Source organism: Pseudochaenichthys georgianus, unplaced genomic scaffold, assembly GCF_902827115.2.
Source record: "Pseudochaenichthys georgianus unplaced genomic scaffold, fPseGeo1.2 scaffold_447_arrow_ctg1, whole genome shotgun sequence".
Classification (NCBI taxonomy): Eukaryota; Metazoa; Chordata; class Actinopteri; order Perciformes; family Channichthyidae; genus Pseudochaenichthys; species Pseudochaenichthys georgianus.
Window position 1 is genome coordinate 76938 of NW_027263012.1, and position 71681 is coordinate 148618.

Consider the following 71681-nt stretch of genomic DNA (forward strand, 5'->3'; position numbering starts at 1 on the left):
TAGTTTGTAAAGCCATAGGCTGTGAATATCTTCTGAATTACTTCCACCATCCCTAATGTTGAATCCGGCTCAATATCGAAATAAGCTATTTGGTAATACAAATTTTCCTCCTGTACTTTCCCACAACCCCTCTTTATTCTGTGTACACAACTTCTTCTTCTTCCAGTATATCTTTTCTTTGTCAGGTGCATCCGCTTGCATGTCTTTTAGGATGTCAATGTGTTCCATATTTTCAGAAATATATTGGTCCTGTCACTGTCTTTGCGCTGCTTTCTTAGCCTCTTCATCTGCCTTCCGGTTCCCTGTGGAAATTGGGTCCGTCCCTGTAGTGTGTGCTGCACACTTACAGACCGCCACCCTCTTAGGGAGTTGTACTGCATCCAAAATTGATAGGATCAAATCTTTATGTGTAATAGGTTTGTTTGTGGATGTTACCATCCCCCTATGTTTCCATTGTTGTGCAAACACATGTACACATGAATAAGCATAGTTGCTGTCTGTATAAATGTTAACTGTCTTCCCTTTTCCCAGCTTGCATGCCTCTGTTAGTGCGATTAGTTCTGCTGCCTGTGCTGATAAGTGAGACGGCAATGCTGCGCCCTTGAGCAGTTTTGTCTGTGTCACTACAGCATAACCTGTTGTATTAGTTCCATCAAGATTCCTCTTACATGAACCGTCAACATACATCGTTATGTCTGCATCTGGGAAGGGAATGTCCGTCAGGTCTGTCCTTGGTAACACTCTGTTCTCAGTTTCTGCGATACAGTCACGTGGCTCCCCACCTATCTCTACTGGCAGTAGTGTAGCTGGATTTAAAGTAGTACATCTCTCAATAGTAAGATTTGGTTGTGATAACAACGTAGCCATGCATGCTAAATGTCTAGCTGGTGACATATAGGTTTGTTTATTTTGTAACAATAGTACGTACACTGCGTGAGTTACTTTTAGAGTCAAGGATCTAAAAAGCACTATTGTTGCAGATGCCTGTGCTGCCATGGAGGCTGCTATTACTGCTTGTAAACAAATGGGCATTGCTCGAGCTATGGTGTCCAACTGTGAGGAGTAAAATGCCACTGGTCTATTTTCCCCCCCATGTAGTTAAGTGAGTACTGACGTCATAAATCCATTCTTACAATCTGCTGTCTGAACAAACGGTTTTACATAATCTGGTTACATCTATTCTATACTTTTAAGGTAACAAATGGTTTCTCTACGTGAGCCAGCATTAATTCTACTGTACCTAATTCTAAAATCTCCACTTCCTCATCGGATGAGCTGATAGACACGTTATCTGAACTTGCTTCTGTGTCACCGTCAAAGTCTGAGTCATTTTGTCTTAGGTCATCTTGATTTGGATTATCTTGTTTTGTAGTTGATTCTGTTGTTTGACTTTCTACGTTAACCTTTTTCATCTGTTCAGGGTCTATGTTTGTGTGTGATAATACATGACCAGATTTTGCAGATGCACTTGGCTCGAGTCATGCCTTCTCCACCCAGTCCTCCGTTCCTTCCTGTGGTCTCTTTGCTCTGCAGTCGTTTTCCCAATGTCCACATTTGCCACACAAAAAGCAACTTCCCTCCGGGAATTTTCCTCCACCTCGTCCTCCACCTCGTGCCCCACCTCGCCCTCCACCTCGTCCGTTCCTTCCGCCACGGCCCCGTCGACACCCTCTTTGATCACCTGGGAAAAGCAATTCAACAGAACATACATCAGAAGTGTAATCATCAGATTCATCCTGTGTTAAAAACACGGCAGTTTTCTTTTGTTTCTTTTGTTTGCCAATTTCACCCCATTCAGTTGAAATACCCCCCCTAGAAAATCAGTCACATTCCCTGATATATTCATAACTGGCATAACGGGCATTCTGAATGCCTTACCTGACCGTGTGTTGCTGGGTTCCTCCCTCATGCCGGCCGTTCTCTGCGCGGGAGCATGAGGGTCGGTGTGTGGAGGTGGTTGGTAGGGCGGAGCGGGTGGCCAAGGCAGCGGAGTCGGTGGGGGAGCAGAGGGGTGAGACGAGCAGGAGGCCAGGGGTCCGAGGAGATCCCCGGGGTGTTGAGCTTGTGCATGGTTTTCATCTATTCATTGCTCCTGCATCACAGCAGGTCCCACAGGAGGGAGATACGGAGGAGGGGGCTGGCGGCGTCTGCATATCACTTGATCGTCAAGTTTCTCCAGTTTCTCGGAATAGGAGAGATTAGGATACAAGTTATACAAAACCTCATTTTCTGATTTCTTCTTTTCTGATTCTAATTTCTCTTTTTCTGATTTAGCTGTTTCCTCAGCATTTTCCCTTTCTCTTCCTTGCTTCGGCTAACCACATCATAGCCCCTAATACATCCTCTTCTTCCTCCCTTTTTTCATTCCCATTACATTTGTTCTCGATGCTATCAATCAATTGTTGGCATTCCTCTACCACTAACCTCCCTTGGAAGTCGTATTTATTTTGCCTCTTTTTAATCTCTTCACACTCGTTCTATGCGATCACCTTCATCCATTTATCATCTCCTGATAAGATGACTATGTCTGTTTATATCTTCTTCCCACGGGTCTTGCTGCAGCATGAACCCATGATTAGACTTCTATAGTTTTCCCCAAAACTAAGTAAAAATGCCCTATAGCTTACGCATAAACTATAAAACTCACAACGGTTTTAGCAAAACCCAGAAAACTAAACTGTCCTAGTTTTCCCCAAAACTAGGTAAAATACTCATAGCCGTACCTCGTACTATAAGCTCGCAATAGTTTTAGCAAAACTAAAAAAACGAAACTGTCTTAGTTTTCCCCAAAAATGGGGCGAAGCCTGCGAGCTAGTTCAGGCAGTCAACTCGAGCACTTATGCTGCATTCATACATAACGCCCCCTTGCCGCTCTACAACCAACCAAACAGAGTCTCCTTAATATGCCGCTCTATTTAACCTGCCAGATCTCTCACCACTCCCTGGTGGATCTGCTGTTTCGGTCAAAGTGGTCTGGTCACTCCCTGGTGGATCTGCTGTTTCGGTCACAGTGGTCTGGTCACTCCCTGGTGGATATGCTGTTTCGGTCACAGTGGTCTGGTCACTCCCAGGTGGATCTGCTGTTTCGGTCACGGTGGTCTGGTCACTCCCTGGTGGATCTGCTGTTTCGGTCACGGTGATCTGGTCTCTCCCTGGTGGATCTGCTGTTTCGGTCACGGTGGTCTGGTCTCTCCCTGGTGGATCTGCTGTTTCGGTCACAGTGGTCTGGTCTCTCCCTGGTGGATCTGCTGTTTCGGTCAAAGTGGTCTGGTCACTCCCTGGTGGATCTGCTGTTTCGGTCACAGTGGTCTGGTCACTCCCTGGTGGATCTGCTGTTTCGGTCACGGTGGTCTGGTCACTCCCTGGTGGATCTGCTGTTTCGGTCACAGTGGTCTGGTCACTCCCTGGTGGATCTGCTGTTTCGGTCACGGTGGTCTGGTCACTCCCTGGTGGATCTGCTGTTTCGGTCACGGTGGTCTGGTCTCTCCCTGGTGGATCTGCTGTTTCGGTCACGGTGGTCTGGTCACTACCTGGTGGATCTGCTGTTTCGGTCACGGTGGTCTGGTCACTCCCTGGTGGATCTGCTGTTTCGGTCACAGTGGTCTGGTGGATCTGCTGTTTCGGTCACTCCCTGGTGGATCTGCTGTTTCGGTCAAAGTGGTCTGGTCACTCCCTGGTGGATCTGCTGTTTCGGTCAAAGTGGTCTGGTCACTCCCTGGTGGATCTGCTGTTTCGGTCACAGTGGTCTGGTCACTCCCTGGTGGATCTGCTGTTTCAGTCACAGTGGTCTGGTCACTCCCTGGTGGATCTGCTGTTTCGGTCACAGTGGTCTGGCCACTCCCTGGTGGATCTGCTGTTTCGGTCACAGTGGTCTGGTCACTCCCTGGTGGATCTGCTGTTTCGGTCACAGTGGTCTGGTCTCTCCCTGGTGGATCTGCTGTTTCGGTCACAGTGGTCTGGTCACTCCCTGGTGGATCTGCTGTTTCGGTCATGTGGTCTGGTCACTCCCTGGTGGATCTGCTGTGTCGGTCACGGTGGTCTGGTCTCTCCCTGGTGGATCTGCTGTTTCGGTCACGGTGGTCTGGTCACTCCCTGGTGGGTATGCTGTTTCGGTCACAGTGGTCTGGTCACTCCCTGGTGGATCTGCTGTTTCGGTCACGGTGGTCTGGTCACTCCCTGGTGGATCTGCTGTTTCGGTCACGGTGGTCTGGTCTCTCCCTGGTGGATCTGCTGTTTCGGTCACGGTGGTCTGGGCTCTCCCTGGTGGATCTGCTGTTTCGGTCACGGTGGTCTGGTCTGGTCACTCCCAGGTGGATCTGCTGTTTCGGTCACAGTGGTCTGGTCACTCCCTGGTGGATCTGCTGTTTCGGTCACAGTGGTCTGGTCTCTCCCTGGTGGATCTGCTGTTTCGGTCACAGTGGTCTGGTCACTCCCTGGTGGATCTGCTGTTTCGGTCACAGTGGTCTGGTCTCTCCCTGGTGGATCTGCTGTTTCGGTCACAGTGGTCTGGTCACTCCCTGGTGGATCTGCTGTTTCGGTCACAGTGGTCTGGTCTCTCCCTGGTGGATCTGCTGTTTCGGTCACAGTGGTCTGGTCACTCCCTGGTGGATCTGCTGTTTCGGTCACAGTGGTCTGGTCACTCCCTGGTGGATCTGCTGTTTCGGTCACAGTGGTCTGGTCACTCCCTGGTGGATCTGCTGTTTCGGTCACAGTGGTCTGGTCTCTCCCTGGTGGATCTTCTGTTTCGGTCAAAGTGGTCTGGTCACTCCCTGGTGGATCTGCTGTTTCGGTCAAAGTGGTCTGGTCACTCCCTGGTGGATCTGCTGTTTCGGTCAAAGTGGTCTGGTCTCTCCCTGGTGGATCTGCTGTTTCGGTCACAGTGGTCTGGTCTCTCCCTGGTGGATCTGCTGTTTCGGTCAAAGTGGTCTGGTCACTCCCTGGTGGATCTGCTGTTTCGGTCAAAGTGGTCTGGTCACTCCCTGGTGGATCTGCTGTTTCGGTCACGGTGGTCTGGTCACTCCCTGGTGGAGCTGCTGTTTCGGTCACAGTGGTCTGGTCACTCCCTGGTGGATCTGCTGTTTCGGTCACAGTGGTCTGGTGGATCTGCTGTTTCGGTCACAGTGGTCTGGTCACTCCCTGGTGGATCTGCTGTTTCGGTCACGGTGGTCTGGTCACTCCCTGGTGGATCTGCTGTTTCGGTCACGGTGGTCTGGTCTCTCCCTGTTGGATCTGCTGTTTCGGTCACAGTGGTCTGGTCTCTCCCTGGTGGATCTGCTGTTTCGGTCACAGTGGTCTGGTCTCTCCCTGGTGGATCTGCTGTTTCGGTCACGGTGGTCTGGTCTCTCCCTGGTGGATCTGCTGTTTCGGTCAAAGTGGTCTGGTCACTCCCTGGTGGATCTGCTGTTTCGGTCAAAGTGGTCTGGTCTCTCCCTGGTGGATCTGCTGTTTCGGTCACAGTGGTCTGGTCTCTCCCTGGTGGATCTGCTGTTTCGGTCAAAGTGGTCTGGTCACTCCCTGGTGGATCTGCTGTTTCGGTCAAAGTGGTCTGGTCACTCCCTGGTGGATCTGCTGTTTCGGTCACGGTGGTCTGGTCACTCCCTGATGGATCTGCTGTTTCGGTCACAGTGGTCTGGTCACTCCCTGGTGGATCTGCTGTTTCGGTCACAGTGGTCTGGTGGATCTGCTGTTTCGGTCACAGTGGTCTGGTCACTCCCTGGTGGATCTGCTGTTTCGGTCACGGTGGTCTGGTCACTCCCTGGTGGATCTGCTGTTTCGGTCACGGTGGTCTGGTCACTCCCTGGTGGATCTGCTGTTTCGGTCACGGTGGTCTGGTCACTCCCTGGTGGATCTGCTGTTTCGGTCACGGTGGTCTGGTCACTCCCTGGTGGATCTGCTGTTTCGGTCACGGTGGTCTGGTCTCTCCCTGTTGGATCTGCTGTTTCGGTCACAGTGGTCTGGTCTCTCCCTGGTGGATCTGCTGTTTCGGTCACAGTGGTCTGGTCTCTCCCTGGTGGATCTGCTGTTTCGGTCACAGTTGTCTGGTCACTCCCTGGTGGATCTGCTGTTTCGGTCACAGTGGTCTGGTCACTCCCTGGTGGATCTGCTGTTTCGGTCACAGTGGTCTGGTCACTCCCTGGTGGATCTGCTGTTTCGGTCACAGTGGTCTGGTCTCTCCCTGGTGGATCTGCTGTTTCGGTCACAGTGGTCTGGTCTCTCCCTGGTGGATCTGCTGTTTCGGTCAAAGTGGTCTGGTCTCTCCCTGGTGGATCTGCTGTTTCGGTCAAAGTGGTCTGGTCACTCCCTGGTGGATCTGCTGTTTCGGTCACAGTGGTCTGGTCTCTCCCTGGTGGATCTGCTGTTTCGGTCACAGTGGTCTGGTGGATCTGCTGTTTCGGTCACAGTGGTCTGGTCTCTCCCTGGTGGATCTGCTGTTTCGCTCAAAGTGGTCTGGTCACTCCCTGGTGGATCTGCTGTTTCGGTCACAGTGGTCTGGTCACTCCCTGGTGGATCTGCTGTTTCGGTCACAGTGGTCTGGTCTCTCCCTGGTGGATCTGCTGTTTCGGTCAAAGTGGTCTGGTCACTCCCTGGTGGATCTGCTGTTTCGGTCACGGTGGTCTGGTCACTCCCTGGTGGATCTGCTGTTTCGGTCACAGTGGTCTGGTCTCTCCCTGGTGGATCTGCTGTTTCGGTCACAGTGGTCTGGTGGATCTGCTGTTTCGGTCACAGTGGTCTGGTCACTCCCTGGTGGATCTGCTGTTTCGGTCACAGTGGTCTGGTCACTCCCTGGTGGATCTGCTGTTTCGGTCACAGTGGTCTGGTCTCTCCCTGCTGGATCTGCTGTTTCGGTCACAGTGGTCTGGGCTCTCCCTGGTGGATCTGCTGTTTCGGTCACAGTGGTCTGGTCTCTCTCTGGTGGATCTGCTGTTTCGGTCACAGTGGTCTGGTCTCTCCCTGGTGGATCTGCTGTTTCTTGCTTCCTGTAAAAACAAAAACAAGATATGCTCTGACTGTTATTTGTATGCAGCTCACCTCTGCACACCAATATGCTCATCTCCATTAGCAATACGCTGTACTTCTATAGCCCAAAAAACAGGTCACAACAATAATATATATACCTTCAAATATTTTTGTTGCCATTCAAGATCAGCTGCTTCTCAAAGTTGTCATCTCCCAGCCGGTTTCTCCTGGGCCTTAATGAGTTGAAAGAAGAAGAAGAAGAAGAGAAGACATTTTAACATCATGATTATTGTGGCAAACATTGTAACAGTAATCTGTAGTAAAGGAATTGTGAGGCAAATGGTAATTACTGAAATAATTAGATTAGGAATATAATCACAGCTCAACCCTACCTGAATATTTGACCACCGATGCTGAAGAGCCTCTCTACCGGAGCGCTTGAGGGCAGTGCTGTGTTGTGTTTTATGAACAGCCTTTTGAGTTTTGGAAACTGCATGTACTCATCAAACCCATCTGTGGTTGGGGCATCCAAATAAGTGTCCACTTCAGATTTTTGAGGAACCTGAGGGTTTCTGTTCAATCTGAAGAATGAAGCTGCAGGATCTTTCTTGTTACTTTCGCCACTGGACTGGGTTTGACCGGAGTCTCTTGCATCCGAGTCATCCGAGTTGGTTTGCAATTCTCTTTTCAGCATCAATCTGTACTGCACATATTTCTCCTCATCTTGGACCCAGTCAAGCTTGAATCTTGGCACCAGTATAGCAGACAGTATGTGCTCCCTCTTCTCCAGAAGACCTGCCAGCCTTGTGCTCAGTGACTGCAAGATGCTCTTTATGAGGGGACGGCATGTAATGAGACCCTCTGCAGCAGTGGGTTTTGTGCTCTCATCCAACGGGTCATTCATATGACATTGCAGTTGCACAATGGTTGGAGCCAGGTACCCAAGAAAGATGTTCTTCTCTGCTTGGAGGATGTTTAGTGCAAGTGCCAAAGGCCTCATCACATCCACAAACTTGTGTATGAAGTTGACTTCATCTGGTGAGAATCGACGAAAGCCAAACTCATCACTCACATCGTGCAGGAGCAGCTTGTCATGTGGGGGAGTGGCATCATTTGCAGAGGTGACCTCATCCACATTCATTTCTACCTTGGTAGTTAGTGTTGCAATGCGAGACAGTCGCTCCATGGAAAGCAATACAGAGTTCCATCTTGTGTCATGTGGTGCAACAAAGCTAATCCCAAGCTTTTCCTCCACAGTATCAGAAGCCTTTGAACTCCGCTTAACCTTGTTCCACAGAGCAGATGCTTTTGCAAAAACAGCCCTCGACATTGCTTTGTAGCATTTTTCAGTTACCTTTTCTGTATCTTTGGCCACTAGATTCAAGGTGTGAGCCATGCCCCTTCTGTGAGGGGGGGAGAGAGGGATGATCCAAATCTGACAGAGGCTGAGGCTCAGGCTCCATTTGGTCATCTTCATCTGAGCTCTCACTGGCGGCAGCAAAGGCTGAATCTGGTTCATTGGCATCTTTACTGTCTCTGGCTCTTCGGCATCAATAGCCATGTCCATCCCAAAACAGTTGAATGCCTTGACAACATTTGAAGCGTTGTCTGTTACTATGAAGCCTGATGTACTTATATGATTCTGTTTTCTTCAAGTTTGTATTTTGTTGGTCGAACGCACTTATTGTAAGTCGCTTTGGATAAAAGCGTCAGCTAAATGCAATGTAATGTAATGTATCTCCCATCACCCAAATTCCCTGACTATTCTCTAAACTCAGTATTTACATTCTTATATTCAAAGAAAATCAGTAATATCTTTAAAAACTACAAGTCCTTGTCTATCAGCTGTGCACCGTTATCGTGTAAATGTAACCTATCTACCAATTGGATCAAATATAATAGTCAGCCGAATTAGTATTGATACTGCAAGGAGACGTATTTTGTAAAAAGAAATGCAAGGTATTGTTTAATTGTTGATATATTTATGATCCACGTCACATATTCAGTTTCGGCGGCAGTTCTCCTGTTTGTCCAGAAGTCTTCTCATCAGGGCTCTATAAATAAAGAACTACGGCAGATGTGTAATATTTAATGCAGCCGAACCGTGTATTACAATGCCGTTATGTGATGACTTCCAAAGAGAAAAGCAAGAACACTCGGAATAAAGTATTATTAATGTTTTTGTTTTTTTTCGGATATCATATCGCATTAACATCATATCCCAACATGCATTGCGGCTAAACATCCAATCAACGAGCTTCAAGTTGAGGATCTTGGGTAATCTGTTCAGTGGGTTTGTGTGTATCCTCAAAATGTCCCTTATAGGCCTACGTCTGTTTCCGGTGACTTTATTTACGGCTAAAAAGCCCAAGATTATAGAATTTAACGAATAAATAAAAACAAGGATAATTGTGTGTTATTGTTGAGTAAATAAGGAAAAACAGATTTTCAAAAATACAAATATCAGTATTTTGAGGCTCTGAGCCCCATTTCTTTTCCTCACAAACGGGAAAAAAAGTCTGACATTATACGATTTAAATTAAAAAAGATAAAACACTGGCATGTAATTTACGTTAGAATAAATAGAATGGTTTTGAATAATAGATGAGAATAAAATCTACGTCACTTTACAGCCCCGCCCAGTTTTGGGGAAACCAACGCTGTCATTTGAACGGCGATCAAGCCTGAAGCCACAGAGCTCTTCTGTTACTGTCCTTTCTTCTTAGAGGAAGTACAGAAACACGTAACTCTGGATTTGTTTTAATGTTTGAGGTTCAATAAACGACACAGCAGCTTTTTGTCATGTAAAAACTATTATGTTCTGCCTCGCTCATGAGAGTAACGGCTGGCGAAATTACAGCCTCACCTACTGATTTCAGAGGTGTGCTCTAAAATGATATTTATAAATGACTATTATCATTATTATAAGCAAGACAATACATGGCAAAGATATGTAGAAAATAAACATATTTGAGATACGTTCATAACGAACGTAACGTAGGAGAAAATACGTTTCTAGCTAAACGTAATTGAGAATGCAGTTTAGTTCTGTGGGAACGTAATTTTTAGGAGACAGGGTTGGGAGATAACAACAAAGTTGTAAATCGAGGTGGAGCTAATATCAGCCGCGGGTGTCGGAAAGTCGGGTCATCTGTGACGTCTTCTGGAAAGAGTCACGTACTTCCTTTACGCTTCATAGAAATGAGATATTTAGGAGACAGCAAGTCTGTCTTCTCATAAATATCAACAACCTGAAATGCCCTGCCTCCTCCTATCACAAGAAGAGGCAGCTGCAATGTCGTACACAGTTCAGAGCCACACATGCTATCAGTGCATTAAAACAACCCAAAGAGTGGAGAAAACAGTATGTCTCCAACAGTTTACTACTTTTTTGTATTCCTAAATTCCATTTAAGGCAAAGTTTGAACAGAGCCCGAAAAGCTCCAAGAGAAACAATTTGAAGTCTTTTTTGCAAGCTATAAATATTTGCCTCTCTTATATTGATGATCGCACAGGAGGGATATGTTTCCTCAACATTTTTTAGGTCCATATTTTTTACAAGTTAAAAAACTTAAAAAGGCTTGGAGTCAAGTTGGCCAGGACTAAGAGGGCATTGAGCACATTTTATCATGTTCATTTTATGTGAACCCGGTTATTAAAAGAATAATATGACCATAAGGAGATTATCATCGTTAATGTTCAAACATAACCACACACACAAACTTAGAAACAACACACAAACATTATTTAACAACTAATTCTTCTGCAGATCTTGTCCCTCCCTTGTCCATTCTCCACGCCTCCAAAGACTTACCTCTTCAACCAAACACCCACATAGCAAACAAGTTAGACTTCAGAAGACTTGATTAACGTCATGGGAATATTTGATATGTTTCTCCAGGCCTGGAGCACTAGCTCCCTGTTGATGGCTCTAGTTGTCCTGATGTGCTTCTACATCTTATTTTCTTCCAGCTTCAGCTCCCAGGATGAAGGAAAGGAACCACCAGGTCCAAAACCACTTCCCTTCCTTGGGAACCTGCTGCAGCTTGACCTGAGGAGAATCTACCACTCATTAATGGAGGTGAAGCAGTGCCGAAAGACAAGTTATTGTAGGGTAGTCTGTTTTACAGCTATCTTATCTTGTGTGCTTTTTATTGTGCACGTTTTATATAAAATACATATCATGACCTTATTCTGTTCTTAGCTTTCCAGAACATATGGATCAGTGTTTACCATCTATATGGGAACAAAAAAAGTGGTGGTCCTGGCAGGTTACAAGACGGTGAAGGAGGCACTTGTTAACCATGCTCAAGAGTTTGGAGACAGAGACCCAATTCCAATTTTTCACGAATATAATCAAGGGCATGGTGAGGAAAACATTTATAATTTAATTAAACCTACATCCTTCAGTTTTTTATTCAACATATTTTGCTGAAACACTTTAACTCAGGCATTATATGGGCCAATGGTGAATCATGGAAAGAGATGAGACGCTTTGCCATGACTAACCTCAGAGACTTTGGAATGGGAAAGAAGGCCTGCGAGGACAAAATCAGTGAGGAATGTAACCAGCTTATTGGAGTGCTAAAGCAATTCAAAGGTAAAGGTCTTATTATTAACATGTAATATCTGATAAACCTTTTCTGGGAAAATAGATATGACTTTAATATTTGTTCCTGTTTCCCTGTCACAGGAGAAGCTTTTGATACGACCACACCAATATTTTGTGCAGTCTGTAACATTATTTGCTCGATGGTCTATGGCATCAGATTTGGATATGATGATCCAGAGTTTAGGTCTCTGCTGGAGGATATGAGCAGACGTGGTCGACTTTTGGGCACCATTTCAATCCAGGTATGATTATATTTTCCGAAGACCTTGAATGTGAGTATAGTGTGAGTATATGAATAGCAAACAAATTATAATTACATAATTAAACTTGACAAGTTTAGTAAAAATAACATTTACCGTTTATTGTCTGCCATCGGGGGTGGGGCAGGAACAGTTTAATAGACCTGTATATCTTTAACATATAACCAATGTGTTTGTGTTTTTATTGTTCACAGAGGCACAAAAGTGTAAATCAGAAATGGCCTGCAAGAGCAAAAGGTTCTTCATTGATGTAACGACTTAACTTTAGATGCATTTCATCTTCACTGGGGGAGCAAGCCCCCTCTGTAGTCGCTGAAATCAAGAAGGAAAAACCTTGCTTTTTGATAATTACATTTTTCAATGTAAATGAAATACCATTGAACTTAAGCTGGTCTTCAATCTCTATCCGCTGAGTATTTGTCAATCTTAAATCTTTCTTATGTGCTGTCTGAGGTTAGGGCCCCTCACGTAAGGTAATTAATCTAATACAGCCCACTGTTTTTGGCAAAGGTACAATCAGAGACAACTTCCAGCTGTAAGAGATTGCTTTTGGAAAGGAGATTGTTACAATTTATATTTTTATTCTTTGGCAGGTGTACAACATATTCCCAAGGTTCTTCAAATGGATTGGGAACAGGAAGCTTTTCTTCAGATTGGGTGTTGCCAATAGAAAACAGAACCTAAAGATGATCAATCATTTGAAAGAGACCCACATACCACAGATGTGCAGAGGATTTGTGGACGCCTTTCTGGTCAGGAAGCACAATCTTGAGGTTGGGATATATCAAAATAGATATGTTGGTCAAAGTAGATTGGGATATTAGGAACTTGTGAAAATATTGTTGCTGAATGGAAAGAAAAGTAGAAAAGTATTACAGCAGAATGCCAGTATTGGTCATGTACTTGCTTTTGTTTGTTGGAGTGGTTAAGAACAAGATGAGTGACATTGTGTCAGGGACGAGCGAAGCAGGCAGGACCCAAATGCAGATTTCTCAGAAAAAACACCTTTATTCCAAGGCTAAAAGAAACCAAACAGAACTCTTCCCCTTGAACAACGTCAAACTACAACAAGGAACTCACAAAGACTAACAGAAAACACAGAACCTAAATGCACACAGGACTAATCAAACAAACAAGAGACAGGTGAGGAGGGAGGAGAAAACACAGGGGCACCAGGTGAACACAATCGGGTAATCAGGGAGGGAAAACAGACAGAAAGCAACAGGCAAGACAGAAGGTGAACACTTTTCAAAATAAAACAGGAAACCAAAGACAGAAAAAGAAAACAACAACACAGACAGATCGTGACACATTGGTCAACTAAAGAGTACAAACATCAGGATTAGGGTTAGGCAGTGGTTTTTCTGTGGCCACCGACGGAGCCCAACATTGAAAAAGCCAGATTTGTTGACATTGCATTGACCATTATACCTTCCTGTTCAACAGCTTATATTCATCTAGTAAAAAAGAAATAGAAGAATCACTTTACTTTTCATAATGGGCAATGGATATCCAAAGTGCAAATTGGTTCAAAACTGACGGTTAACATACTGTACTGTACATTTATGACAGCAATTGCAAAATTGATTAACTGCAAAGAAATACATATTTGTGATCAGAATTGTTTGAATAAAAGCAGTGATATGTGTTTACTTGAAGACATCTGGGATTACCAACAGTCACTTTCATGATGACAACCTTATGGCAACAGTCTTGAATCTCTTTGCTGCTGGCACTGAAACAACATCAAATACACTGAGATGGGCACTTCTGCTTGTGACCAAGTATCCAGAAATACAAGGTAAGAAGCTTAATATATCCACATCCTTCAGACCAAGCAAAAACACATGAAGTTCAAGCCGAATTGTCATCATAAAAATAGAAGCTCTTCATTATTTAGACCAGGTCCAAGAGGAGCTGAGCAGAGTGATAGGACCTCGTCAAGTACAAATTCTGGACAGAAAGAACCTGCACTTCGTCAATGCTGTCCTCCATGAGATACAGAGAGTGGCTAACATTGCCCCATTATCGGTGCCTCGCAAAACTAGCCAAGATGTGACCTTTCAAGGTCACTTCATTAAGAAGGTACAACTGAATTAAACACCTAATTTTCCTTTATACTAATCTTCATGTCTTAAAATGAATGTTATATGCAGGAAATGTTGTTTTTGCTTTAAGACATTTGAAATATATCACGTCATATAAAAACATATTTTCAACTCTGCATACAGGGGACCACAGTGACTCCTTTGTTGACGTCTGTCCTGTATGATGAGAGTGAATGGGAGAACCCACACAGCTTTTATCCTGCTCATTTCCTTGACAAAGATGGACGGTTTGTGAAGCGAGATGCCTTCATGCCTTTCTCTGCAGGTTTGTGAGCTGAGGCAACACTTCTTGATCACTTTGTATTAACTGGCAGATTAACCTCCACACTCTCCAACAGGTCTCAGAGCTTGTCCCGGAGAAAGTTTGGCCAAGATGGAGCTCTTCCTCTTTTTCACCAGCCTCCTGCAGTACTTTAGATTCACCCCTGCTCCAGGAGTTTCAGAGGACTTACTCGATCTGACTCCATGCCTGCGCCTAACCCTCGACCCAGTACCGCATAAACTGTGTGCTGCACCTCGAATATGAGGAGTTTACCAGGAGGGACGAAAGTTCAACACCACTGAAGTAATTGGGATGATGAATATTGATTGGATGTCAGAAGTGCTTATGTGCAAGCAATCAAAAATTATTATATAGCTATTACTGGTTATTTATGCAGAGCACAATCATTCTAAATATATTACATAATGTCTTTCTTGTAACTTGAAATGTAAAATACGAATGAATGTAACTCCTTTATCTTGAAGTTTTACATTTTCCAAGTTGAGTAACACAGCAATAAAGTTATAAACTTTAAGGAACTCTCCTCATCAAAAACGCTTCAAAATCAATACGACAAATCTTCCTGCTGCAACCCTATCCACCAAAGATAATGTGATTTTTAAAGGGATATACAATTAAAACCAGTCTGACCAAAGTAGAGGGTTCCCCAATGTCTTCATACTGTATGTCACTGTACATCAGGGATCACCAACTACATTTGTCCAAGGGCCGAAATGTAACCAATAGACTATCGCGGGCCAGCGATTTTTATATAGCCCAGAATTTTATAAATAGTATTTAGATTACTTTTGGAATACTTTCTTTTTCCATAACAGATGGGTATGTTTTGGTGCACAGGAGACACCTATTTTACTGTTTTCATGGCTTATCAAGAACTCAAACACAACATCTTGGTGTCATTATGGACAGCTCTCTCATCTGCACCCCACATAAAAAACATCACCCGGACTGCATTCTTTGTACTGTCTTAAAACCTTTCCTTGGAATATGTTATGAATTGTAAGGTGTCCTTGGGTGCTTTGAAAGGCGCCCCCTAAATAGAATGAATTATTATTATTATTTATTATCTGAAACGATGTAATAACTTTTAAAACTTTTTCCAGTCACTTGCCCCATGCATTCAGCAGCAGCAGTCCGTTCAGTTTGATTTCATCCCGTTATAAATGTCATCATTTTGACAATAAAGAAATGCTACATAAACGTTATCTTGCACATTTTATCTAACCATCTCCGTTTCTAACTTTCAATATATTTTAAAAGAGATCTCTCTCTCTCTCATCTGTGTGCGGGGGCAGGGGGCTCACAGACACGCTGCATCTCTCTCTCGCTCACAGACATGCTGCAGCGCTGTGCAGTGTGCACACAGTTCTGCCGGTAATGAATATTACATTTTGTGAGGAAACCTTTCCACCAATAATTCCAATAAGTATTCCAAAATGTATTCACTTCCGGTTTACGAAAGTAACTGTAATCAGATTACTCGTTTTCAAATGTAACGCCAGCTGAATACAGTTAGCCTACTTGATTTTTGTATTCTGATTACGTAACTCCGTTATGTATTCCGTTACAACCCAACCCTGCTTCTAGGCTACTGTCCCGCAGCTCCAGCCTCTCTGTTGGACTGTGTCGCAGCGGGGCTACTGCTGTGGTGTGGTGTGGCAGAGCGCATTAACCAGACTCTTCACAACATCACTTCTTCTTCAGGGGAGGGAAGGTTTCGCAGTACGCAGTCTACTGTCCCGCAGCTGCTGCCTCTCTGTTGGACTCCGGTACTGCACCTTACTCACGAGACGTTGTAAACAAAGAAATGGGTGGGGGGCGAACGCAGTAACCACTCCGCCAACGCCACAGTCACTCGTATTATACATCCATGAGTCACCCCCGTCGTGCGGGCTGGATGAGAATGTCTGGCGGGCCAGATGTGGCCCACGGGCCGCCAGTTGGTGGTCACTGCTGTACATTTATCGTCCTCTCTAACATTATGTATCTGTGAAACAAAATTGAACAAATGTGTCCACCTATCTTCAAAATAAAACATTTCATAATATATTTTTTTATTTTAAACATTACAATATCGCAAATAAAAGCATTGTAATCCATCTCGCTTTTGTTCCCTGAAATAAAAACTTTAACTTTAAGTAACTGGAATGATTCTGACTAGTTATTATCCAAATGTTGACAAGACAACCATTGCTAGAGACACAAATAAACAATACTTAACCTCCACAAACCTGGAACAAAACTTAATCTTGTAAATATATATAACATTTTAACTGTAGCTTTCCTGGTTTATACAATCCCTATTGGCTACAGAGGTTTCCACTAGGTGCAACATTATTTATTTGTAATATTTAGCAACCAAACAAAACATACCTTGAGGTGTTGTTGAAGTGATACTGATAAAGACAACATAATAACATATTAACATTGCCATGTCCATGTTCTGCAGGTGTTGCCACCACCATCCTTCCCTGTAACCTTTGTTCTAAGCAGCAAACATATCGCTGTCTGTTTGAGTTAGCTTGTAGTCATCACCAATTCTTATTTTTTAAGTACATAAAATGCATTACTTCTGTTTCTGACAAAACAACCATCAGATGAGGCTGGGTGAAAGTTGAGAGAGAGCAAGTTATAATAAAACCTTAAATAAAATTGGATATGGTGATCTTTGCCACCAATCTATTATAAATAATTTGAGATAAGTTATACATTTGATCCAGTTAAGTTGACTTACCAGGGTTCAAAATATATTGGTTACAAGGTCATGTTTGGCCAGCTGGTGAGAAATTAGCTGTCTCGTCAACCCCTCTCTATGAAAGTCTGCTTTTCAAATATAGCAGTTTAGATCAACTCTCACTTTTAATTTAACTTGAACTAGTCTTTCCTTTATTACATGACATTACATGTCACTTGTTAGATGCTTTTATCCAAAGCGACTAACATACTCAACACTGTGGACAATCCCCACAGGAGCAATTTGGGTGAAGGGTCTCAGGGACACAACGACATGCTGACTGCAGTGGGGTTTGAACCTGTGACCCCCTGATCCAAACACCAACACACAATCCACTGCACCACACGCCTCCCTTTATCTTGACCCTTGAAGTAACATAGTCAATAGTCACTGTGGTTATCAAAAAGATTAGTTAATAACTGCTTTAATTCTTAAAAGTTTAATTAATTTAAAGTTTCATGCAGTTCTTAGTAGTACAGTGTTATCATAATCATAGGCAATGCTCCAGCAACAGATCTTCTGATTGCAGAGCATAAGCTATGAGAGAAAAACAATGGTTGAAACTTCAAAAATAAAATACATTAAACATTTTAACATGGCTTGTAAAAAAAGGAGCTTTAAGGATGAGGCCGGGTGAAGGGCGAGAGAACAAGGTACAACTTTGTAGAAAAAATGTATGATGATCTTTGCCACCAATCTATACATTGGATAGAGTCCTGTGACGCTTATTGAATCCAATAAAGTAAATGTTTTTTTTACAATACAGTTTTTGAAATCTAGATCTTTTGTCCATGTGTCTGTGTCCTAGTTTCAGGGAAACCCTTGTGGGCCCACCCAGTTTACTCATTGGCCCACCCTGACCCTGAGAAAGCTTCGGTGTCATTTATATATATTTTTATTTTTTATTATTATTATAAAAAATTCAAAGCATTCAAAGTGAAATTCAAGTGAACAAATATCGAGTTTAATTAATGTTGTATGTGTTTTATCCTCTGAACCGAACTCATTTACGGTAAAAACTGATTGTTGGTTCCGGCACACGCCATAATAACGTGAGAGAGGCAGAGAGCTGCCTGCAAAATAAATGATGGCTCAAAGTTCCCTGATGAACTTTGGTTTTAAAAAAAAAAGCCAGACTCCAAGAAGAGTTGCCCTCATCTAGCAGCGATCTATACGATCATTTTCTGATAACGATGAAAAAGCCCCGCCTCCCTCTCCCCACGTCTCCCTCTCCCCCCGTCTCCCTCTCCTGCTTCTGGGCTGTCAGAAGAAAACAAATGTTAACTGAAACTCTGCTGCACGGTTCCCTCGTCCCTTGGAAGAGGCGGAGAGGTGGGTGTTTTTCATCTGCTGGTGGACAGTCCGGAGAGATATAGCCTAGACAGGGTTGGGTTGTAACGGAATACATGTGACGGCGTTACGTAATCAGAATACAAAAATCAAGTGTATTCAGCTGGCATTACATTTGAAAAACGAGTAATCTGATTGCAGTTACCTTCGTAAACCTGAAGTGAATACATTTTGTACTTATTGGAATTATTGGTGGAAAATGTAATATTCATTACCGGCAGAACTGTGTGCACACTGCACAGCGCTGCAGCATGTCTGTGAGAGAGAGAGAGAGAGAGAGAGAGAGAGAGAGAGAGAGAGAGAGAGAGAGAGAGATGCAGGGTGTATGTGAGAGAGAGAGAGATGCAGCGTGTATGTGAGGCCCCGCCCCCGCACGCAGATGAGAGAGAGAGAGATGCAGCGTGTCTGTGAGGCCCCGCCCCCACACGCAGATGAGAGAGAGAGAGAGAGATGCAGCATGTATGTGAGGCCCCGCCCCCGCACGCAGATGAGAGAGAGAGAGAGAGAGAGAGAGAGATGCAGCATGTATGTGAGGCCCCGCCCCCGCACGCAGATGAGAGAGAGAGAGAGAGAGAGAGAGAGAGAGAGAGAGAGAGATGCAGCATGTCTGTGAGGCCCCGCCCCCGCACGCAGATGAGAGAGAGATCTCTTTTAAAATATATTGAAAGTTAGAAACGGAGATGGTTAGATAAAATGTGGAAGATAACGTTTATGTATCATTTCTTTATTGTCGAAATTATGACATTTATAACGGGATCAAATTAAAGTGAATGGCCTGCTGCTGCTGAATGCATGGGCCAAGCGACTGGAAAAAGTTTTAAAAGTTATTACATCGTTTCAGATAATAATAATAAATAATAATGATAATTCATTCTATTTAGGGGCGCCTTTCAAAGCACCCAAGGACACCTTACAATTCATAACATATTCCAAGGAAAGGTTTTAAGACAGTACAAAGAACGCAGTCCGGGTGATGTGTTCTATGTGTGGTGCAGATGAGAGAGCTGTCCAGAATTACACCAAGATGTCGTGTTTGAGTTCTTGATACGCCATTAAACAGTAAAATAAGTGTCTCCTGTTCCCCAGAACATACCCATCTGTTATGGAAAAAGAAAGTATTCCAAAAGTCATCTGCCACCGGTACCGGCGGGGATTGTTGTTAGCTTCTGATGACAGAAGAAAAATCTGGCCCACCCTATTTTTTACAGGCCCACCCTAAAGTAAATTTCTGCCTACGCTACTGGCCGCAAGTAGTGTGTATGCCTGCCCTTTATGAAAAGTGCGGTGAGATAACTTCTATGAGCAAATGCTCAAACGTTTGCAATGTAATCAGTTTGCTGCTGATCATGTGAAACCCAGATTTGGCACAAAAAAGGGGAATACACGTTTCGAAATTATGCCACATCAAGGTGGAATGCTCTTCCCACAACTGTAAAGGAAAATAAAACTTTACTTACCTTCAAAACCTCTCTTAAAGAGCACCTTCGGGGGAGAGCATTGCAAAACTGGCCCCGGTAATGGTACAAACCTCAACCTGTCGTCCAATGGACAGCTTCCCCCCCCCCATCTATGTATATACTCGCATTTTAGACTATGTTACTAACTGTATATCTGTAGACTTGGTATGTCTTAAATGTCCCGTTAGGATGTATTAGAACGAAATATAAAATGAAAATTGTAAAAAACCACCTGTATGTCAAATATGTCTTATATTTCAAAATGATATGATGAATTGGAAATGGGGGACCCTCATGTAAACAAGACGAAAGTCTTTCTCTGGTCTGCATCCCCTTAACAATTGTATTTTTTGAGCTGTACTGTACTGTACCCAATATACAAGCTGTTAATAAACTTTTCAATCAATCAATCAATCAATCAATCAATCAATCAATCAATCAATCAATCAATCAATCATGTAATCATTAAAGAAAATATTGTATAACTATAATATTTCCTTCTTTCTCCATTTGAAATGCTTGTGTCCTGTGAGTCTGAGTCGATCACAATGAGAGTGCATGAATACTGTTTTGACCAGTAGAATAATGTCAGCACAGACAATCATTACGTCCCCACTCACCCCTCCACCCAACCCAACATGTGTCCATGGGGTATTAGCATTTGGCCAACATGTAATCTCACTTGTCCTATCAACCTCTGTACAGGCCAAGCCATCCCTCCATGATCACATGATCACATGTTCACACGATCACATGATCTGAGGTAGCAAAAGTGCAAATCAATCTTGTTATTATCAAACAGAACAAATAGACTGTTCTCCAAGGTTCTAATCAGATCAAAGTAGCAGCTACTAAAATACATCTCTCCTCCTCACTCAACCAGAGCCAGCTGCATTCACACAGCAACCAAGTTAGAGTTGGAGCAACTTCAGAACACTTGATTAAAGTCATGGGAATATTAGATCTTTTTCTCCAGGCCTCGAGTACTAGCTCTCTTTTGGGGGCTCTGGTGGTCTTGGTGCTCGTCTACATCGTCTCCTCCTCCAGCTTCGGATCCCAGGACGAAGGAAAGGGACCTCCGGGTCCGAAACCACTTCCGCTACTAGGCAACCTGCTGCAGCTCGACCTCAAGAGACCCTACCACACATTACTGGAGGTGAGGCATTGGCGTACAAGAAGCTTTCTTTTAGAGTCAGTTTCACAAAGCTCTCTTGTCTTGTTTGCTTTATTCTGTGTTTTAAAAAGAAAATGCAATGACATTATGTTGTTCTTTAGCTTTCCAAGAAATATGGATCAGTGTTTACCATCTATTTGGGACCCAACAAAGTGGTGGTCCTGGCAGGATACAAGACAGTAAAGGAGGCACTTCTCAATCGAGCTGAAGAGTTTGGAGATAGAGACATGCTGCAAATTGCGCATGATTATAATCAAGGCCACGGTAATGAATGTTTTTCCAAATACTTATCCTTTTCATTTCCACATCCTTTGCCTTCGATGATTAAATTCCTTGACATTGTTTGCTGAACTACATTTTAGGGGTTCTATGGTCCAACGGTGATTCATGGAAAGAGATGAGGCGCTTTGCCTTGACTAACCTCAGAGACTTTGGGATGGGCAAGAGGGCTTCTGAGGACAAGATCATTGAGGAATGTGAGCACCTCATAGAAGTGTTTAAGAAATGCAAAGGTAAGTGTCTTATTATCCCTATTTGTATGATAACCAACACTTGTCAAGACAATGCATGTGATATTTATCATTTCACCATTTCCCTTTTTACAGGAGAAGCTTTCGATACAACTCAACCCATGAACTATGCGGTCTCTAATATTATCTGCTCAATTGTTTATGGCAGCAGATTTGAATATGATGATGCAGAGTTTACATCACTGGTAGATCGAGCAAACCGAACTATTCAGCTTGTGGGCGCCCCATCGATACAGGTCATCAAATGTTTTAACGCTTAGACTTTCGAATGTGATTTACACAATACATCGATTGCGGCAACTTATTGAACAAATTGCATTTTTAACTTTCTTTTTTTCAACCATTTCTTGAACAGGTATATAACTTGTTTCCATGGATCGGTAAATTTGTCGCTCACAGAAAGGAGATCAATATGTTGATTTCCGCCAACACAAAACAGAATCAACACCTCTTTAGTCGTTTGAAAGAGACCCTCAATCCACAGATGTGCAGAGGCTATGTGGATGCCTTTCTTCTCCGCAAAAAAAATCTGGAGGTTGGGAAGCAACATAACCACATCTCTGCTGTTGATATCTGAGAAGAGAAATGACATTTACCTGGTCACAATGTTGTTCAACATCATACATTCTTTAATTGATTAAAAGAAATACTGATATTTAATAATCAAATAATTTTTGCAAAAATTGTAAATGAACAAATGGAAGTTTTGAAATGTTATTTCCACACGTTGTAACTAAATTGATAATAGTGAGCCCTTTGATTAAAAGAAAAAAGTATTACAATAAACTCACTCAACCATCACTACTACCTCAAAAAACAAGATCAAATTCCCTTTTATGTCACATGTCAAAGTGTGGGAACAGGTTTGTTGACTGAAAGCACCGATTCATATTTACTTGCAGGAATCTGGGGTTACGGACAGTCATTTCCACGATAAAAACCTGATGCACACAGTTCATAATCTCTTTAATGCCGGGACTGACACAACAGCAACAACGCTGAGATGGGGACTTCTGTTTATGGCCAAGTATCCAAAAATACAAGGTAAGGGGCCTAAATTCTAAACAAAAGTCTTACAATTAACAGTCCAATCAGCAATATTTTCTTTACCAACAAAAACATCATCTTCATGAAGTCAAAAACGTTTTCTTCTGCCAGACAAAGTCAAAGAAGAGCTGAGCAGGGTGATAGGAAGTCGTCAAGCCCAGGGAGAGGACAGGAAGAGCCTGCCTTTCACTGACGCCGTCATCCATGAGACACAGCGACTGGCTAACATCGTCCCCATGGCCCTTCCTCACAAAACGAGCCAAGACGTAACTTTCCAGGGTCACTTCATTAAGAAGGTCAGAATGAATGAAAAACGGTGCAATACATTTCCTTTCATCAATGATAAATAAAAACAAACCAGAGTAATGAAAATCCAATTGTGTTTTGTCCACAGGGGACCACAGTGTATCCTCTCCTGACATCCGTCCTGTATGATGAGACTGAGTGGGAACACCCCCGCAGCTTTTATCCTGCTCACTTCCTGGACAAAGACGGGAAGTTCATCAAGCGAGATGCCTTCATGCCTTTTTCTGCAGGTTGGTGAATTTAGCCATCACTCCTTGATGTGCACTGACTTGCAGGCGACATGATCGTATTCTCTTTCATTTCTTTCTCTTCAAGGTCGCAGGGCTTGTATTGGAGAGAGTCTGGCCAGGATGGAGCTCTTCATCTTCTTCACCAGCCTCTTGCAACACTTTCGTTTTACTCCAGCTCCAGGAGTTTCAGAGGATGAATTGGATCTGACTCCACGCACAGGCTTCACTCTCAACCCTTCACCTCATAAACTGTGTGCTGTTTCCTGTGAGCAGTAGGGCTTGAAAATGCTGCTATCACATTCAGGAGTTCTGATTCTGAGTCATTCGAATGAGTTTAGCATGATATTTCATGTCGTGCAATAGGACTAAATATGTCCAACTTCATTAATGTCCTTATCACATTCTCACAAAAAACTTGTTGTAAATGCAAATCGTTTCAAATATATGGTGTTCTCTATATCAATTATTGTTTCTGCCGATCCTGTCATTACAAATTTAAATTGTATTCATATCGATCTCTATCTGCCTTTTTTTGTAAATACTCGGGAATTTACTTCACCGAAGTCAACTAACTCATTGAGGTAAGTGTCTTAATAAACCAATATGTGCATGATAGGCGACAATTTGCCAATGCTTGTGATATATTGATTCCTCTCTTTTTACATGAGAGACTTAGCCAACAAACTATGCAGTTTTTAAGAATATCCACTTCACTTTTTGAATGACTTGTTGAATCACCGGTCGATCGAGCAGTGTAATACCTAGTATTTCTCTACGCTTCTTGACAAAAACAACTTTTAGAAATGTGAAATCATGTTCAAACTAAGCGAAGTCAGATACTAGTTTTCACTGAATAATACTGAACACACTATTGACATCTTGTAGGGAACTAACATTCAAATGTTTAAAAGGCACTGTCTTGTTTTCATAATGAAGTATTATTGAAAAGATATATGTCTGTGTATCCCGGACACGTCATATTCATGCCCAGTAAATATAGGTCTTGACTCACGATGGTACCTGAGGTAGTGTAGAAATACATTTTGTCACGTTATAAAACATATCCACAATAAACATCCATAATAAAATATAAAATTGTGCAGCAAGTCACTATCACTCATATACAAGACTCATAGATAACTGAGGTGCTTCGCTTGTTCCAACAAACTTGTTGACACAATCCTATAAAATACAACAGACACAAACTTTTGTATTTTGAATGGCTGATATTTTGTCTAAATTGCTATTGTTTTTATGAAAATCAAAGCAAAAAGTTACCAGCAGGAAAAGGCAAACGTTTGTATTGTTGTGTAGGGGCAAAATTTAACTTTTAATTTTAACAACGTACGTTCTTGGTTTTGTAAAGAAATTATCAACAGAGATAAGAATGAGTGAAAGATAAAAGAGAACAACATAACAACTTCATATGAAACTTTTTATCAAGATGATCTTTAACACCATTTTATGTTAAGTCATGTGATGCATATATGATCCAGTAACATTAATCATTTCAAGAGTTTTCTAAATCAGGGTTAATGTTACATCTGAGCTTGTGTATGGAAACTTGGCCATAAGTCCTTATCCTGGATCCTGTCAAATATATACTAGCAGTTGGGAACCAGAGGAATATTTTTGAAGGCTGACATCCTATCTTGTCTCATTTTAGGATGACAGTAAATAATTTTAGTAGGATATATTTTGTCCTTACTATATTGAAGAATGCAGTTTTATCTCATCTTAGGATAGGAAGTTAGCTCAAGTTATTGAAGAATCATCATAACTTAGAACAAGTTAGTAATCCTACATTTGGATGCAAAGGCCCTTTCCTAAATGTAAAACAATTGCCAAGTGACAGCCAGAAAGGTCAGCCTTTGTGTTTGGATTTTTTTTGGAGGTAATTAATTTCATCCTCAAAGTTGATTATATATTCATGCTGAGTTCCATCAAGAAACAAAGTCAAAAATAAGACTTCAAAACAGCTTTTTCAAAACCTTACACTCAGTTCAAACCGGAGAGACGTGATGTAAGATTTTACATATTTATTGTTTACACGTCATATGAATGAAATGATTGCCATGATAATACAACAGGAGAATGTAATGGTGTTTGGCGATTAGGCCCCGGTTTGCAGGATAATCATTTAGGAGGGAAAGCACCGCTCCGATGAAATCCCCGGGGTCTAGACACTGGTGGTGGTGCTGAGTAGGTGAGACCGGTCTGAAGAAGGAAGGTTTAGCTTTGTCCTGGAGGAGACTGGAGGCGAGAGGGGTGGAGGTGGGTTGCGGTCATCTGCAAATGACAACTGACAGGGAGGAAGAGCAGGCATTTAAGGAATTTAGCATGTGCAGCTATTGGCTGCTGAGGGGTGACACCCTCATATTTAATGAGGGGGGAAGGGAGCCATCGAGTGACGTGTAAGTGACTCGTGTTAGGTCTTCCTTATTGAACTTGCGCTAAGCTTCATTTCAAACCGGAGAGACGTGATGTAAGATTTTACATATTTATTGTTTACACGTCATATGAATGAAATGATTGCCATGATAATACAACAGGAGAATGTAATGGTGTTTGGCGATTAGGCCCCGGTTTGCAGGATAATCATTTAGGAGGGAAAGCACCGCTCCGATGAAATCCCCAAAACCATTGAAGTATGAAATACTGAGATGAACCGAGTTGCTTACCTTGTGGGGTGACTGGTGATCTGGGAAGGAAAGATAATAGATTAGCACGTATATGAGCGACATAGTGCCGGAATCACTGCCGGAGCTTACGGGTCATGCTGAGACTCTGACTGCCGAAATCAGTGCCGGTCTTACCTGAAAACGACCTGCGGGTCGCATGCCTGGCCAGCAGGGCTTGACTACGCCGAGGAGCGAGCGGTTTCGTTTTGTAACGGTGGCCTTCCGCCACGACACCGAAGTGTACGGTGGCCTTCCGCCACGCCTGAACTTCGCAGGCTATATACATCTTTTTCTTTGCTCTTTCTTTCGTAACTGACACCGAAGTGTACGGTGGCCTTCCGCCACGCCTGACTTCGCAGGCTATATACATCTTTTTCTTTGCTCTTTTCTCTTTCTTTCGTAACTGACACCGAACTGTACGGTGGCCTTCCGCCACGCCTGACTTCGCAGGCTATATACATCTTTTTCTTTGCTCTTTTCTCTTTCTTTCGTAACTGACACCGAACTGTACGGTGGCCTTCCGCCACGCCTGACTTCGCAGGCTATATACATCTTTTTCTTTGCTCTTTTCTCTTTCTTTCGTAACTGACACCGAACTGTACGGTGGCCTTCCGCCACGCCTGACTTCGCAGGCTATATACATCTTTTTCTTTGCTCTTTTCTCTTTCTTTCATAACTGACACCGAAGTGTACGGTGGCCTTCCGCCACGCCTGACTTCGCAGGCTATATATATATATATATATATATATCTTTTTCTTTACTCTTTCGGATGCGCTGCAATTTGTCGGAGGGGAGACGCCTTCATGTCTATGGAGTCGAGGATGATGCCTAAGAACTCTAAGCGTGTGTCGGGACCTAACATTTTCTCTTTGGAGAGAGGGACATCTAACTCCTGAAGCAGTGTTTAAGCTTGACCAGTGAGATCCCTGAGCTGTCCTGTGGTGGGACTATGGGGAGGAGTCGTCCAGTAGGTGAAGGACGGAGGGGATTCTGACGATGTTCAGCGGGTTTCAGCAGGATCCAGCAGAGCGCTTCCGAGAAGGAATTGAAGAAGCAGGGGCTGCTTCTGCGAAAATAGAGTTTGAACTCCCACTTAATACCGAACGAATTCCACTGAGACGGATTAATGGGGATGATGTTGAAGGCATCGGTAATGTCCGCTTTGGAGAGCCGAGCTCCGTGCCCTGTGAACTTGATCATCTTTATTGCATTATCCACTGAGGCATGGTGAAGGGAGAACTGATCTGGAGGGATGATGCTATTGACGCTGCTGAATGGCCAAAGCGGGGAGCGGACAGATCGAAATCAGCCTTTTATTTACGTGTGGCTTATTCCGATGGGATTTGAACGGAACACTGAGAAGGGGGAGGAGCTAAAAGGGCCGATTATATATCCTTTGAGAAGTTCTTTGTCGATGAGCTGGGAAACTATGTTGGGTTCTTTAGCGGCTGACTGTAAGTTTCTTGCTACGAAAGTCACTGTGGGAGATGGGAGGACCCCTACCCTGAAGCCTTGGGAGAGCCCTGACAGAGATAGTCAACGAACACGGAATCTGGGTGAGTAGATAGCGCAGCTGCTAGCTGAGGGATGATAATGGGAGTGGAGGGTGGTATTCCAATTATTATTATTATATATATATATATATTTTTTTTCTCCTCCACAAGGTTTCTGGCGCAGAGCTACTGTGACGGCCCGTCCACACGGTGGCGCGCGTTTAAAGCTTCCAACGCTTCTGCCCATTCACTTTGAATAGGGTGACATCACTTTTAGCAGGACTGTATTTTGGGAAGCGACGTGGAGCGTTGCTGGCGTTGCTCGCTTCAAAAGTTGAGCAATGTTCAATTTTGTTGGCGCCTCGGCAGAAGCGTCAGCCAATGAAATCCCGTTTATGCAAATCTGCCAGTACAAGCGCTAGCCAGTCGAACCGCGTGTATGCTGGGAGAGACTACGCAGGTCATTACCTCATATTCCGGAAAATGGAGGGAAAATTCATTATAGCGGTAGTGAATCACCCGGTGCTGAATGATCGGTCTCTGTTCATCTACCGGGATACAAACCAGGGGAGCGAGGCATGGAGGGAGGTGGCAGGGACAGTGGGTGAAACTGGTAGGTTTTCGCCTGTTGGAGTTTCCCCCCCCCCCCCCCCCCCCAGTTTACTTCGTTTTAACATTGCTATTGCTTTGTATCTCGGGGCAAGAGATTCATGTGATTGGTTGTTGGTCACGTTGCTCGCAAAAACAGTAGCGTAGGCAAAAATGTACTTTAGGGTGGGCCTGTAAAAATATAAGGTGGGCCAGATTTTTGGCAGATTACTTTTAGAATACTTCCGAGTTCCTTTCTTCTTCTTCTTCTTCTTCTTCTTCTTCTTCTTCTTCTTCTTCTTCTTCTTCTTCTTCTTCTTCTTCTTCTTCTGAATACTGTCTTTTCCATAACAGATGGGTATGTTTTGGTGAACGGGAGACACGTATTTTACTGTTTTATCAAGAGCACAACACGACATCTTGGTGTCATTCTGGACAGCTCTCATCTGCACCACACGTAAAACTCACCCATACTGCATTCTTGTACAGTCTTAAAACCTTTCCTTGAAATATGTTATACATGTAAGGTGTCCTTGGGTGCTTTGAAAGGCGCCCCTAAATAGAATGAATTATCATTATTATTTATTATCTGAAACGATGTAATAACTTTTTTCCTTTTTTTTCAGTCACTTGCCCTATACATTCAGCAGGCCATTCACTTTGATTTGATCCCGTTATAAATGTCATCATTTCGACAATAAATAAATGCTACAAAAATCTTCCACGTTTTATCTAACCATCTCCGTTTCTACCTTTCAATATATTTTGAAAGAGAACTCTCTCTCTCTCTCATCTGCGTGTGGGGGCGGGGCCTCACAGACACGCTGCATCTCTCGCTTACGGACACGCTGCTGCGCTGTGCAGTGTGCACACGGTTCTGCTGGTAATGAATATTACATTTTGTGAGGAAACTTCTCAACCAATAGTTCCAATAAGTATTCACTTCAGGTTTATGAAAGTAACTGACTCAGATTACTCGTTTTTCAAATGTAACGCCCGCTGAATATACATGATTTTTTTGTATTTCTGATTACGTAACGCCGTTACATCTATTCCGTTACAACCCGACCCTGTGTGGGTGAGTGCAAACATTTTCGTTAACACTAGTACCTGACCTGAGTGCCACGGAAGTCGAAGCTCCTGTGACGAGTCTTCCAGGGCCTGGAGGCGAGCATCGATAGCTATCATGGAGCTAGCCAGGGATTGCAGGGAGCCGGCCACGCTACTCTCCATGAGGGGTGTGTTAGTGACGCTCCCGGACTGGCAGCCTGGGAAGGGGTGGATTTTGGAGGTGGACGGGATCCTGGCTGGAGGGCTCGACTTCCTGCCCTTTTTTATATTACCTCCGCGGCTGCGGCAGCGTCCTCGCCCTGCTCTCTGGGGAGCTGACTGGAGCTGCTGCCCCGGACTGGGGAGCTGTGCTGGAGACCTGATCCGAGAGCTCTCAGAGCTGCGAGAGAGTGAGGCCTGGGGCTGTGGGGATGTCCTGCTGCAGGAGCCGGGCGATGAGGAAGTCTGCCTCTGGTGATAGGCCGCTGTGGGGAGCCGAACCGGGCTCGAATAATTCCATACCAGGTTCGTGATCTGAATTGTCCGCGTTGGACATCTCGAGCTAGTTTTTCTTGTGCTTTTTTTTCTTTTCTTTTTTTCTCACGAGGAGGAGTATAGTACTGCTACTGTTTGCGGTCATCTGCAAATGACAACTGACAGGGAGGAAGAGCAGGCATTTAAGGAATTTAGCATGTGCAGCTATTGGCTGCTGAGGGGTGACGCCCTCATATTTAATGAGGGGGGAAGGGAGCCATCGAGTGACGTGTAAGTGACTCGTGTTAGGTCTTCCTTATTGAACTTGCGCTAAGCTTCATTTGTCAGAAAAAGTTCCCAAATCCTACAGAGTGTACAGTAGTGTTAATTTCGTTGACTAAAACTATGACGAAATATGTTCGTCAACGACCTTTTTTTCCATGACGAAAACGAGACGATGACGAGACGGCACCGACGGCAGTAAACAATAACTAACGAAATCATCATGCAATATCGTTGACGAAAAGTGACGAGACGAAAATGTTGGGGACGGGTGGCGCAGTGGTCTGTGCATCCGATCATCAGATCAAGGGGGAGTGCTGGGGAACTCCAGTTCGAAATCCGCTCCTGCCGCCACTGCGTCAGGCCGTTGTGTCCTTGGGCAAGACATTTCACCCGGATTTGCTCCTGTGGGTATTGTCCACAGTACATGTATAATACCAATGTATACTTGTAAAAGCGCCTCGATGACCTCGAGGCGTGAAGATGGATGGTGTGGCGCAGTGCGCTGTGCAATGATCATCAGATAAAGGGGTGAAACCCGCCGCTGCTGCGTCTGTAAAGCCGGTGTGTCCTTGGGCAAGACACTTCACAGTTTCTGACCATTGCATGTATGATATATGTGTAATGTGTGTACATGTATATGTAAAGAGCTTTGAGTCATTGAAAAAGCGCTATAATAAATGTAAGGAATTATTATTATTATTATTAGTTTACTAAATAAAAACGTTGCCAAAATCTCTTTAATTTCGTTGACGAAAAATGAGGAGACGAAATATTATCAAAGATAACGTTACATCTCTGATAGTCAGTTTTTCTCCCAGCCAGCAGTTCCACTTCCGGTGCTGCGGCACTGGCAGGGCAGCAGCTGTGTGTGTCTGTGGGGCGGGCGGCGGTAGATTTGAATTACACCGGGCAGCGGCAAAATATGAACTGTCAGGAAGACTCGGGTCTAACTCATGGTCGAACTAACCTTATTTAACAGAAAATAAAATGGCAACAACAGGGCTTGGGAGCAGTGGTCGCACTCGCGTTAACCGAATACCCCCCCGTCAGCGCGTGTGAGTGATAAATTGTGCACTCGACGGGTAATAATGGATTATGACGGAAATGTTACGATCCTGTCCGTCAAAATGACTAACAACGAAAAAGTCTAAAGCCACCACTGCTTGGGAGAAAGAAACGATGTGATATTTGGGCCCATTTTCGCTACAATGAGGCAGAGAAAAAAAGCGAATGCATTGTTTCATCAGAAGGGAAGCAATGTGGCCATAACACAGCTGGTAAAAACACCACACACCTGACCAGATACTCTCTGCAAAGCTGCATTCTTAATCATTCAGCCTGTGTTTTTCATCAAATAAGGACAAGATATAATCTTATTTATTTATATATACTAAAATGACAAATTATTGGTTTTGGCTAGACTAGTTTGACTGAAATGTTCTATATAATCTGATGACTAAAAAAGACTCAACAGTTTTCATTGACAAAAAGTAGACTAAAATAATTACTTTTCTTTGACTAAAATAAGACTAAAATGCTCAGACCTTTAGTCTGATGTTTAGACAGGATGTCATTTGTACATAAAAACACCTTTACCTGTTCACTCACTAAGCGTTCAAGAACCTTAGCCAGAACTGACAACTTAGAGATTGGCCTATAGTTATTTAATAAAGTGGCTTCCCCTCCTTTTAGCAAAGGCAGGACATACGCTGACTTCCACAATTTTGGAATTGTGTTAGTGCTGAGGGAGAGGTTGAAAAGACTAGTGAGAGGTGGAGCAATACAATCTGCAGCTATCTTTAAAAAGAAAGGTTCTACGTTGTCCGGGCCGGCCGGTTTCTTAGGATCTAACTTGGTTAAAGCTTCACGAACAACATCAACAGTAAAAGGGGTAAAACTAAAAGGGTTTTCCAACACATGTTTTTCAGAGTCACATACTGTAGTGTTCACAGAAGCAGAGTTAGTGACAGATTCAAATAGAGAACCACAGGACACAAAATGCTCATTAAAGCAATTGAGCATAGTAGCCCTGTCCGATATAGAGCCAGATGCTGTGGTAATGCACGGAGGTAGCTCATTACGGATATCGCCGGTGGATAACGATTTAATGGCTTTCCAAAATGTTCCAGGATTATTCAGATTCTTTGTGGTTACTGACAGATAGTACTTTGATTTAGCACTTTTGATATGAGAAGTGAATCGACGTATCGACTTTTCCCTGGCTAGCAGTCCCTTGGTTAAAATCCAGCCGCTGTTGCTTACAGTAGGTGGAGGTGGAGTGGCGTTGGATGAGTCTGGGTCTGTAACGGTCTTAGCTACTAGCTTCGTCCCAGCATGTTGTTTTTGCAGATGTTTTAAGAGATTTGAATGACTGGTTTGGGCAGTAGATAGGCTCTTTGACCCGCCAGGACACAACTTACATTTAACAGAAACGTTCTTTTCCTTGTGCTCGACAAAAGTGAAATAGTGAGAATATCTCCAGGTGGAGAAACTAGACTTGAGCTCCGCCGTCGCCATGATAGTCTTGTTAGTAAACAACACAAACACGCCCACAGCCCGTCTCCGCATGTGACACAGGAAGTATCTAAGTGCATTTACTCAAGTACTGTACTTAAGTACAGTTCTCATCTCTGTTCGCCTCGCTGTTGACTATATAAAAAAACTAACGGAGTAACGCACCATGTAGTAACGGTAACTGAGTTACTGCATTTAAAAAGTAATGCGTTAGAGTACTAGTTACTGCCAAAAATAACGGCGTTACAGTAACGCGTGACTTTGTAACGCGTTAGTCCCAACACTGGTTGGGGACGAGGGAGGGCATGCCTTATTTACTGCAGCAGATCCATTATTTTCTAGGTTTCTACAGAGTGGACTGCCCGTGTGATCAGCTCGGTATTGGCACAATACACAGAAACATGGCAAAAGAAAATGGACACAGTAGAAAGTATGGTAATAATTGTTATTAACAGCTATGACATGAACAGCAGCAATCAGAATGAAATGAATCACCTCTTTGATTTGTCCAAAAGATAAGGTGCTACATTAGGATCAATATGCATGTATATGAGTTCCTGAAATGATATAACGTTGCGAACGTGTGAACCAAATTTTACACAGAAATGCTGTTTTCAGTTCGATTGTATTTATATAGCGCTAAACAGTCATAAAAGCTATCTCAAGGCACTTTTCATAAAGAGCAGGTCTACACAGTAGCCTTTCGATCATACTTTACAATCAGGGTTCATACACTTTTTCACCAATGATTTTCCATGACTTCTCCATGACCTTTACCTCATTTTCAATGACCAAAAAAAAATTCCCACTGAAAATGGTTTATTTGAACATGGAACAGGAAAATAAGGTCTGCATTATGAAACATGTTGTGCCTATCTAAAACAAATCAAATAGTAGGCTTACTAGCTTCTACACACTAAAGCAACTGTAGTCAGGGAGGCTGGTATGAAAAAGGTGGCAAGGACCTGACCCCTGACCCCCTGAAAGCAGCAGTGTCAATAATAACAGAAACGCCAAAGAGTCATATCTAATAGAAATATATAAAAGCATTTATTTTAATTGTGTAGCAGTCAGTTTATAATTCTGGCAGCACTGTTGAGCATTTTGAAAATGTATTGTCATGCCTGTGCAAGGCTGAGTCTTTCTATCTTTATAGCCACTGGTGTAAAGTAACTAAGTTCATAAACTCAACAAGTACTATACGTGGGTACAATTTTGAGATACTTGTACTTTATTTAAGTATTTCAATGTTTTGCTACTTTGTACTTCTACTCCTCTACAGTTCAGAGGTACATGGTGTACTTCTACTCCACTACAGTTCAGAGGTACATGGTGTACTTCTACTCCTCTACAGTTCAGAGGTACATGGTGTACTTCTACTCCACTACAGTTCAGAGGTACATGGTGTACTTCTACTCCTCTACAGTTCAGAGGTACATGGCGTACTTCTACTCCTCTACAGTTCAGAGGTACATGGTGTACTTCTACTCCTCTACAGTTCAGAGGTACATGGTGTACTTCTACTCCACTCCAGTTCAGAGGTACATGGTGTACTTCTACTCCACTAAGGTACATGGTGTACTTTTCCTCCACTAAACGGTATTTAATACCTTTAGTTACTCTACAGATGTGGATGAATGATGGTAAATATAACCAAGTGTTAAATCAGACTTTAGTTCCACCTGGAGTAAATCCACCAGCTACCCTGCAGTCTACAAAGTACTTCAGACTAGCTGCACCTTTACCAGCTTTGAGAACACTTTCATGATCAATCATTATAAAACATATCATATATATTATTCTGAAATCGACCAATCTGCACAACGACTACTTTAACTGTCGCTACTTTCACATTATTTTGATGATAATACTTTTCTACTTTTACTTGAGTAACATTTTTAATGCAGGACTTTTACTGTAACAGAGTATTCCTACACTCTGGTACTTCTACTTTTACTCAAGTACAAGATCTGAGTACTTCTACTTTTACTACAAGATCAGAGTACTTCTACTTTTACTCAAGTACAAGACCTGAGTACTTCCACTTCTACTAAAGTACAAGATCTGAGTACTTCTACTAAAGTACAAGATCTGAGTACTTCTACTCGAGTACAATATCTGAGTACTTCTACTTATCTGAGTACTTCTACTTTAACTCAAGTACAAGACCTGAGTACTTCTACTTTTACTCAAGTACAAGATCTGAGTACTTCTACTTTTACTCTAGCACAATATCTATACTTATACCACCTCCGTTTATAGCCTATGAAAAAAACTATTAGAAAACGAAGGCTAAAGCTAACGATAGCAGATAGTGACAATGTATGCTAGCTAGCTAGCTCAACGATTCCTTAATGATATTGTGACAGAAAAACATTTCAGTTCACATCACGCTCTGCCGCTCTGCTCTGAACACCTGAACGGCCCGTTCTAACAGCTGTTCACCAGCGGTGCAGTCTGTGCCACAGTGACTCCGCACAGTTAACGAACGCACCGTAGATAATGTAGCTGACCTTCATCCCGGAGCAGCAGAGTTCAGCCGACAGGCAGGAAGACTCGAGCACACAGCTCGCGCTTCATATATTAAAAAATAACACCATGCGCGTCATGATGGCACATAACAGCTCGCGACCGCAGATTATTTTGGCGATTAGATAAAATGTAAATTATATTTGACGCAACTTTAGTTACATTTCCATGACTTTTCCAAAACTTTGGGATAAACATCGTTTTCCATAACTTTTCCAGGGCCTGGAATTTGCATTTTGAATTTCCACGACTTTTCCAGGTTTTCAATGACCGTACGAACCCTGTACAATGTTTACAGACCTTGACCTTAATTGTTGCTCACCCTTCTGGCTTTCATTTGGCAATTTTTTTTTATTTAGGATTATGGCATCCAAACTTAGGATTCCTAACTAAGGACATTTCTAAGTTAGGACAATTCTTCAATAGCTAACTTGTGATAAAGTTTGGATACATGTACCCTAATAAAACTCACAACTGAGATGAGACAGGCAGTCAGAAATCTCTCCTAATAAGGAAAGGAAAAAAAACAATTCCCATTGTGTTTACTGCTCGTACAGATTTAATAGAAACAAGGTCGAGGTTTTCAAGTATTCACTCACACAAGCTCATTTACCCTGATTTTGAAAACCCTTCTTTTAGGAAAGGATTACAACTTTTCCCCAGCTCCCAGAATATATAATCTCTTTATAAGATCTGCAGACATTCAATTTATTCAGTCAGAACATACCCTGTACCTTCCCTAATATAGCTTTAAAATGGTAACTGTTACCACGGTCTCGCTTCCTTTTTGATTCAACACATTTATTTTGTCCATTCTTTTCTAACCATGTATAAATAAATTACTTTGTCTAGTTTTTAATAACACAAACTGTTATAGAGCACTTAAGCCTTGACATACGGTCATTTAATTAATTTGTCTTGTCAAGTCAGGCTGCTAAATATTTTATTCTTTTTTTATTTGAGACTTTTAAATCATTTTTCATCACTGCATTAGTTCTAAGACTTTGAGATGCATGATTTAATTAGTTTCAGCCCACCAGGTGGCAGATGTTATTATGCTACTGTGTTAGCAAGCAGTTACCGATCAACATATCCAGCGAACATAAATCAACATTATCAATTATAAAGCCCTGCTGAGCACTGCCAGGTCAGGATTGATTTTTAACCAAGGCTTCAAGATGGACAACAACAAAAATGTCCAAATAGCTGAAGTTAATGTTAGACTGGGAAAAAGAAGCCTCTAGCATCAAGTCAAAGTCAACTTTATTGTCAATCTTCTGTGCGAGATACAGCATTTACAGATACAGATTCAGCATGATGTTATTCACCCTATAATAATAGCATATTTAATTGAAGCTGCCTGGTCTCCTAAAAATAAGGTTTCATAAAAACAAAACCGCTCTATTGAAACCCGTTTTGAAGGACCCTTTTTTGTCCCGGATTACATCCGTTTTTGATCTTTCACAAACAAGGTGTTAATCAAAGGAAGTGCTGTCTCCGTAAGGAGGTCGTTTGCATAGGATGATCAAACAAACACCGGACTTTCACGGAGGAGATTGGTGTTCCGTGTAAAACTATTAGTCAACCAATAACTTATATTTTATTTATCTCCATTACTTTAATAATATAATAAAGTTCTTGTTTTAAGCCAAACCATGATCTTTAGCTTAATCTAACCAAGTGGCTTACTTAATGAGTGGAAACGTTTTGCCACTAAGCGTGTTAATCATTGTGTGACAAAAAAAGTCAATGATAAATTATAGGTATTTCTTTAGATTTAACATAAAAACCTCATCATCCCCTTGGAAATGTCGTCCTTTACAATGTCTCCTGTATTCCCGGAATTTGAAAGATAAGTTCATATATTTGATATACTCATTGTTTTTGTTTTGTCGTAAAAAAGATTACCAATGCTCAAACATATTAGAGACAAACTTTGACCGGGACAGTTAAGCTCTTAAATGGTTGCATAGATAGTTCATCTTTAAAATATTCAAAGGGGATAGAATAATCCAGTTATAGGAAAGTTTAAAGGTATCGAGGTTAACTTGTTCCTTTGGGACACTGTTAAGCTTTAACTTCACTATCCTTGTTGTTGGCAGTGGACTCTCTTTTATTGTGAGACATTAAGATGAGCATATCAGTGAGCTTTATTAGTAATAAAGACAATTACAAATTAGTTGAAGCTGCTTAAGTAGTGACGCTTGACATTAAAAACTAAAGAGAAAGACGTCTATTCATTTATATTACATCATCGATATTGAAAATCTGATCTTAGCCTACTTTATCACTACATTTAATACAATGATGTACATCTCAAAATGTTCAATTTTGAACCAACTCGCACCACTGACTGTTAGAAAAGCAGCATTGTAAAGCTCACACAACAGGAACAGCACACAGTTTATGAGGCGACGGGCTAATGGCAAAGCTCACTATTGGAGTCAGATCCAATTCATCCTCTGAAACTCCTGGAGGAGGAGTGAAACGAAAGTGCTGCAAGAGGCAGGTAAAGAATAGGAACAACTCCATTCTGGCCAGACTCTCCCCAGGACACTGCCTGCGACCTGTGAGGGAAAACAAAAGGAATATTTTCAACTCATCTGCAAAATAAGTGAATATTGAGGAGTGATGGCTAAATTCACAAACCTGCTGAAAAAGGCAAGAAGGCATCTCGCTTGACAAACTTCCCATCTTTGTCCAGGAAGTGAGCAGGATAAAAGCTGCTGGGGTGTTCCCACTCAGTCTCATCATGCAGGACGGATGTCAAGAGAGGATACACTGTGGTCCCCTGTGGACAATATACAGTATTTTCATTTAGTGACAAGCCACTTAAGGCGAGACACCCCAGGTGAATAGGGTAATCTTTTTTACTTAAAGGTATCAGCTAGAAATTTCTCCAGTTAATTACTTACAATAAGGCACTTGTCTTTTGTATTACAAGTTTTCTGAAATAGCATGTTTAAATATGCAAATTATCCATTATCTCATTAAATATGCACATCTTTTAACACATTTCAGGAATCGAAAAATCTGAACTTTGAATAAAGCCAGGTTCAAAATTGTTGTTTCATTTTGTAGTCATATTAGTATCTAAGGCTTTTACTGAAGGGATATTGGATATCTCTTTGTATCACTCTATAAATCAGAAAATACTGTCAACAGCCCTAAAATATCCATTTTCGCCATGTTTTTAGGTATACAATGTTGTATAATTCAGGCTATGAATGATATATGAACAAACCCTTCTGTAAAAGCCTTCATAATATTGATAGGAATATAACTGGAAGGTTAGGTGTCTCTACGTGCTACTGAAGTTGACATTTTGAACTCAGAGAAGGAGAAAAAACTCATTTTGAGAAAACGACCTTTAAAGATTGCAGTGAGGCACTAGCTAAACCTGGGGTTACGTACTGTAACCCAGCTTCTATGAGTATAGGCGCAGCCCTCTAAGGCTATCGCTATTGAGTAATCCCTCTGCACGTGTGCAGCACTGACAGACTTAATCCACGCCCACCTATGACGTGGGCCCCACCTACGGACTCACTTCCGTATAAATAGGAAGTAGTCCCTACAATCTGCTCCCACACAAACAGCTTTTCTTCAGCTATTCGCAGAGCCAGTGGGGCCCGAACCTTAGAGGGCTGCGCCTATACTCATAGAAGCTGGGTTACAGTACGTAACCCCAGTCCTATTTCGTATAAGGCTTCGCCCTCTAAGGCTATCGCTATTGGGTTAAGGGCGAAGCAGGATGTAGTCCACGCCCCACTGGTCCGTCCGTTACCAGAAGCACAAAAACACACCTACTCAGTTAATAACCCATGTCCATTTCGCCATGCGTAATGGAGCATCACATTCCCAGGGAATATAGCATTTAAAAAATGAATATTCTCCATACGGGAAAGAAGGTAGGCTAAATAGGCGACCTGTCGTTTATAAAAAGTAGAGACCAAAGTCCCACTTGTTAAAACGATCAAAGAGGGGGGAAAGGGCAGCTCTCTAAGTGCCGACAGGCAGCAGAGAGGACACGCAGTTGAGTCCCCGACATTACTCACTCTGACAGGACACTCAGTACAGTGTGTCAGAGAGGAATGGGAGACATCCCTCAAATAAAAGAACAGGGGGAAGACCAAGATGCAGCAGTGCAAATGTCTTCCACTGTCATTCCTCCGTGCAACGCCGTGGAGGAGGAAATTCCTCTGGTGGAGTGCGCTTTGATGTTCTCCGGGGATCCACCCCAGAGGAGAAATACGCCTGTGACACAGCCTCACACAGCCCGTGTGACAGGCGCTGTGCCGACAGAGGCTGCCCTATTGAGCGCGCTCTGTAATGCACAAACAGACGAGCTGCGTAAAGCAGCCGTGCGTGCAATATAGCATGACAGCGCGCGCACGGAACAGAGAAGATGAGATGTGGCTTCCTCCTCCGATGTGTGAGGAGGAGGGAAGAAGCCATCCAAAGGTATCACTCTCGATCTAAACGAGCTTGTGATCACCTTTGGCATAAAAGCCGGGTTCGGGCGCAAAACAGCTGAGCTGCCATCTCCTTGGATCTGGAGACATGACGGAGCCACAGAGAGAGCAGACATATCACTCACCCTTTAGCTGATGTGAGAGCCAAGAGCAGAGCTACTTTGGCTGACAAGAGGAACCTGATCTAAAGGTTCAAATGGAGCTTTACTCAGTGCGCGTAACACTAAAGCCAAAAACCCATTGAGGCGCCAAAGCGCGTGACCCAGGTCTGAGTCTCTGTGCTCCCCGTAGAAAACGTTTTGTCAGAGGGTGACTAAACACCGTGCTGACCCCAAACCTACGGGGCAAGATGAAATGGCAGCAGCATATGTTTTTACCGTGCTATAAGCCAATTCCTGTCCAGCAACAGCTGGAGGAACGACAGCACGAGGCAGGGGGCCCGTAACGGGGTCCAGGCTTCTCCCTGCACACCCCACGGAGCGCTGTCCATTTGGCTGTGTAGGATGTGTGTTCAGCAGCTGCGCTGATCGAACACCTCCCTGGCGATTTATGTAGGCCGTCGCTGCTTTGTTGTCTGTTCGAATCAACACATGCTGATTGTACACAGCAACGGGACGAAGTGCTGGAGCACTTTCCATACGGAGAGTAATTCAGCACGTTTATATGGAGAGACATGTGAGCCGGTCACTGTCCCCCCACTGCCTGCGACATGCACGTTCCTCAGCCTGCGAGAGATGCGTCTGTGAACACTGCGGTGTGTGACGTCACTCTGCTCAGGGGCGCCCCCACTGACAGGACGTGGAGATTTTTCCAGTAGGTCAAATCCAAAACCACGGAAGGAGGAATGTACACCATGCGTCTCCTCTGACGCACGGGGTCGATGCACAGGCGAATAAACCACCTCTGGAGTCTCCTCACTGTGAAGGAGACCCAGGGGGATCACCACGTGACCAGCTGACATCCTGTCTAACAGCTGCATCACGAGAGGGGTGTCACCGCCCGGGTGTGACGCGCCGGAGGAGAGCTGTCACTTTCTCCCCTCTCCGCTGTGAGAGTCGCGCTCTCATGCGGGCTGAGTTCAATTCCACTCCCAGTTAAAAAGATAACCTGGGAGGGACGAGGACAGCTCTTCTTCCAGTTGATAATGAAACCCAGGTTTGACAGATGAGATACGAGCTGTATCGTCTGTAAGCCGCTTCCTCCCTTCCTGGAGCGAGCCAGCCACAGCCAGGTCCAGGTAAAATAACACTCATCCCCATTCTGAGTAGCTGCTCCCACCGGCTCCACCCACTTTGAAATAGTGCGTGGAGCCAGGAATGAGAAACGCAGGAAATTGCTGTGTTTCGGGATGATGGTTACGTGGAGGAATGCATCCTTCAGGATTATGGATGTGAACCAGTCTCCCTGGTGAACACTCCAGCACCTGTTTGATCGTCAGCATGGGAAAAGGCCATTCCCTTGTTGGACACTGACAATTCGAGGATGGGTCTCATTCCCCCCGCCCCGTCTCCTTCGGGACCAGAAAATACCGGGAGTAAAAAACCCTGATTTTCTTCCCCATGAGGAACCCTGGAAAAAAGCTTTCTTTTAACAAGAGTTCCTGCCGCTCTGCACGGAGCGCGAGACACTGTTCCCGGATAACAGGGTTCCCTGTATCCCGTAGAACTGCGGGGGGGGAGAGGCGAACTGCAGAGACTATCCTCTGCCCATCCGCCTGCTCATCCATCTGTCCATCAGACACACGTGCCGCCACCCTGAGTACCATCCAGTACTCTGATAGCGCCGGGTGTACATTCTCTGGATGTGCTGTGGCTTGTGCTGTCCACACACAATGCGTAATAATGGCCCTCCGTGGGCTTATTACGACCGTGGGTAGGAGGTACGTCTGAGACAGAGAAAAAATCTGTGCTGCCTAAACCCAAAAAGTTTAAGGTAGACGGATTGAATAGTAAGACCTGCTGTTTTATTAACTGATAAGTTAAAAAAACCCAGCCGGCTAAGGCAGCGAGCCATGCTGCCAAGTAACCAATAGGCTATTGGCAGCCGGCTTAACCGGGGAGCCTTGCTGCATATTATCTTCCATCTGTCCATTGAACACACGCGCCACCACTCAGTGCGCCAACCTGCTCTGGATGTGCTGTTGTTGTCATGGTGACGAGCCACGCCAGAGCCCTCCAGACGCTGCATTTCACACAGGCTCTCATTATGTCCACTGTAACACATTTTCCTGTCAAATAACAGTAAAGTGCCGGCAGTCTCTTCACAGACGCCTGCACTTCACTGTAATACCACAGTACTCATACTGAGACTGTAAGGAATCTTGGTGTTATATTTGATCAGGATTTATCCTTTAACGCCCACATAAAATCAAGGACCGCCTACTTCCATCTACGTAACATTGCAAAAATCAGGCATATCTTGCCTCAAAACGATGCAGAGAAACTAGTCCATGCATTTGTTACTTCTAGGCTGGATTATTGTAACTCTTTATTATCAGGGAGTACCAAGAAGTCAGTCAAGTCGCTTCAGCTGATTCAAAATGCTGCAGCTCGTGTACTAACCAGAGTTAGGAAAAGGGACCACATTACCCCTGTCCTGGCTGCCTTACACTGGCTCCCTATAGAACACAGGATAGAATTTAAAATTATTCTTCTCGCCTACAAAGCCCTTAATGGGCAGGCGCCATCTTACCTTAAAGAACTCATTATACCCTACTGTCCTACTAGGGCATTGCGTTCCAAGAATGCAGGGTTGTTGGTTGTTCCTAGAATCTCTAAAAGTACAATGGGAGCCAGAGCCTTTTCTTATCAAGCTCCACATTTGTGGAATCAGCTTCCAGTTTGTGTACGGGCGGCAGGCACCCTATCCGTTTTTAAGAGTGCGCTTAAGACCTTCCGTTTTGATAAAGCTTATAGTTAGGGCTGATTAGATTCAGCCCCTAGTTTTGCTGATATAGGCTTAGTTTGTCGGGGGACATCTTACTTCTTCCTTCTCTCTGTCTATACCTGTGTACTCTCATGTTCCGATTAACCCAGCTTCCCCAAATGTCTTTCTTTTTGGTGTCTATATACGCCGGGATCCGGAGTCATGGATGATCCTGCGGTCCTGTGTCCTGGATCGCGAGTCGTGGCTGTGGTCCTGGATCATCGGTCCTGGATGGATATCCTCGTGGATTCATCTTCTTATTATACACACATGCATTTCCAAACATTTGGACTACCTATGTTGCAAATGTATTATCTTTTCAATTTACACACGGCATCTATTGCACGCCTGTCCGTCCTGGGAGAGGGATCCCTCCTCTGTTGCTCTCCCTGAGGTTTCTCCCATTTCCCCCTTTAAACTGGGTTTTCTTCGGAAGTTTTTCCTTGTACGATGTGAGGGTCTAAGGACAGAGGGTGTCGTATTGTCATACTGATATTCTGTACACACTGTGAAGACCACTGAGACAAATGTAACATTTGTGATATTGGGCTATATAAATAAACATTGATTGATTGATTGATTGAAATGACTTTACAGCCTCTTACTGTAAAAATAAAATACAGCATACTGCTGCATTTTTTTCAATTAACAGTAAAATACCGGCAGCAGAGACGCCAGCAATACACTGAAATTATACAGTATTCATACTGTTGAACAATTTCAGTGTATTACTGTAAAAAATTTAATAATTCACAGTAACATTCTGGTTAGGGGGCTGCCAGTAGATTAGTGTTGAAAATTGGCTGTAAAATAACAGCAATTGCTTACAGTGTTAAACTGGATACTGAGGTGCGTTCACGCTCAACACCCCTAAGGGATGAGCGGAGCTGTGTGCAGTGCTGTCCTCACTGTAATAATGGCACTCGTGGCCTCATAGAGAACCGCAGTGACGCGTCCTAAAACCCGGAAGTAAATTAGCATTTTTAGCACTTCCGGTTCCTTCGTCAAAAAAGCAATGCATTTTCTCCATAGGGTTTTGGAAAATAGCTCGAGATAAGGTCTGTGGTTGACACAAATTTAAGAGATAAATCACGTTTTGTTCTACGACATTAAATACATCAGCAGTGACCCTACTGGTGATTTTTGAAGAGTTTACGTGTCTGAAAAACAATGGTTGTTACCGAGTGGCTGAATAGGACTACAGAAATTGTCGAGGCCGTTGCACGTCATTACGCCGAACACGTAAACACTCCAGCTAAGTTTGTTTTCCCCCGTGTTCTGCTTGAAAGCAAGTACCTGCCTATCTTTAATATCTGTAATATCTCTAGTATCTGTATATCTATATATCTGACCATTAGAATCTGTAATTTTTTTTAACACCATAGTTTTACAAATTATAGAATAATTAATTACCAGTGTTTTCCAAGTTTACTTGGCAGTTTGTTTCGTTAGCTAACGTTAGCTAAAGCTAGCTAAAGCTAGCACTACTAGTTAGCTACGCAATGGTTTTTGCTTTGCTCCGGGTTGCAGCCACAGGTCTTCACATGAAAGGTGCTCGTTCTATCGTTTCCCGGCCAATGTTTTCCAAAGGAGAGTCTGGATTCGTGCCATGAGGTAAGCTGACGTTACATTTTTGTCCATGTCACGGTGACATTTAAATGATGGGTAGTGACTGTATCGCCGATTTAGAGATGGCACTGCTGAAAAGACATAAGTAAAGATAATGAATACATCCATTAAAAACCTGTATCGCTTATATGATAAGTCTAATTAGTACAAGCAGCATAACGTTTCACCATGTAACTAAAGATTGTAGTCAGGGAAATCAGTTTGACATATTGAACTAATAACAAATCACCTCTGGCTGGCAGAGAACTCTCTGCTCCATATCTTCTCTTGGACGTAAAATCACATGTACATTTTACATTTATATTCAATTTGATATTCCATCCCTCACATACTTTTGTATATATAATAACTTATATTTTTGTTTGTATGCTGCTGCAACACAAACATTTCCCAAATTGGGATCAATAAAGTAATATATTATCTTAATTAAGAAATCTAACTATTATAATTAGTGTAGCAGCTGACACCTATTTTCAATATGGATTAATCTACCATTTATTTCTGTTAGTTCAATTTTGATCTATACAAATGTCAAAATAGTGAAAATGTTCACGAGACTTATCAAAGTGCAAGGTTATATCTTTAGATGTTTTGTTTTAGCCTATGTACTGTATGTCTTAATGCTCTTATATGTGACGGTGTGACTTCCATGAAACTAATATTTTATATCTTCCCAACAGACGAGCTGACAGGAAGCCCAATGCCTGTTCCCGCATCTGCAGCTGTCATTTTCCTTTACGAAAGAGAAAAAGGCCTGTTTCCTTTAAAGCACAGAATGTAGAAGAGCATTCCTACTGTCTGAGAGGGATAATTGATGGAATGGAGGAAGAAGCTGCGTGTCTAATGACTGAGGAGGAAGCAGGTCCATCAACACAGGGGGCTGCTAATGAAGATCCTCAACCACTATCTGAGAATGCCGAGGAGCAAGCAACCACGGTAGAAGAAAAACTTCAATCTCAGCAAAGACACTTAATGCAGCTAGAGATCCAGCTAGAGGAGTCCAAGGCAAAGCAGAGTTACTGCCGTGACAAGTATTCTGCCTCTCAGCTGAGTGAAAAGGTTCTTCGGATGGAGACAGGATTGCTAGATAGAGACACATTCAGTGCTGTGTGTGAGTATGTTGCTCGTTTTGAGGGTTCCATTACATACCCAGAAGGTTGGTTCCCCAAATCACTGAGTCTTGAAGACCAAGTTTTCCTGACCCTCATGAAACTGCGTCATAATTACACACACCTTCATCTGGCTGCACTCTTTCACTGCGGGGAAAGCACTGTCAGAAATGTGATTGTAACATTTATAGAGGTTCTCCATAAATTACTTTTTAAGGACATAATGAGTACTGTTCCCAGCCGGGAGAAAAATAAAACCAGCTTGCCTTCTTCATTTCAGCACATCCAAAACTGCAGAATGATAGTGGATTGTACGGACATCAAAATTGCTCTCCCCAAGCAAATGGATATCCAGAAAGAGGCCTACTCTGCTTACCGTGGCATGCACTCCTTCAAACTACTGCTGGGGATAGCACCAAATGCTGTGATCACATACTGCAGCAAACCATACCCAGGATCAACAAGTGACAAAGAAATAGTACGGGATTCTGGTGTTCTTCAGCATTTCAAACCTGGAGATCTGATATTGGCTGACAAGGGATTCTTAATCCAGAACATTCTTCCTGAAGGAGTCACTGTCAACATTCCCCCATTCCTCTGTCATGGCCAACTGACACACAGCGAAGCACAGGCTACAAAGCTTATCGCACAACATAGGATTCACGTCGAGAGAGCAAATGCTCGTTTGAAAGAATTCAGGATCCTAAAGTTCATTCCATCTCACCTGAGGCACTTCGCAGATAAACTTGTGCAGGTATGTTGCGCACTAGTGAACTTCCAACGTCCTCTCATAAAAGAGGTGGCAGAAAAATAGTGTCTTTTCACATGTAAACACTTATGTTTCATACACATCTTTTCAAGTCTGTAAGCCCCCCTCCCCCCCTCTCAATCAACTTCCTCTTGACTGACTTTTCTGTTTATTTTATTTTACTATATTTATTTGTTTGTCTGTCCTTGTTTCTATACCCTCCCTCATACTGTAAAGCGTCTTTGAGTTGTAGAAAAGCGCTATATAAATAAAATGTATTATTATTATTATTATTATGATACTTTGTTTTACATTTTGAGTTCATCATTATACTCAAACTGTCTTTTCATTGGGTGCATTTTATTTCTTTTATTTAGATTCTGCTGTTTAATCAATCCAGAAACATGTATCATACTTTGTTTTACATTTTGAGTTCATCATTAAATTCAAACAATGTCTTTAAACTAGGTGCATTTTGATTTCTTTTATTTAGGTTCTGTTTAATACACATGTTAATTTGACTCAGATGTGCTGATAATATCTGCAAATATAAATCTTTAAACTGTCTTTTTACCTTGAAAAGTCTGGCCTCTCGGGTAGGCTCATGTTTGTTTTCTGTCTTTCTCTATCAAAAACGTTACTCCAAAGAATGGTTTGTGATTTGGGATTCAGAGTCAGGCTTGAATCAAGAAACCACAATAGTTTTCTGCATGGACTGCCTTTTTTTATTAAGAAATATTATTTTGTAAATATGTTATTCTCTGTAGTCAGAAACCTAACACTCTAACAACCACAACATTGCAAAGGTGAGTAAATGTAAATTAAAAACTATTTACAATTTCTTAAAATTACTATATTTGAAAATGATTGATTTATGATCTTTTTCATCGAACATATGAACGACTCAAACAAGGATCGCAGCAGCTACAAGAAAGATCTTCAAAGGGGAACCATAACATCCTGAAGATGAGTTTTCTTTAAAAAAAATATTTAATTTTAACAGCAGTGCTCTCTGAACTCAGAACAAGTCAATTAATATGCCTTTTTGTTTTTCTGTCTTTTTCAGAAAATAACCACAACAGTGACAAAGGTGATTATTCCGGCAGTGCCAGCTTTGGACACTCGGGTAAAGAGAGGGGCGGAGTTGTCAACTGATCACCATCTGGTGGTGAGTTGGGTCGAGTGGCGGGGGGAAGCCTCTGGATAGACCTGGTAAGCCCAAACGTGTAGTTCGGGTGAACTGGGAACGTCTGGAGGAGGCCCAAGTTCAGGAGGCCTTCAACTCACACCTCCGGCGGAGCTTTTCGGGCATTCCTGTGGAGGTTGGGGACATTGAACCAGAGTGGTCGGTGTTCAAAGCCTCTATTGCCGAAGCCGCGGTGGGGAGCTGTGGTCTCAAGGTCTTAGGTGCCTCAAGGGGCGGTAACCCTCGAACCTCCTGGTGGACACCGGTGGTCAGGGAAGCCGTCCGACTGAAGAAGGAGGCCTTCAGGGATTTGTTATCCCGGGGGACTCCCGAAGCAGTTGCAAGGTACCGACAGGCCCGAAGGGCAGCAGCCTCATCCGTGGCCGAGGCAAAGCAGCGGGTGTGGGAGAAGTTCGGAGAAGACATGGAGAAGGACTTTCGGGCGGCACCAAAGTTGTTCTGGAAAACTGTCCGACACCTCAGGAGGGGGAAGCAGGGAACCATCCAAGCTGTGTACAGTAAGGATGGGACGTTGTTGACCTCAACTGATGGAGTGTTGGGACGTTGGAAGGAACACTTTGAGGAACTCCTGAACCCGACAACTCCGCCCTCTATGTTAGAGGCAGAGCTGGAGTATGACGGGGGATCAACGCCAATCTCCCGGGGGGAGGTCACTGAGGTCGTCAAACAACTCCACAGTGGCAAAGCCCCGGGGGTGGATGAGATCCGCCCGGAAATGCTGAAGGCTCTGGGTGTTGAGGGACTGTCATGGTTGACACGTCTCATCAACGTTGCGTGGAAGTCGGAAACGGTACCGAAGGAGTGGCAGACCGGGGTGGTGGTCCCCCTTTTCAAAAAGGGGGATCAGAGGGTGTGTGCCAATTACAGAGGCATCACACTACTCAGCCTCCCCGGGAAAGTTTACTCCAAGGTACTCGAAAGGAGGGTCAGGCCGATTGTCGAACCTCAGATTGAGGAGGAACAATGCGGATTCCGTCCTGGTCGTGGAACGACGGATCAGCTTTTTACTCTCGCAAGGATCCTGGAGGGGGCCTGGGAGTACGCTTATCCGGTCTACATGTGTTTTGTAGACTTGGAGAAGGCGTATGACCGGGTTCCCAGGGAGTTACTGTGGGAGGTGCTGCGGGAGTATGGGGTGAGGGGGTCTCTACTCAGGGCCATCCAATCTCTGTACTCCCAAAGCGAGAGCTGTGTCCGGGTCCTCGGCAGTAAGTCGGACCCATTTCCGGTGAGGGTTGGCCTCCGCCAGGGCTGCTCTTTGTCACCAATCCTGTTTGTAATATACATGGATCGGATTTCGAGGCGTAGTCGTGGGGGGGGGGGTCTGCAGTTCGGTGGACTAAGGATTGCACCACTGCTTTTTGCAGATGATGTGGTTCTGATGGCTTCATCGGTCTGCGACCTTCAGCACTCACTGGATCGGTTCGCAACCGAGTGTGAAGCGGCTGGGATGAGGATCAGCACCTCCAAATCTGAGGCCATGGTTCTCAGCAGGAAACCGATGGCCTGTCCACTCCAAGTAGGGAATGAGTCCTTACCCCAAGTGAAGGAGTTCAAGTATCTCGGGGTCTTGTTCTCGAGTGAGGGATCAATGGAGCGTGAGATGGGCCGGAGAATCGGAGCAGCGGGAGCGGTATTGCAGTCGCTTTACCGCACCGTTGTGACGAAAAGGGAGCTGAGCCGGAAGGCAAAGCTCTCTGTCTACCGGGCCATTTTCGTTCCTACCCTCACCTATGGTCATGAAGGATGGGTCATGACCGAAAGAACGAGATCGCGGATACAAGCGGCCGAGATGGGTTTCCTCCGCCGGGTGGCTGGTGTCTCCCTTAGAGATAAGGTGAGAAGTTCGGTCATCAGGGAGGGACTCAGGAGTTGAGCCGCTCCTCCTTCGCGTCGAAAGAAGCCAGTTGAGGTGGTTCGGGCACCTAGTTAGGATGCCACCTGGGCGCCTCCCTAGGGAGGTGTTCCAGGCACGTCCAGCTGGGAAGAGACCAAGGGGTAGACCTAGGACCAGGTGGAGGGATTATATCTCTTCGCTGGCCTGGGAGCGCCTTGGGATCCCCCAGTCAGAGCTGGTTGATGTCGCCAGGGAAAAGAAAGTTTGGGGCTCTCTGCTGGAACTGCTACCCCCGCGACCCGACCACGGATAAGCGGGAGAAGATGGATGGATGGATGGATGCCAGCTTTGGAAGCATGTGGGCCTTGAAAAAGTCCTCAAGAGCCAACAGGTTAGGCTGCCAATTGTCATCTCGGGCTATCGGAATGATGACACTGTCTTTCGTAGTCCAGACCACAAAGTAGCAAGTCTCTCTTGCAGTGAGGTGAAGCTGACCTTGCACTTGGTGCCAGTAAGGATGTTCCTCACGCAGGCTGAATGTTTCTCCCTCCTTACTGACACAGAAGCCCTTGATTTGCAATGCTTCACTAATTGTTATTTCCCTGGCTCGGTAGGGACACTTTACCTCCAGCACAGCGGAAGACCCTACTAGACCATCTGGAGATGCCCACAACACTCTTGATTGGGAGAGCCACAAACCTGACTCATGGACCTGCATCTGGGTTGCAGTGGTGAATGCCCTGACGCCCTCACATTTATTCATAGTCCCCCACTGTACAGACAAAACACCATCAAGGGCCTGTTGTTGCCCTAGCACCCTGGCAATAAGGGAAGCAGTCACACGCTTTGACCTCAGGACAGCTCCAAAGTTGCTGGCAGTCAACCTTCCTTTCCTGAACAAATGCCAGTTTGGGTTGGTTCGCTGACCAGTGGTAGCCACCTGAATTGCCCTCTGTTGCTCATCAGACAATGCCATGCTTGCCACAATTGCCTCACGTCCCTGATGCCCAACAGATTTGATAATTTCAGGAACAGTTACGGAGCGTCCACACTACAGCTTCAAAAAAATCTTGGAGCTGGGCGTGTCTGAAGCTTGGGGATTTTATTCGAGCAACGCGACCAACAACCAATCACATGAATCTCCCGCCCCCGACATACAAAGCAAAAAACCCCGGGGATTTTATGGAAGCAATATATATAAATATATATATATAAACTCCCCAAACAGGCGAAAACCTACCAGTTTCCCCCACTGTCTCTGCCACCTCCCTCCATGACTGGTTCTTCCGGTTTGTATCCCGGTAGGTGAAGAGGGTCTAGTCATACAAAACCGGGTGATTTGCTGTGGTGATAAATAGTTCTCATCCATCTTTTTTTAAATATAGAAATGAACGGCGGGATGCTGTCAGATTTTCAGAAACGGGATTTGATTGGCTGGCGCTGTCTACTCCGGCGTCAGAAGTTGAACATTGTTCAACTTCTGACGCCGGAGACGCACCGCTATGCTACCCACAATTCAGTTCGGCGAAAAGCGAGGCAACTTGACGTCACCCCATTCAAAGTGAATGGGCAGACGCGTTGGAAACCGTTTTTGAAGCTGTCGAAGCTGTAGTGTGGACGGGCCGTAAGTGTTTCCAAGCTGTAGTGTTCCTCTTCTGGCTCGGGTGAGAGAAGCCAAGAAATTCCTGAGAACCTGCCCCCGAGTCTGTCCCTCAGCCAGTCACGATCTTCGGAGGTGGTCTCTTGTCAGCGGGTTGAATGAGTTATTGGTTGGAGGAAATAGCTCCTCCACTGAATGCGTACGTTTAGCTGCCTTTGGCTTCTTCCACTGACAGGGGGTGTCAGTGCAGCTGAAATTGTGGATGGCAAAGATGGCTAATGCAGCTGCATGACTGCATTTCCATTCTCCACGTGGGCATTCACATTTTGTGGAGAGAATTCCCTCTTCTCCTGTAGATACCTGTGGTGGTGGTATTGTTTTATTATTTAAAATATATTTACATTTGTAATGCCTTCCCAATTATCCCTTTAATTGTTTATAGCCTACCGTATGTTTATTTCATGGATATTTCTGTGTTTCCTGGTGTGTAATATTTGTAATAAAGATTTCATGTGACACATAAAATGGATTTGTTGATGGGAATTAATGTGAATTTATTAACTCTAGGTTAACGGTACTCTTGCTATCACTACTCACGACACTCTATAAACCTTGTCTCTCATGCTAGCCCTGACAACACCGGTAAGCACACCTTCATCTAGGCTGCACTGCTGTACGTGTCCTGACTTGTAGTGGTTCTCTCCTCTATCTACACTCTTCTTGTCAATCAATCAATCAATCAATCAATCAATCAATCAATCAATCAATCAATCAATCAACCAATGTTTATTTATATAGCCCAATGTTTATTTATATAGCCCAATATTCTCATCTTTGTAAAATGATATCAGACTGGTAATTGACACAGCCATGACTTCTAGTGAAATTCAGTGTGGCTTAAATGAAAAGCTTTATTAAAATATGCAAGCGCGCGAAAGTCAGTTGAAACTATCTAAAGTTGGCGTGACGTTGAAGTCGTGCGACCCTGCTGCTGTACTTTTTTGTAGTTCGTTTATAGCATAACGTTAGCATTTTGCTTCTGGTGACTAGATTTATGATTTAAAAATTATAAAAGTAGGATAGACATGTGGAGATTATCCGGCTGAACAAAACGTGATCCGTCTCTTAAATGTGTGTCAACCACAGACCTTATTTCGAGCTATTTTCCAAAATCCTATGGAGAAATTGCATTGCGTTTTTGACGAAGGAACCGGAAGGAGTTTACATCTGGGTTTTAGGACGCGTCACTGCGGTTCCCTATTACGACCGTGTGTAGGAGGTAGGTTTGGGACAGAGGAGAAAAACCGAGCTGCCTAAAAACCAATAGGTTTTAAAGACCGCCGATGTATGCAGCGAGCCATGCTGCATATAACCGACAGGCTAGGGGCAGCCGGCTTACCCGGTGGGCCTTGCTGCTTATTATTATCCATCTGTCCATCAAACACAAGCGTCGCCACTCTGAGTAATATTCTGAGAGCGCGCGACATGCTCTGGGTGTGCTGTGGTTGTCATGGTGACGAGCCATGTCAGAGCCCTCGCCGCCGTTGCCCGTGAAGCAACCCAAGAGGGGTCCGGACCAAAAAGCTGCGAGGGGGCCTCCACACGCTGCATCTCACACCAGCTCTCATCCCTGTCTCTGTTTAGGAGAAGGCTCGTAAACTGGACATTGAGGCGCGTTCATGCTCAAACCTGCTGAGGAATGAGCGGAGGTGTGTGCAGTGCTATTCACACAGTGCTTAATAACAGCCCTGGGCTCATTACGACCGTGTGTAGTAGGCACATCTGGGACAGAGGAAAAAAAACGTGCTGCCTGCTAACCGACAGGTTAGGAGCATCAGGTTTAAACGTCAAGCCCTGCTGTCTAATAACCGCCTGGTTAAATACAGCTGGCTTGCGCCACGAGCCCTGCTGCCGCTAACCGACAGGTTAGGAGCATCAGGTTTAAACGTCAAGCCCTGCTGTCTAATAACCACCTGGTTAAATACAGCTGGCTTGCGCCACGAGCCCTGCTGCCTGCTGAGTGACAGGTTACAGCCGGCTCTTGCACCTCCACACGCTGTATTGCACAGCGGCTCTCATCATGTCGCCGTTTAGGAGAAGACTCGTAAACCGGACATTGAGGCGCGTTCACGCTCAAACCCGCTTGAGGAATGAACGGTGTGTGGAGGCATATCTGTGACATAGGAAACAAGCCCGTGCTGTCTAATCAACCGACAGGTTTTAAAGACAGCCGGTTTGTGCCGCGAGCCCTGCTGCCTAATAACCGACAGGCTATGAGGCAGCCGCTTATGTCATCCGGAGGAGAGCTCTCCTGAACCGGGGGAACGGGGAGATCTCATTAGGCGGCTGCCTTTCCGATGATCTCCGGGAGTTCCTGGAGAATACCGCCTATACGGCAGAGCCGAGATGGCGGATAGAGGGACCCGGTGACCAGGTGTCAGCCCAGCAGCCGAACCTATAGGCTCGGCTGCCGGGCCGACACCGGGAGGGAGGATGGTGCCGGGGGAACCACATGGTGATCCGTGAATGGGGGGGAACGAGTCGCCTGACTACTGCCCGCCACTCGGATCCAATAATCAAGGGCTTGGTCTACAGAGTAAGACTCCTGGACTAGCCAATCATCCCCGGCCGCAGCCGGGAGAGCGTTCGCTCTCCGCTGTCTGTGGGCCAGAGGGAGACGGACACAATGAGTGCACGACACCTGGGGAGTGAGAGCCGCGTTTGCGTGCTCCAATCCCCGGCAGAAATCACCTGTATCGTCTGTGTAAAGCCGCTTCCTCCCTGGAGCGAGCCAGCCACAGCCGGTCGTAACTCATATGTCGGCTAACACCGAGCCCCGCCCTGTCTCCCCCGTCCGGAGGAGAGGGAGAATGGGGCCAGGGGGAAATGTTTGCTTTCTAGTAAACAGCTCTGAAAAGAGCTTGTGCCTTGTGACGAAGGTGGCTTCGTCACTATGGACTGACGGCTTCAGGCCGGGTGATGGGGCACTTTGTTGGCGTGATTGCACAGTATATGATGTCTGTGGCTGATGATTGTGTGCACCTGGTGTTGTGGTGTCTCCTCCCCCCTCACCTGTGTCTGGTTGTGCTGATTAGAGTGGGTGTATATAGGCTCGGTTTCTCTGTCTGTTGAGGGGGCTGGTGTGTGTGAGATCCGTGTGGCTGCAGGATGTGGACAAGGACAACAGCAGGATTGATTGAGGCTGTGAACTTTGTGCCCATGTTTTTAATAAATGCCCACGCCGGGTTATATTTTTGGACGCTTCTTAAAACCCACCTCTTCTCCTTAGCGTTTTAACATTTGGCGTTTCAACATCTTTTAGAGTGTTGCTTTTTTTGCATTTAAATTGTTTTTTGTTTTTACTTGTACTTGTTTTATGGTGTGTGAGCTGAGCTGTGTTTTATCTATTTGCCTGTACAGCACTTTGGTCTGGAGGTTTAAAGTGCTTTATAAATAAAGTTGTATTGTATTGTATTGTTCTGCCTCTGCCTCCTTGCTTGGTCTGGGCCGCTCAACGGTCAGCTTCACATGCCTGTACAGTGCTTCTGCAACAGAGTGCTGAAGAAAAGTGGGAGCAGATTGTAGGGACTACTTCCTATTTATACGGAAGTGAGTCCGTAGGTGGGGCCCACGTCATAGGTGGGCATGGATTAAGTCTGTCAGTGCTGCACACGTGCAGAGGGATTACCCAATAGCGATAGCCTTAGAGGGCGAAGCCTTATACGAAATAGAACCTCCTGTTCTTTGGATGATAGCTTGCACATCGACACACTCCGTGAAGGTATTTCATGTTCGGGGTCATTTGTTTTTTGTATAACCTTGCTTCGTGCAAGTGACAATTGTTGTCGTCTTCTCTGTGAAAGTTTTTTCGCCGTTCTTTTGCCATTTTGAAATTTCAATTTTTAGCGGAAAGCTAACCAGAAAGTGTTTTAGCACACCACGTGACGCATCTGAACGAATCACGTTGTCAGAAATTGACACCAGCCAATGAGATTTCGTTTCTTGGTTTAAGACCCCTTTGTGCTTTCACGATTGGTTGCTGATACAAAGGAAATTACCATATTTGGATCCAATGAGATTGTGCAGGAGAGACACAGCTTTCCAACGATATCTCTGTTGACATGGTGCACGCAGCGGTCGCGGTACTTTATGTTACGTTAGAATGCTAACTTTTGGTGAATTTAGGAGAAATCTACAGATGCAAATAGACAAACTATAGTAAAATAAACACTTAAATGTGTATTTTGTACGTTTTCCTTCCAAAAGCCTGAAGGAAAACGTGTTATAGAATCAAAATAGCACAAAATCTCAAAATTGACCAGTACTTGAAAAACGATGTTTTTGCCTGCCGTGTCTCGCCTTAACTCAGCACCCCCATTTTGAATTATGTAGGATTCATTCTTCCAAGTCATATTTTGGGTTCTTTAGGTTTTTTATTTTATCCAACCTTCTTAATGAAGTGACCCTGGAAAGTGATGTCTTGGCTCATTTTGTGAGGAAGTGCCATGGGGGCAATGTTAGCCAGTCGCTGGATTTCGTGGATGACGGCATTTGTGAAGTGCAGGTGATTCCTGTCCTCAACCTGCACTTGACGACCTCCTTTAACCTTGCTTAGCTCCTCCTGGACCTGTTCTGGAAGACCAGATTTTTGTGTCCATTAAGATTATTCTCTTTAGTTGGTGAGCACATATTGTTTCCTGGACTGTTTTTGAAGGATTCTAAGCTCCTTACCTTGTATTTTTGGATTCTTGGCCATATATAGTAGTGCCCATCTCAGTGTAGTTGCTGTTGTGTCAGTGCCAGCAGTAAAGAGGTTAAGAACCGTCTGTATCAGGTTTTTCTCATGGAAGTGACTGTCTGTGATTCCGGATTCCTGCAAGTAAAGATACGTCAGGTATTCAAACAAATCTGAACCAAACCTTTGACCTGTTACATAGGAGGGCATTTTTTGTTTTGTTGAGGTATAGTTTGGCAAGCCTTTTTATTATTTAATCAAAGGGCTGACTAGTACTGATGTAGTCATCTCTATTGTAAATTACATCTCAAAATGTCAGAATGTTAATCAATTAGAATCACTGCTTGTCCATATCATTTTATGGACATGTTGGCTTGGATCTCTATAGTCAGAAAGCAATTACTAATTTCTAAAATTGATATTAATGATATTAATTAAGTCACAAACAACTCAACTGATCACGAAAAAGGTGTAGACGGGGTAAGTAATGAAATGCTTCCCAACCTCAAGATTTTGATTTCGGAGCAGAAAGGCGTCCATAAGTCCTCTGCACATCTGTGGATTGAAGGTCTCTTTTAAACGATTAAACATCTGCTGAGTCTGTTTCTTGCTCTCAGCAATTATCGTGTGAAGTTCTTTTCTGTCAGCAATCCATTTACCGATCCATGGGAACATGTTAAACACCTTTAAAAGAAGCCCCAATTAATGTGTTATGTCAAATAAAATCACACCTTGAAGTGTAATCTTTATTAAAAGACATTTTATTTATTTTTAAATAAATGGAATAGCACCTGTATTGAAGGGGAGCCCATAAGTTTCACATTTATGAGTGCTCTATCTACCATTGACGTAAAATCGGCATCATCATATTCAAATCTGCTGCCATAAACCATTGAGCAGATTATATTAGCCACCGCCTGGTATATGGGTTGAGTTGTATCAAAAGGTTCTCCTGTAAAAACAGAATCAGTCAAATAAATTAAAACCACAAGCAACATTTTGCTTATCATGCAGTTGTTTTTAATAAGACACTTACCTTTACATTTATTTAACACGTCAATGAGGTAGGTGCATTCCTCAATGATTTTGTCCTCACTAGCCCTCTTGCCCATCCCAAAGTCTCTGAGGTTAGTCAAGGCAAAGCGCCTCATCTCTTTCCATGATTCACCGTTGGCCCACAGAACCCCTAAGATAAAACCATTGTTATGGCCAGACCATGTTTGCTCAATGTTTTCAATTGTGGATTGCGTTCTGATTCGCTGTTATCCAGCACCAAAAACAATAAAACGTTGCTAAAAATGTAACACAACAGGGAGGTTATTTTTAAAAGAAAACGTTCCGTACCATGGCCTCCACTAGTTTCTTTTGTTATTTGCATTGAATATCTGTCACCAAACTCATCTGCATAGTTGACAAGTGCCTCCTTCACCGTTTTGTATCCAGCCAGGATCACCACTTTTTGGGGTCCCAAATGCACTGTGAAAACGGATCCATATTTCTTGGAAAGCTAAACAAAAAACATGGAAATGATAAAATCATGTTTAAAGAATTAACAGGAATGAGAAGATCAACAATGTGATATCTGCAGAGTACATATAACATAACACCTCTAATGAAATGAACATTAGTTCAATAATTTTCTCACCTCCATATATGTGTGGTAGGGTCTCTTGAGGTCAAGCTGCAGCAGGTTCCCAAGTAGGGGAAGTGGTTTTGGACCTGGAGGTCCCTTCCCTTCATCCTGGGAGCTGAAGCTGGAGGAGGAGAAAATGTAGACGAGCAGCAGGACAACCAGAGCTCCAAACAGGGAGATGGAACTGAAAGACTGGAGAAACGGATCCAAAAGCCCCATGATTTGGCCATATACAGTAGTGCCCATCTCAGTGCAGTAAACAAACCCCAAATTGCTCAAGTAGCTAGCAGGTATATTATACTGAAGTGTATGTCAGTTGCTTTGGATAAAAGCATCCGCTAACAAACTTGTTATGTACCTTTCTGAACAGAGTTTACTTTTGTTGTTTAATATTGGTTTGGAGATTTCTCATCTTAATGTCATGTGATCGGAAGGGTAGAGTTTTATGGAACGATAAAGTTAATTATTCTCTAGGAAAGAACAGAGTGGACTTCCCGTGCACACAGTTCAGTATTGGCTCAGTATACAGAAACATGGCAAAAGAAAATAGACACAAATAGTTGCTATCTTAAATGTCATGTGATCCGAATGGGAGAGTTTAACGGAATAATAAAGTTAAGTATATCATATTGACAGATACCTCTGTCCCAGTCTGTTGGGTTTTGATTGTCGCTCTTCAACACTTTCTAATCATTGTAGAAGATGGATGGAAAAGAAAGTAATGAATCCGGCCTACTGAAATGGGCTGGTTTAAAAAAACATGACACTTTGTTGGGTTTGGTACACCGGTTCTTTCTCAAATGTTGCAGGATTGTAGAAAAGTTATACACGACAGCAATTCACAGAGCACATTAACATTAATGCAACGATGAATCATTTGAGTTAATATCAGCCATCTACGGAGCCCCCCTGGTGACATTGGTGAGAAAAATATTAAAGGTGACATGTCATGCTTTTCCGGTTATTGCCCGTCCCCTTGTGTGTTATGAAGGTTTTTATGCATGTAAACGGTATGCAGAGTCAAAACCCTCAAAGTACACCATGTAGGGAGTAAAACTCTAAAACAGAAAATACCTCCCCAAAACGCCTCGTTGGAGATACGTCACTGTCCATTTGATTCTTCCGGGTACATCATGATGTCATGTCGTCCCCGGAACTAAATGGACCAATCCGTGGAGCCGTAACGTTATGTCCGCGGAGCCGTTACGTTAAGCCCCTGCTGATTGGTCCAAATTGACCAATCCACGGACTTCCTCACACACTCAGTGCAGGCAGCTCTGCTGATTTCTCCTCCCTGGCTTCAGGCTGATAACAGACAGTTGGGATCGTGGCGAAATTCTCTCTGCAGACCCATTCTCACAGCGTTCATCAACCTTTTTCTTACTCAATATCAAGCCACACTTATTGTTTTTACTTCGGCTGTGACTTTGTGTGTGCTCAGGGTGAGTTTGGCTGTGTTTCGCTAAACAAGGAAATCACACCTCCACGGAGCTCAGCGCGATTCACAACGTCCCGACTGGTCCCGACCAATCGGAGCACACTGGGCTCACAGGGAGGGGGGGGGCAAGAGCTGCAACGAGCCGTTTAGTGGAGAGAGTGAATACTGCTGAATACACATACTTTACAGAGATGCTGTATGCAAAACCAATGTGAGTTTGGAAAATTGCACAGTATAAATCTATTCTAGTAGACCACAACAATGGAATTATGATCAGCGGAAATGGCCATGACGTGTGACCTTTAATATGCATTATTAATACGTGGCCACGAGTTAATAATGCGTGGCCACAAATTAGTTATTATGTTCCCACGCATTAGTAATTCGTGGGAACACAATAATCATTACGCAATAACTAAATCCAGATAGTCTATAGAAACTGATGACTGAGTGACAACCATAGACTGTATATATAAAGGTGACAACACTAGCTAAACTCTGCTATTATCGCGAAGCATGGATCATTTTGATTTTATTTTATTTTCATTTGGGTATGAATTATAGTTTATATTACAGCTCCAGGAAAGAAACATCAAATCCCGCATTCTGTTCCCTGCTAAACTGAAATTATTCGAGAACATCGGAAAAGTCAGGGTGTTTAACAACCCACAAGATGCGGCACAGGGTCTACTGGAGTATGGTGTCAACATGGAGAGTCCAGCAGGAGAACCGGACTTGGAGTCTACTCTTCAGGCTTCAGGATGGCAGACACACCGCTCCAGGAACCGGAGAACCCCAGGATGTGAACTGATGTCGGACGTTAAGACATTAATTGACTCGCTTGATCGGCATGAAAGAGCAAAGGAATGAACAGGTATGTGTAGAGGGAGTGAACTCCTTGCAGACGTACATGGAAAACAATAACAACACATAAATGACTGAGCCACTCGGAATCTTTTCCAGATTTGACAACACAGAGTATAACATGTACAATTTTGATCATGATGTCGATTCAGAGAATCATGTGTTTAATCATATAAGTGACTCGTGTAAATATTATACCGATGATCAATTTAATGACAATGTTGGACTTGAAAATACATTTTCTTTAATACATTTCAACTGCAGGAGTCTGTATGCAAACTTTAATAAGATCACTGAATACCTACATACATTTAAAAGTAAATTCAAAGTAATTGCCATATCGGAGACTTGGCTAAATCGAAGTCACTGATTTCCAAATTGAGGGTTACGTGCTACACCATATCAACAGAACCAATAAGAGAGGAGGGGGTGTGGCTCTTTATGTGGACAGCGTCCTAAAATGCACACTGGTTGAAAAAATTTCAATTGTGACTGATGATTTAATGGAATGCATAACTATAGAAATTTAAATGGAAAGGAAGAGAAATGTTGTTGTGACTTGTGCATATAGAGCACCAGGATCAAATGTAGAGCTTTTTAAAGATAGTTTATGAGTATTAATGGATGGCCTAAATGAAAATAAAACATGTATTATTTGTGGGGATTTTAACATCGATCTTCTAAATGTATCTAAACACAAAACAACTTCTGATTTCCTGGATGCTTTGTACAGCAGGGGGCTTTATCCCCTAATCACTAAGCCCAGTAGAATAACATCAACTTGTGCAACATTGATCGACAATATCTTTACAAATGTCATGGAAAACAGTGCTAAGAGTGGGCTAATAATAATTGACATAAGAGACCATTTACCTGTATTTGTAGCATATGATTGGCAATTAAAGAAAAATAAGGAAGAGACTTGCAGTAGATATGTCAGGGTAAGGACTGCTGAAGCAAAAGACACATTTAGGAGTGACCTCTTAAAGGAAGAGTGGAGAGGGGTTTATGTAGAAGATGTAAATGCTGCATATGTGTCCTTCCTAAAAATCTACATATCACTGTATGACAAACATTGTCCCACTGTACTCCGTACATATAAAGGTACTTATCATCAAAAGCCTTGGATAACCAAGGGCTTACAAAATGCTTGCAAGAAGAAAAATAACCTTTATAAAGACTTCATAACATTTAGGACAAAGGCAATTGAAAAGCAATACAAGACATATAAAAATAAGTTGACAGTTATAATGAGACAAGCAAAAAGAGAATATTATAATAATATGTTAAAAGAAAAGAAAAATGATATCAAGGGCGCATGGAAAATCTTAAATAATGTTATTGAAAATAAATCTGTATCCACTGGCCTGCCCAGTCACTTCATTGATGACAAAAATAAGGTTGTAAAAAACATGAATGAAGTGGTACATGAATTCAACTCTTTTTTTGTAAATGTCGGACCTAATCTTGCAAAGACTATTCCAAAACAACACGATGGGCAAAAAGAGGATGGCGGAATTGGGGGAAGTAAAGTGTTGCAGTCAATGTTTCTGGGAGAGATAAACGAAATTTAAATTAGATCCATTGTAGACAAATGCAAAAATAATACTTCGACAGATAGTGATGGGATCGACATGACAATAGTGAAAACGACTATTGACTGCATAATTAAACCGCTAAGCTACATCTTTAATCTTTCATTTCTGACAGGTATTTTCCCAGATAGCATGAAAATAGCTAAAGTTATCCCACTTTTTAAAACAGGGGACAAAAGCCAATTTACCAACTACAGACCAGTGTCCTTGCTTTCACAATTTTCAAAGGTCCTTGAGAAATTGTTTGTCCAAAAATTTGATAATTTTATTGAAAAAAAAGAGTTATTGAGTGAGAGTCAGTATGGATTTAGGAAAAATCGATCTACAGCTTTAGCTTTAATGAAAATAACATAAGAAATTACAACAGCTATAGAAAGAAAGAAATACACAATAGGTGTATTTATTGACTTAAAAAAGGCATTTGACACCACAGACCATTACCTATTAATTTCGAAATTACATAGATACGGAGTGAGAGGAGTAGTTCTAGATTGGTTGAAAAGTTATTTAGATAACAGACAACAATATGTAGAATTTTCTGGTAGTACATCGGAGTGTATGAATATAGAATGTGGTGTCCCGCAGGGCTCGGTTTTAGGGCCCAAACTTTTTATTTTGTACATCAATGACATGTGTGAAACGTCAACATTATTGCAATTTGTGTTGTTTGCAGACGACACACATTTATTTTGTTCAGGAGATGATTTAAACATTTTAGCAAAGTGTATTGGACATGAAATGGTCAAACTTAAAAGATGGTTTGATGAAAATAAGTTAACCCTAAATTTGAATAAAACGATGTTTATGGTTTTTGCTAATAGAAAAAAAGATGAAAACATTTCACTGTCCATTAATGGAGTTTCTATTGAAAGGGTTTCTGAATTTCGATTCTTAGGTGTGACGCTGGATGAAAACTTGACATGGAAATCACACATAGCACATGTTAAAACCAAAGTGTCTAGGAATATTTCTGTTCTAAACAAGGCAAAGTATTTGCTAGATTACAAGGCATTGAGGATGTTGTACTGTTCACTCATTTAGCCATTTTTCATTTATTGTATAGAAGTGTGGGGCAACAGGTATATGAGCAACATAAAGCCAATCAATATTACAGAAAAGGGCAGTAAGAATAATTCATAAAGCTGACTCAAGAGAACACACCAACAGACTGTTTTTTAAGTCAGGACTCTTGAAACTCAAAGACATAGCTGAGCTGCAGACATTATCAGTAATGCACAGGGCAAAAAGCAGAATGTTACCAGCATATCTACAACAGTTGTTTGTTTTTGGATCAGACAAGGAAGACCACAGAAGGAAATTAAATTGTAAGCATCCATATGCAAGGACTACTCTTAAACAAATGTGTATTTCGGTAGTTGGTGTACAATTGTGGAATTCTCAACACAACGATCTAAAGAATTGTATATGTATTTTTCAGTTAAAGAAGTTGTATAAATTAAGAAAGATGGGACTATATGAAGCAGAATGTGAATACGTCTATGTACTCTGGTCCTTCATGTTTTTGATGTATTTGATGTGATGTCTCCTCTGTATTTGCGGGTCCCATTGCCATTGCCATTGTTATTGTTGTTATTGTTATTATTATCATCATGTGTCGCTTTCCACCTTCTTCTCCAGTAGGACTCAGATGAGGGTGTTGCACTTTTCTTTTCTTCTCCTTATACATGTGATGTTTTGGTGTTGTTTTGTTTATTTCCGTTAACCGCCAAGTGGGAAATAAGTATTTATTTTTGTGTGTTTCTCTTAGTATCCTAAGATACTGTTATGTTTGGCTATGAGAAAAAAAATATATATATTATTATGAAGGGCAGACCATCTATTTGTATTTATTTGTTTTTTTTTAGAAAGGGGCAGGTCACATAAGATGTTATTCTTCTCCCTGCTCCTTTTCGCTCAATGGTGGAGTCATGTTTTATGGCAATTGTTGTACATTTGGTTTTGCGCACCATGAGCGGGACAAATACAAATGAAATGAAATAATGATATTCTGCAATCCCTTGCAGTTAAGCACAGTGTCATCCTTAGCAAAAGGCACTTGATTCGGCTGCTGAAAATGCACGGTTTGAAACGTAGTTGAGTAAAGTTAGAACGATATTGGCAGATGTGGATGTCACGGATCAATAACTCATGAACAAAACGTCATTCAGACACAAATTATGTCTCCTAAGTACCGTGGTAAGGTTGACAACGAACTACAATCACATGTTGATCAAATAAAGCCAATATGCGCCGTCCTCGCTTCGAGCTGGACACATTACATTGGTCTCTATCTGCAGCCGGAGAAGAAACGAGTGCTCAGGGACCGTCTGCAAAGTGCAACTCCGAAAAAAGAAAATATAATAATATTCAATCACTTCACTATTCTACAGTATATTACTACCAAACTCATTACACACATCAATAGTCTTCTGTTGCTCATACTACAGAGAGTTTGGAAGAATATGGTTTGGAATAATTTTGGTGAATATTTATACGGTATAATAGTAACGTTATTGTAGATGATGCCATATTTATTGAAGATTTTACACTATAAATATTCACCAAAATTATTCAAAAGCACATTATTCCAAACTCTCTGCTGCAGTATGAGCAACACGAGACTATTGATGTGTGTAGTGAGTTTAGTAGAAATATACTCAGGGCATGACATTAAGGATTTTGGGAGATGGCCCTGTGGGCCATCTAAGCTAATTTACAGATGGCCCTGAGTCCAATAGAAATGGCCCTGAAAAATGCGCGCGGACGAAATGACTCGCGAAAGGTTTGGGGGACCTGCAGGTCTTAGATGCTGTCTGGTGCATTCTCTAGAATTATAAGATGAACCACCACAATATTATATTGTACAATTTCAATTGTATTCTTAATTTCACTTCTTCTTGTTTGTGTTTGCTGATTCAACGACTCAATGGCCCTCTGTCTGTCAGAGGGCCACTGACTGGGGTTGAAGATGGAACATTTTGAAGGGACACTCCCTTTCTGGAGATCTTGGAATCTTTTCTCCAGGTGCTTGATGAGCACATCTGCAAACACATACAAAATGTCAAATTATAATCCCTGTCTCTGGACCACCATAAAAAAATCATTTATATCATAACAAATGTGAAATTATATTCCTGTCTCTGGACCACAATAAAAAAATTATCTATTAAAACATGTTATGCCCATATTTACTTATGAAGAAAATATTTACTTTTGAAGAAAAAATATTGAATATTTACTTTGAAGAAAATATTATTGGGCACATACCTATCACTTTGATTCTCTTTTTTCGGGGGGGGCTGCAGCTCAGTCTTTCTCTTCTTTCCAGGTTGTTCACCTTGCTTTGGTGGACTAAGAAACATTGTAATACACTCTGACTTTAAATTATTTGATCATTATGTATTCAGCATCAGAATCCGTAACAAACTGAAATTCCCGCGAAAATGTGGTTGCATTCGATTCATTGTCCGGGTAGTATTCAGTTGCGCCACTTATGTGACAGACAGGAATAGTCAACTCTAATGTCTAACACTTAATGTGGAGAAAGAGATGTCCTGTATGGGTTGATTGTGCGTTGGTCTGTTGGTAATGCCTCGGGGTTCCGGTGGGCATGTAAACAAATGCATAATGCTGCGCTATAATTTGTGGCCTCACCCAGTTGCATAGCGACACTTATTGTTTAGGTGTCTTTTAATAAGCAGGTAGTCATATCATTAGCTAGAACTAGCTGGATCTGATCGATATGGACATAAACGCGAGTGAAGTCTAATCTGACGGGAGAGAGAGATCACCTGCTGCTGCTGCTGCTGCTGCTGCTGCTGCTGACGAGTCGACACGCAGCTCTGCATAATCACATGCAGCGGTGAGCGGACAACACACACACTTCAGGTTAGAATATCACACGTAGCTATTTTAATTACTTCTAAACTAGTTATAGATGTGTTTAGTTTTACTTGACAAGTGCCTCCTTCACAGTTTTGTATTCAGCCAGGATCACCACTTTTTGGGATCCCAAATGAACTGTGAAAACGGATCCATATTTCTTGGAAAGCTAAAAAAAAAATCACGGGCATCATCATATTATTTTTTCAAGAAAAATAAATCAGAAGACCAACAATGTGATATCTGCAGAGCACATATAACATAACACCCCTAAAGAAATGAACATTAGTTCAATAATTTCCTCACCTCCATAAATGTGTGGTAGGGTCTCTTGAGGTCGAGCTGCAGCAGGTTCCCAAGTAGGGGAAGTGGTTTTGGACTAGTGTTAATTTCGTTGACTAAAACTATGACGAAATATGTTCGTCGACGACCTTTTTTTCCATGACGAAAACGAGAAGGCACCGACGGCAGTAAACAATAACTGTAACGAAATCATCATGCAATATCGTTGACGAAAAGTGACGAGACGAAAATGTAGTTTACTAAATAAAAACTATGCCAAAATCTCTCTTTACTTTCGTTGACGAAAAATGAGGAGACGAAATATTATCAAAGATAACGTTACATCTCTGATAGTTAGTTTTTGAATTACACCGGGCAGCGGCACATTGTTAACGTGAAAGACTCAGGTCTAACTCATGGTCTAACTAACCTTATTTAACAGAAAATAAAATGGCAACAACAGGGCTTGGGAGCAGTGGTCGCACTCACGTTAACCGAATACCCCCCCGTCAGCGCGAGTGAGTGATAAATTGTGCACTCGACGGATAATAATGGATTATGAAGGAAATGTTACGATCCTGTCCGTCAAAATGACTGACAACGAAAAAGTCTAAAGCCACCACTGCTTGGGAGAAAGAAACGATGTGATATTTGGGCCCATTTTCGCTACAATGAGGCGGAGAAAAAAAGCGAATGCATTGTTTCATCAGAAGGGAAGCAATGCGGCCATAACACAGCTGGTAAAAACATCACACACCTGAGCAGATACTCTCTGCAAAGCTGCATTCTTAATCATTCAACCTGTGTTTTTCATCAAATAAGGACAAGATATAATCTTATTTATTTATATATACTAAAATGACAAATTATTGGTTTTGGCTAGACTAGTTTGACTGAAATGTTCTATATAATCTGACTAAAAAAGGCTCAACCGTTTTCATTGACAAAAAGTAGACTAAAATAATTAGTTTTCTTTGACTAAAATAAGACTAAAATGCTCAGACTTTTAGTCGACTAAATCTTGACTAAAATGTTTACTGTTTTAGTCGACTAAAATAAGACTAAAATGCTCAGACTTTTAGTCGACTAAAACTTGAATAAAAACAGGATGAAGGTGACTAAATATGACTAAAACTAAAAAGAAAATGTAACACAGGACTAAGACTAAAACTAAATTAAAAAATAGCTGACGAAATTAACACTATTTTGGACCTGGAGGTCTCTTCCCTTCATCCTGGGAGCTGAAGCTGGAGGAGGAGAGAATGTAGACGAGCAGCAGGACAACCAGAGCTCCAAACAGGGAGATGGAACTGAAAGACTGGAGAAACAGATCCAATGGCCTCATGATTTCAAAAGAAAAAGCGTCCTTGTTTCAGTTCTGACAACATGCTTCTGCCTTTGGCCCTTAGTGTCAGGGACAGATGTCTTTTGGAGCTTGTTTTAAGGGTAACAGTGCAGGGAGGTATTGTGCTAATCTACTAATCTGATTGTTAAAGGTCAACGATCCCAACCCCTCCAGCCAACAGGCAGGACACAAACACCACAGGTGTTTCTCAATCTCGAGTACGCTTGCTTTGTAGCACATGTCTTCCGCGCGTCTTGCTTCAGAAGCGAGGCAATAATACTTCCTAGCCTCGGAAAACGAAGAATGGAACAGTCTAGCAAGTGTGCAGGTGTGTGTCATAGAGAGGCCCTGCCTTACATTTTCCGCCACAGATTTGGGTAAATTGGTCCGTGCACAAATCATTGTGGGGATTTTAAGACCGTGGAGTCTACACATGTGCAGCCTCGAAATTTCTCCAAACGAAGTACGCCGGGCTCGGTAGAATTCCAAGTATGCTGGACATTGGAACAGTACTTCGGCGGCACTCGATGACGTAGTATGCACGTCAAAGGTTTGATTCAGATTTGTTTGAATACCTGACGTATCTTTACTTGCAGGAATCCGGAATCACAGACAGTCACTTCCATGAGAAAAACCTGATACAGACGGTTCTTAACCTCTTTACTGCTGGCACTGACACAACAGCAACTACACTGAGATGGGCACTACTATATATGGCCAAGAATCCAAAAATACAAGGTAAGGAGCTTAGAATCCTTCAAAAACAGTCCAGGAAACAATATGTGCTCACCAACTAAAGAGAATAATCTTAATGGACACAAAAATCTGGTCTTCCAGAACAGGTCCAGGAGGAGCTAAGCAAGGTTAAAGGAGGTCGTCAAGTGCAGGTTGAGGACAGGAATCACCTGCACTTCACAAATGCCGTCATCCACGAAATCCAGCGACTGGCTAACATCGTCAAATGAGCCAAGACATCACTTTCCAGGGTCACTTCATTAAGAAGGTTGGATTGGTTGGTTGGAAAAATAAAACACCTAAAGAACCCAAAATGACTCGGAAGAATGAATCCTACATAATTCAAAATGGGGGTGCCGAGTTAAGTGGCTTGTCACTAAATGAAAATACTGTATATTGTCCACAGGGGACCACAGTGTATCCTCTCTTGACATCCGTCCTGCATGATGAGACTGAGTGGGAACACCCCAGCAGCTTTTATCCTGCTCACTTCCTGGACAAAGATGGGAAGTTTGTCAAGCGAGATGCCTTCTTGCCTTTTTCAGCAGGTTTGTGAATTTAGCCATCACTCCTCAATATTCACTTATTTTGCAGATGAGTTGAAAATATTCCTTTTGTTTTCCCTCACAGGTCGCAGGCAGTGTCCTGGGGAGAGTCTGGCCAGAATGGAGTTGTTCCTATTCTTTACCTGCCTCTTGCAGCACTTTCGTTTCACTCCTCCTCCAGGAGTTTCAGAGGATGAATTGGATCTGACTCCAATAGTGAGCTTTGCCATTAGCCCGTCGCCTCATAAACTGTGTGCTGTTCCTGTTGTGTGAGCTTTACAATGCTGCTTTTCTAACAGTCAGTGGTGCGAGTTGGTTCAAAATTGAACATTTTGAGATGTACATCATTGTATTAAATGTAGTGATAAAGTAGGCCAAGATCAGATTTTCAATATCGATGATGTAATATAAATGAATAGACGTCTTTCTCTTTAGTTTTTAATGTCAAGCGTCACTACTTAAGCAGCTTCAACTAATTTGTAATTGTCTTTATTACTAATAAAGCTCACTGATATGCTCATCTTAATGTCTCACAATAAAAGAGAGTCCACTGCCAACAACAAGGATAGTGAAGTTAAAGCTTAACAGTGTCCCAAAGGAACAAGTTAACCTCGATACCTTTAAACTTTCCTATAACTGGATTATTCTATCCCTTTGAATATTTTAAAGATGAACTATCTATGCAACCATTTTAAGAGCTTAACTGTCCCGGTCAAAGTTTGTCTCTAATATGTTTGAGCATTGGTACTCTTTTTTACGACAAAACAAAAACAATGAGTATATCAAATATATGAACTTATCTTTCAAATTCCGGGAATACAGGAGACATTGTAAAGGACGACATTTCCAAGGGGATGATGAGTTTTTTATGTTAAATCTAAAGAAATACCTATAATTTATCATTGACTTTTTTTGTCACACAATGATTAACACGCTTAGTGGCAAAACGTTTCCACTCATTAAGTAAGCCACTTGGTTAGATTAAGCTAAAGATCATGGTTTGGCTTAAAACAAGAACTTTATTATATTATTAAAGTAATGGAGATAAATAAAATATAAGTTATTGGTTGACTAATAGTTTTACACGGAACACCAATCTCCTCCGTGAAAGTCCGGTGTTTGTTTGATCATCCTATGCAAACGACCTCCTTACGGAGACAGCACTTCCTTTGATTAACACCTTGTTTGTGAAAGATCAAAAACGGATGTAATCCGGGACAAAAAAGGGTCCTTCAAAACGGGGTTTCAATAGAGCGGTTTTGTTTTTATGAAACCTTATTTTTAGGAGACCAGGCAGCTTCAATTAAATGTGCTATTATTGTGAGAGAGATTTTCTTTTCAGCAATGTAGATGGAAGAAATGGAGGCTGGAGTCCGCTTTATATCAAACACTGAGTTTAATGAGAGCCAACGGCCGTGAGTGAGCTCAAAGCGTTTACACAACATGCTCTGAGAAAACCCTCCAACTCACTGAAGCATTACACAGAAAACACAGACGATCTACCGGAGAATCCGGGAGGGGCCTCTATTTCGCGCGTCTTCTGATCGATAATCACAAAAACACATGGATTCAGAGACAAAGACAGTCTGTTAAAGTCCTCTGGCAGTTAGTCACAGTCCCCCAACAGGAAAGCGGAACCTTTAACCTTTAAACCTTTAAACCCCTGCTCTAAGTTATGGCAGACCTATGTGAAACACAAAATGCTTTTTGGTACAAACACTTAAACAAAATATCTCCCTCACAGATCCACGCTTTTATCAATTCATTGATAACCAATTAACATTAGTCTAAGAATATTTTCAGTCACTACTTGAATCAAATAAAACGTCCTCAGAGTTGTGTGGATTCCTCATTACATTAATCACATCAAAAACAGAATAAGATTGGAACAGCCAATCACAATGGTTGATACAGACAACCATAATAGAAAAATCATCTTTCTTCAGTGTTTGATTTCTTTTGTCAAAAAGCACAATAATAACACATGTGCAATACAAAAATATAATAGTAAAATATATGTTTCAAAAACAAGATCTTTTATCATTTATCCCTCAGTTAATCTCATTCATCAAACACAAATTCAAATTCAGCTTACATCTTTAAAGATTTACTTCAAGGCAATTCATAATTAAAACACAATTAGAATGTAGGATTATAAGAAATCCAATTGAGGTATAAAATCAGAATCAATAGGGATTCAGTTAAAAATTCACAGTTAAGGTATAAATTCACAGTGATGAATCGATCAATCTGTAATCTGTAAAGCTACAGTGTCCTCCATTTTTAGCATTACTTTACGTTTACTTCAATACACTTATTCAAGAGTAAGGCACTTTACTACATACATTTTATTCAAATACATTTGTTCAAAAATCTGAAAAGGAGAAGTCAGACATTTTATTGAAAACAACCTGAGAAAGGAAAAGTCAAAACATTTATTCTTAACAACCTGAGAAAGGAAAAGTCAAAACATTTATTCTTTATTCTGAGTGTCAACTTTAATCAATTTATCAATCGCTGAAAGGAGGTACCCAAGGTACCGGAGCTGCCACGGAGACCCATGGGTCTGGAAGCTCGGCGTCGTACATCAACATTGTGTCATCTACAGTAGAATACCCCACTAGCCTCTGTGGGGCCTGGAGGGCAGTTTTGGCAACCCTGCGTATGGCTAATTTAACTACAGTGATCAAACAGGTCACTAGGATTAGCACAACCAAGATAAACACTGCAACAGTAACAACAAATTTAACCAACCCCGCTCCCCAGGATCCAAGGGTTCCACTTAAATCCCCAAATGTAAACCCATGAGTTTCATGCAATTCTTTTATCCCCTTAGCTGTGTCCTGGACCATATCCGTAACTTCAGGTGTGGCGTCAGAGACAAAGGAACAGCACTCCGCACCAATTACTTTACATGCGCCCCCCTGGGCAGCTAAGAGGAGGTCCAGCGCCATGCGATTCTGTAGTGCTACTGTCCTAACTTCCTGCAGTTCTTTATGTTCCGCTAACATTGCGATACTTGATACATTTAGATGATGCTCCACTACTTTGGATAATGCCATGATTTCCTGCTGACTAACATAAATGCCGTACCAGGGCAAAAATAGGCTCGCTATCTGTTGTCCTTTTGTAATGGACCTGCTGTTCCTGTGTAGAGAGGGAAGTATCGCTGCAATCTCATTTGCCTCTACTTTACGGATTAAAGGAATTAGGTAGGCTAGATAACAGGTGCCATAAAAAACGTCATATGGTACGCAGCCATAAGCCCGGTCGCCACAAACTAAGTAAACTCTCTGTGGGAGGGGAATTCTGGCTAATGTTACCCTCACTATGGTATTACAGTCGCTGTGTCCCACATCCGGAGAGGTGTGAGATCCTGCTTCATTCTGGAAACAGATGGACACATTCTTCCATTCATGTACTACAATTGGGGGAACATATACTGAACAGTCCCGTGTAGGGGGATTGCCTAGGGGTATTGGTTTCGTGCAATCATGTATTTTAACCTCAACGGAGTTCACTGTTCTGGAGCCAAACCAGGGCACAACTGTTACCAAAGCTTCAACCAGCAAAGATGCCATGTGTGGTTGTTTTGTGCACGTTGGACTTGTGGAATTAACCGAACAATTAGTTTGTACCAGAGCTAACTGGAATCTGTATTCAAAAGCTAGGTTAATGTATTTCTTCACATATATTAGTTTTAAAAACATCAATCGTTTGAAACCGTCAGGCAGATAATTTGTATTTACTGTCTCAACAATGAGAGAGACTAGACCCTTGTACTGTAACGGTTTATCAGAGTCTGTTGGGTATGAAGGAGTATAGCAGTCCTCAGCCTCATCGCTAATCCTAGAGTAAATTTCGTTCCAGCTGATTAATTTATAGTCTGCTCTTGCAAACGGGATTGGGCTAAACATGGGGGAATGCATGGATTCTGGCATATTTTGGCACAGCCAACAGTTACTAATATTACGTTCATGGGCGTAGTCTAACATTAAGTTTACTGCAGAATTAGTTTTAGTTTGTTTAAAAGGAGTGATTAAGGCCTTTTTTGAAGAATCTACCTCACCTCCTGAGTGTTTACTTGGAGTGGATGGAACATTTGTTTTTTCCTCTGGTTCAGACAGGTCGCACACAGCAGCACCTGGATCGGAAACCTGGTAAGCTGGTTCCCTATCTCTACATGTTACTTCATCCCTTATCATTGCCTTATACTGCTCTCTAGTGCAACACCACAGTTCTGGGGGCATGTTTTCAATGGTGTCGAGTGCCACTCTCACCCCTCCCGACGCCACTCCGTCCGTACGGTACTGGTCCATTGGATATAAGTCCCATGTTGACCAATCTGAGGACACATAATATACAATAATACAGTTAGATGAATCACATATTGAAGCTGGACAGTTAAAAGAAATAGTCTTTGATTTGTGATCAGGA

At 42.8% G+C, this 71681-nt stretch overlaps 3 protein-coding genes and 1 pseudogene across 5 annotated transcripts; 3 read left to right on the forward strand and 1 right to left on the reverse strand.

Moving 5' to 3' along the window:
• Positions 1-10808: 10808 nt before the first annotated feature.
• On the forward strand, positions 10809-14734 carry LOC117442612 (cytochrome P450 2K1-like). 3 transcript variants are annotated; one of them, XM_034078583.1, is made up of 9 exons: positions 10809-11038; positions 11162-11324; positions 11408-11557; positions 11651-11811; positions 12423-12602; positions 13489-13630; positions 13712-13914; positions 14061-14202; positions 14276-14734. In XM_034078583.1, the coding sequence occupies exons 1-9, from the start codon at positions 10832-10834 to the stop codon at positions 14461-14463; spliced, it is 1536 nt and encodes a 511-aa protein (XP_033934474.1). In that variant the 5' UTR covers positions 10809-10831; the 3' UTR covers positions 14464-14734. The 3 variants fall into 3 exon arrangements, with proteins under 3 accessions (XP_033934474.1, XP_033934475.1, XP_033934476.1); XM_034078584.1 differs by having other exon boundaries at positions 13715-13914; XM_034078585.1 differs by having other exon boundaries at positions 13730-13914.
• A 5976-nt stretch (positions 14735-20710) lies between these two features.
• LOC117442614 (cytochrome P450 2K1-like) lies at positions 20711-23324 on the forward strand. The gene is made up of 9 exons (XM_034078587.1): positions 20711-20917; positions 21037-21199; positions 21298-21447; positions 21541-21701; positions 21821-22000; positions 22368-22509; positions 22624-22808; positions 22907-23048; positions 23134-23324. Exons 1-9 carry the CDS (start codon positions 20711-20713, stop codon positions 23322-23324), a joined length of 1521 nt encoding a protein of 506 aa, XP_033934478.1.
• A 12624-nt stretch (positions 23325-35948) lies between these two features.
• LOC117442611 (cytochrome P450 2K1-like) lies at positions 35949-56902 on the reverse strand. The gene is made up of 9 exons (XM_034078582.2): positions 56571-56902; positions 56270-56432; positions 55962-56111; positions 55717-55877; positions 55430-55609; positions 54922-55063; positions 54638-54822; positions 37313-37454; positions 35949-37230 (listed from the first exon to the last, which is right to left on the reverse strand). The coding sequence occupies exons 1-9, from the start codon at positions 56802-56804 to the stop codon at positions 37043-37045; spliced, it is 1545 nt and encodes a 514-aa protein (XP_033934473.1). The 5' UTR covers positions 56805-56902; the 3' UTR covers positions 35949-37042.
• Positions 56903-64325: 7423 nt separating this feature from the next.
• On the forward strand, positions 64326-68085 carry LOC117442615 (cytochrome P450 2K1-like; annotated as a pseudogene).
• Positions 68086-71681: the final 3596 nt, after the last annotated feature.

Excerpts from the sequence above, each read along its gene's own strand:
- LOC117442611 (XM_034078582.2), bottom strand. The coding sequence starts at position 56,804 with ATGGGCACTACTGTATATGGCCAAATCATGGGGCTTTTGGATCCGTTT. Across the intron at positions 55,064-55,429 it reads TCCGAAATCAAAATCTTGAG|GAATCCGGAATCACAGACAG; the intron begins GTTGGGAAGCAT and ends CTTTACTTGCAG. Across the intron at positions 37,455-54,637 it reads AGGGTCACTTCATTAAGAAG|GGGACCACAGTGTATCCTCT; the intron begins GTTGGATAAAAT and ends TATTGTCCACAG.
- LOC117442612 (XM_034078583.1), top strand. The coding sequence starts at position 10,832 with ATGGGAATATTTGATATGTTTCTCCAGGCCTGGAGCACTAGCTCCCTG. Across the intron at positions 12,603-13,488 it reads TCAGGAAGCACAATCTTGAG|ACATCTGGGATTACCAACAG; the intron begins GTTGGGATATAT and ends GTTTACTTGAAG. Across the intron at positions 14,203-14,275 it reads CTTCATGCCTTTCTCTGCAG|GTCTCAGAGCTTGTCCCGGA; the intron begins GTTTGTGAGCTG and ends ACTCTCCAACAG.
- LOC117442614 (XM_034078587.1), top strand. The coding sequence starts at position 20,711 with ATGGGAATATTAGATCTTTTTCTCCAGGCCTCGAGTACTAGCTCTCTT. Across the intron at positions 21,448-21,540 it reads AGTGTTTAAGAAATGCAAAG|GAGAAGCTTTCGATACAACT; the intron begins GTAAGTGTCTTA and ends CCCTTTTTACAG. Across the intron at positions 22,001-22,367 it reads TCCGCAAAAAAAATCTGGAG|GAATCTGGGGTTACGGACAG; the intron begins GTTGGGAAGCAA and ends ATTTACTTGCAG.